Here is a 72089-nt window from a genome sequence, read left to right as displayed (position 1 = left end):
TGACGGGACAGGGCGTCCGCCTTCCGGTTTTCCGTCCCCGGCCGATATGTGATGCGGAAGTTGAACCCCGCAAAGAAGATCATCCAGCGCAGCTGTCTGGGAGAAAGGTGTCTTGTGGCCGTCATGAACTGTAGGTTCCGATGGTCCGTGTACACCGATACCACATGTCTTGCCCCCATCAACCAATGCCTCCATTCGGTGAAGGCGTCCTTGATTGCGAGAAGCTCCTTCTCCGCAATATGGTAGTTGCGTTCGGCGTCGTTGAGTTTGCGGGACATGTACGCAACGGGATGAAGCACCCCTGTGTCGTGGTTGCGTTGGGACAAGATAGCCCCCAGCGCCACATCCGATGCGTCCGCTTCCACCACGTAGGGGAGATCCGGATCGGGGTGAGCCAACACCGGCGCCTTACCAAAGGCGCTTTTCAGGGCCTCAAAGGCTGTGTTCGCTTCAGGGGACCAGACAAACTCCTTGGACTTCCTCAGTAGCTGTGTGATTGGGGCCACCAATCCTGAAAATCCATCTATAAACCGCCTGTAAAAGTTGGCGAAGCCAATGAAACTTTGGACGTCCTTCACGCTTTGGGGCACCGGCCATTCTTTCACCGCCTTGATCTTTCGTTCTGCCATATCCTGTCCCTCTGGACTCAGCATCACTCCGAGGAATTCCACGGATGTGACGTGGAAGTCACACTTGCTGAGTTTACAAAACAGCATGTTTTCCCTCAGCTTTTGGAGCACAGCTTTGACGTGGTGTACGTGCTCCTCCACTCTGGACGAATAGATGAGGATGTCGTCGATATATACGACCACGTAGATATCCAACTCCTCTCTGAATACCTCATTCAAAAAGTACTGAAAGGCTGCCGGGGCGTTGCACAGACCGAACGGCATGACGCGGTACTCAAAAAGGCCGAACCTGGTCTTAAAGGCGGTCTTCCACTCGTCTCCGTCCCTCATGCGCACCAGATGGTATGCCCCTTTCAAATCCAACTTGGTGTAGATACGAGCTTTCTTGACCTGTTCCAGAAGTACACTGATGAGAGGCAAGGGGTACCGATTCTTTACGGTTATCGCATTCAATGCCCTAAAGTCCACACAGGCTCTCAGCTCCCCATTAGCCTTCGGGATGAAGAAGAGTGGCGAGGCGGCCGGAGACTTGGACGGGCGGATGAATCCTAGCTTGAGGAGTTTATCCAGGTACCCCCGGAGATGCACGTTTTCAGGCTCCGTCAGGGCATACAGCCTGCCGCTGGGAACGCTGGCCCCTGGCACCAGGTCGATCTGGCAGTCAAACTGTCTATGTGGTGGTAGCACTTCCGCCTTCACCTCATCAAATACATCCTCAAAACTGTGATAAGCCTGGGGGAGAGCCACGTCTTTTTCTGCCGCTGTAGCCACCGTCTGACTCCCGCTCTCATCTGCGTCAAGGGATTCCGTTCTTATTCCACAATGCAGGATGCAATATGGTGACGTCAGTTCGATGCGATGTGTTGGTCAATCCACAGAGGGGTTGTGTTTCTGCAGCCACGGCAATCCCAATATGACGCCATATTGGGGCGCTCGGATGATGTTAAAATCGATTTGTTCCAAATGGTTCCTCCCACATCTCATCGGAAGGACCCCCGTGTGCTGCCCGATGGGCCCCGTCACCAATCGCCTTCCGTCTACAGCATAGACGTCTTCGGGTACAGCTTTGGGAAGAAGCACTAGCCCTAGCCTGCATGCCTTGTTGTGGTCCATAAACATGCCAGTGGCCCCTGAATCCACCATGGCCACAACGGGTATCCACTGGTCATGCACTCCCACGTGCACCGTGAGAAACAGGTGTCGTTGTCCCTTAGTGACCGAGTTGGAAAGTGAAGGGATGGATGAGTGACTCCGAGATGCCCCTTCTTTGGTCTGGGAGTCCTCTAGTTTTCCGCCGGTACGTCCACCACGGCTGTTACTGACCGGTTGGCCCGATAACGTGACGTCTTCGGTTTGGCAGGGCATTCACGTACGTAGTGGCCTTTTTTGCCACAATATAGGCACAATCCTTGTTTACGGCATGACTCTTTCTCCGTGGCTGTGAGGCTCGCTCGTATTGCGCTGATGTTCATGGGTTCTCCCTTGGATGCGGTGGCAGTTTCAGGACTTCCCACTGTCACATAGGATGGAAGGGATTTTCCTTTTCTCCCATGATCCCCCTTTCTTTCACTTAGCCTATGTTCCAGCCGTAATACCAGGTTGATAAGGCCCTCACATGTCTTGGGTTGTGGGTCAATATGAGCCACGGCGTCCTTGAGCTCATCGCACAGCCCGTGATGGAAGAGCGCCGTCTGTTTAGCAACAGGCCACTTGGTTTCCGCAACCAGCCTTCGGAACGCGTTGAGATACTGCACCAGGTCGTTGGATCCCTGTCTCAACTCAAGCATTTCACGGTCCGCCGTGTACGAGTCAGCCCTTCTGTCGAAGACCTTCAGGAATTCCTCGCGAAAAGCACCCCAATCACATAAGATGGGGTCGTCCCTGCTCACCAGAGGTACGGCCCATTGTGCCGCGTTTCCAGCCAAATAGGATATAAGGAAAGCCACACGAGCCTGACTCGTGGGGAACGCCCTTGGTTTGCACGACAAATGAAGCGCCACTTGTGTGAGGAATACCTGCACTGTGTTAGGATCCCCACTGTACCTCTCTGGTGTTGCCAAGGGGACGGCTACCGGCATTTCCACTACTACCGCAGGGGTCTGGTTCTTGAGGGAGGTGCTGGGCGTGAGCGGGTCCAATTGGATAGAATCCAGTCTGGCTTTTACATCGGCTGTTTCTTGCCTGGAGGCAGCCAATTCAATTTGCACGGTCGCTAAAGCAGCCAGCACATCATCAAGTGTTGCCATGTCTGTCATCGACCGGGAGACAGTTAGTGTTATTAAGGTCGGATATTTTGTAACGCCCTGAACGTCTCAGGATCGTTTAACAGACACGATAATGAGAACGCAACCACTTGTGAAGGTTTAGTTATTTTAATGAAGGCAAAAATAATACAAGGAATAAACAAAGGTTATAGTCACTGGAATCCTCCAGGCTAAGTACGTTACCAGCCCACAGCACGGATGGTCCTAACCGTCCTCTGCATATACGCCGATCCCGGCGTATGCCAACAGAGGGCAGAAATGAAATGGCCGACAACGCCAATCGGTAGGCTGTGAGGGGCACGAAGAGTGTTGGGGAGAATCGAGGAGTCAGGGAAACACCCAGCCGGGGTCTCTACCTGAAGGGAGCAGCCGCTCAACCTCTTCCTCAGACTGCACCGGGACGCGGAGTCACCTCCTGGTGATGCGTCACCGATACCCCAATCACAAGCAAAGAAGACTGAACCGAGAGCAGCCGCTCGATCGATCCCGTGGACATCCGAGTCTGTAACGCGGCAAACACCTCCTGGTGTGCGTTACAGCTGGCAGTCCCTGTATCTCTGGTCGGGCTGGGAGTTACGACTCCAACCAGCAAAAGCGCCACTGCGCTTTGACTCAGCCGAGTCAAAAAGCGAAGCTCAATGGTTATCCGGTAGAGCTTCCGGGTCCTTCACAGGTGACGATGGGGCAAGACACGGCCCAGGGAGTAACGACTCGACCTACCTCCGTTCTTGCCTTACTGGAGCACCACTCCGGAACACTGCTCTTCACTAAGCAGGTACGTCGGTGTAAACACAATATCCGACAGCGTTGTACCTCCAGGTTCCTTCCTTTATAGGGCGTGTTTTTCTTGAGTTATGTAACAGCTCTCCTGTTTACATAAGGGCGTGTTTTCCTTGAGTTATGTAACAGCTCTCCTGTTTACATAAGGGCGTGTTTTCCTTGAGTTATGTAACAGCTCTCCTGTTTACATAACCTCTCAACCACTAAGCATCCTGGGAGATGTAGTCCGTTTTCGCTGGTTACCGTTTTCCTCCCCTCGCATGACAGGAATTCTTGACAGCTAACTAGGGAGATAAGCAATAATAGATGATTTCCCACAAAGATAATCAATATACTGGCTAAACAGTTTTCAGTTAGTAATCAGGCATATCTCTCAAAGCTGTGGCTCAAGCAACGTGTGTCCCTTGGAGAAAATGCAAAAACCATCCATAGAAAACAAAAAGGAAGGCAAAAGTCAATGTTAGTCTATGGGGTGTAAGTGAATGGGTTATATGCCCCTTTTCAGGCTCACCATAATACAGCATGGGTCAGGTAAAGCCTAGTGGTTTGCCTCATTCAAAACTTTTACTGTCTCACTTAGCCTTATCCAGTGAGGCTAAGAAGGGCTTGACAAGGCCAGTTAGGTAAAATGTGGAGTTCCTATGAGGCCAGGAGCTATGGCATTAAAGCTCCATGTAGGAAAATTGTAATAGCTGCCAAGGTCAATTCGGTGCGGAGATTACCTTACCACCTTTTTCCACTCTTTCACACTAAGGGGTCAATTACGATGCCATAGGAAATTACTCTGAGCCTCGGACGGAGTCGTTCCTATGGCATCGTAATCAGCAGTTTGGATTAATTTCCGACCGACCCATTTGGATGGAGTTGGTTGGAAATAAATCCAAACTGGATTTCCGAATGGCTTCTGATGGGCTCGGCGAGCCCGTCTGCCATTCAGAAAGGCTCCTGTAATTCCAAGGGCAGCTCTTTCCCCCCGAGGGGTTACAATGTCGGATTGCAACAGCCTTTCTTTGCCGGGCTTTCCAACACAGAAAGGCTGTTGGAAATCGACTTTGGAGGCCCCCAGCAGGGCCCCTGGTGCAAGACCTCCAGATGGTGGCTGAGGGGGTCCTATGGTGCCCCCCTATTGATCCCTTCACCCACGGGGTGCAGAAATGAACTGCACCTCCTCTCTTTACAGTGAGAGCATGCATTCCAGTCGGAATGCGTGTGCCCATTGTAAAGAATAGGATTGTGACTGAACTGTGTTCAATCGCATCTTAATTGCTGGTTTGCGACTGGCGATTGGAGGTCAGTCGGTCCCACTACCGAATCGATGTTGGACAGACTCAGATCCGTATGATCTCGAAATCGGCCCTATATTGGGACTTAGGTACATTGTTGGAGCTTGAAAGCACATGATTATTATGTCTCAAGAGGCTCTTTCATAATATTATAGTATTAGAATACTCAACAGGTTTGCAAATGAAACAATGAGATTGTTTTTGCAGCAGCACATTACATTGGAAATGTACACACTTTGAAGTGTAGCATGCATCAGAAAGATGGTAAGGACTTGTATCATACTCAGCCAGAGGGAAACTTTAAGCAAACCAGGCACCATTTCCCTTGCTTAGAAATTACTGATGAGAAGCTTAGAGGTAATAAAGATGGGATTTAAATAGATCATCTTAGAAGCATCTCAAATGAAGAAGGCCTCCGTTTGTTTTTTTCTGTTAGAATGCTTCCTGGCAGCTTAATGATAACAAATACCAAATACTCTGGGCCTGATTGACAAAGTTAACCTACACGTTTGGGGAATTTATGCTTTTGATTATGTTTCCTTGTTGTTGGCTACTGACAAAATCCAAGTGTAAATTTACTTCAAAAGCTTAACTTACGTGTCTCCATGAAATGGAAGAGCCTTGGGGCAATTCCATAAGGCTATACAGGTGGGATGAACAGATGAGATGAAGTTGAAGAATTGAGTTAGAACTGCCGTATTGGAGTGGAGAGAGCAGAACCCAAACCAAAAGAGTGAAGGATGGAGATAGCGATTGGGTCTGTTGAACAAAAGTCATTCAAGAGATTTGAGAAGTATGCAAGCAGAGAGACAGAATGATCCTGGGTGGGATGGTTGGTTTTAGGAGTAGTGTAATAATTACTAGAGGTAATTTAAAGCAACCGGAGAACACACAGCAGGTAGCAAATGACAGACGAGTTTTATGGGGTTGTTGAGTATGTTACTGTCTAGGGCGGACGTTGGTTTAGTTGTAAGGAGATTGGTTTTGAGGGAGTACTTGGTTCACTGAGAGTTGAGAAACTCAAAGGCCACAAATGAGGCAGTGTAGTGAAAGAAACCTAGTGGTGGGTAAACAGGAGTGTGATGTGCTACAAATGATGGTGATCTTCAATGACACATAGATGCAAGATTGGCAGTTGTAAGGGAGGATCTGAGATGTTAGAGTGAATGGGGAGACAAGCCACTGTGGGGTCTAGGTTCGTTTTTGAGTCTTGGCACATAGGGTTTCATTGAAGTGGTATTGGTGGATGGGTTTGGCTTGGTCAAGATCATTTGTTAAGTCTGGCATTGGCGTCACCCACCTCTGAGGTTCATAGCTACTCAGTGGTGTATTGTCACTGATATTCTCAGGTCTCCTCTGAAACTGCTTCAAATTCAGTTTTGGGAAAATAGGTCTGCAGGAAATATCTGCACTAGTCAGAGGTCTGGGTATGTCTCCTATTTAAAGTATTTAAAGTATGGAGATCATTATGTCAAGTCAGTAAGGTAGTTGAGGGATGAACTCCAGTATGATATCAGAGACCACCCTCCATACTTCTAGATCTCCGCTAGCTAAAGAGACATCTCTGTGCTTTCAGCAGAGCCACCATTGTAGTGACTCATTCGCAGTCACCACAATGTTGATGAGCGACCACCATGTTTTATGTGGGCACTCAGCAAAGCTTTTGTTCTTAAAAAAAACAAAAAACGTCCTAATTGAGGATTTGTTTTTTTAAATCATAAACGAAATGCTCCAGACAAACTGGGGGGCATATGAACAAGCCCCTATTGCCACGGGAACATCTCTTTTTGGGACGTTCCCATGGCGATAGGTGCCATGCCTTATGTTCAAGGCAGCATTAAGCCACTTAACGTGGCTTAACGCTGGCTTGTACATAAGGCACCCTTTCACACTATGTTTAGCATGAAAGGGGCGCGCAGTGGATGTTGTGGTGGGCGTTCCGCTGCAACATCCATTGTATTTAAGGCTGCCCCCTATGTACAAGCATGGCGTACATAGGAGGCAGCGCCAAATTTAAGACCAGGAAAACACTGGTCCTAAGGTGGCGAAACGAGGAGAAATGCACAATTTCTCCTTGTTTTTGCTTTTTACATGTGTGCTGCATTGAGCAGCACACATGAAAAAAGCAAAATTCCATGGTGTTTTTATGTACAGGAAGGTGTCCCTTCGGGGGCGTGGCTTGGCGCCCGCGAGTGATGGCGGCGCCCGAGTAACGCTCCGGAGCAGCACCGTGAGACCAGCCGGTTCCTGCTTCGCATTCCTGGGGGCGAACAGATGAAAATGTGTCGGAATGTGTCCTGAGCGCACCCGACGAAGATTAAAGCCTTTTCGTGCCTTCGCGACGATGGAATTGCCGTTCGAACGCTCCCTCAGGCTTATTTCGTTGCGGCGGCCATCTTAGATCTGCAGCCTAATGCGAGCTCTCCTGAGGTAACTGCTTCGCCAGCCCAGCGCTATGAGCGCTTGATATTACACGCTCCCTATGGCTTATAATTCACTTTTTTGACTATTTTTTTTTTTCTCATCTCTACACTGATTTCTGCAATGCCTCTCTCTTATTTGGAGCACTAGTCACGCATATTATATGTGAACAATGTTCCTTCACAAAGCGCTCTTCACACCTATATTTACTGCTGTGCTCTTTTCCAAGTTGTGACATTATCAACGCCACACTGGGATCTTCCCATGCCTTTTCCATAGTTACGTGCCTGGCTGTTCCTTTATCATTCATGTTATTGGCTGATGTAGGTTTCTGTGAGGCGCTTGGGAAGCCATCCTACTTCGTATCTCACTGATTTGCTTCAGAACACCTTGCACTGCGAAAAGGGATGGCGCTGACATTCTGCATAATATTGCCATACCAATAGCATTCTGATACCACCGTAATTGGTTCTTCTGCTTCTTCCCATTAGCCCTGACAAATGATTGCGTCTGAGTACTATGGAGATGGCTGCTTTTTATGCTTGACGTACTCATATGCCTGCTGTGTCTTCTCCTGAGCTCTCTTTGATCCAGCTTTTTGTGACCTTCACCGAGCCAACCATTCCACGGCTCAGTCATATGGGGAGACTCAAGTCAGTGTCGCATTCGTCTCGCCCGCTCAAACCTCAGATTCTGAAGAATTCAAAGGTTTTTTCTGCTCTTTCACGACTGGAAGACTCTCTTAATTTGTCGAGCTCTGATACACCAATGCATCCCTCCAGGCACTCGCCGGATAACTCTAAATCCAACACAAAGAGGCTTAAGTCGGACTCCCTCTCGCCTCCAAAGCACTCTAGTCCAGTGTCCATGGAATTATTGTTAGAAGAAATAAGATCCTTGCGCCCCTTCATGGAAGAGACTAACAGTAAGCTCCAGGTTCTAACGGACAACTGGTCGCAAATGGAGACGAGGGTTACATCAGTTGAAAAATCTGTCCAGTCGTTCCAAGAAACGTCCTCTGTTGTCTCCAACCTGAAATCTCAAGTTTCAGACCTCCAACAACAAGTAGAGCAGTTGGAAAATAGAAACAGACGCAACAATCTTCGTATTTATGGCCTAGTTGAAGGTCTCGAAGGGTCTGACCCAATTACTTTCTTCAAGACGTTTCTTCCCAAGCTCTTGCATCTGCCACAAGACAAGGCCCTCAACATTCAACGGGCCCACAGACTGGGTCGGCCACCTTCCTCTGCTTCTTCCTCACAGAGACCTAGAGGGGTCATCATCTACTTTTTGGAATACTTAGATCTCTTGATGGTTTTGACAGCGGCCAAATCCTCTCCGAATTTGTCTTGGTCTGGCTCATCCCTATTCTTTGCACAGGACTATGCTAAGGCCACCGCCAATCGTCGCAAGGTGTTTCTGAGCTTAAGGGAAGATCTACGCGCGATGGGGGCAAGATATGGCCTTTTTCACCCATGTTTTTTCAAAGTTACTTATAATAACAAGACTACAACCTATGAAGACCCTGTGCGTTTACAAAGCTTCATTAATGCGCACAAATCGTCCACCATGGATGTCGCCGGACCATCATCCTCTGCTCCTGGTTGACTAGTGCTTATGTGACTTTTTGAAGACTCTCCCTATCTTGTTTTTGTTTAGGGTCCCCTGTTGGATTGCGGTTACCCTAAGGTCTTCTGTTTATTTATATATCAACTTGGCCGATGTTCTACTGCATATGTATGATGTTGTTCCTTGTTCTATTTGTTAGTCATGTTCTCGTCATAATCCCCCAGCATGATTTAATTCCTTGTTCTTCTTTTTCGCTTTACAGGAATTTCTTTCGTGTTCATTGGTGTCTCCCGGTCCATGCTTCGTTGCTCGTGGATGTGCTGCCTCACCCATGTGGTTCCTCCCCTTCCCCACCCTCTCTCGCACCCTTCCTCTGTAGGTACGTTCTTCCATTATTCCCTCAATTGTTCTCCCCGTACATCCATTGTCCTTTCATTTTGTCTCTTCCCACTCTTTCTTCCCTTATTCTCATTTTTGTCCATTTGTATCCATCTTGTCTTCTTACCTCTGATCGGAACTTTTAGATTGTGTAAAAGATGTATCCCTTGCTTCCTTGCTCATATTTGTTTCTCCGCTGTTTTCTTACTTATGACTTTCTGCTTAAACTTCTGTACTCCTCTCTTACACTTGTCCTTTCTTGACAATAAGTATACTCTTATTTGCACTCTTTTCTTCCTTTTTTTCAACACTTTCACGTTACTTTCTCCTCTTTCCTTATATCTTCTTTTCCTTTCATGGGTTTTTCATTCATTACTCAAGCCTATCATATCTTTTGTGGAATTACTACTCTTATGTCATTAAATGTATTGTCATGGAATGTGAAGGGTATTAATTCTCCGATTAAGCGTCAAAGGATTTTGTCACACCTAGCTAAGTTGAACGTTGATATTGCATTCCTTCAAGAAACGCATCTAACTGATACAGAATCTGTTAAACCCAAACGTGGATGGGTGGGCGAACTCTTTTATTCACAGGGTGACGGTAAACGAAATGGTGTGGCAGTTCTCTGCCGTAAATTTCTCCCCTTTCAGGTCCTCAACCAAGAATCTGACGCTTCTGGTAGATGGGTCTATGCCAAGCTATCACTTAGGGGTGTTCCAATCTCTCTCCTTAACGTTAATGGCCCAACCACGGGTGAACCCTCTTTTTGGGCCACTTTCTCTCCACTTCTAACTAAATTTATGGACCACAATTTTATTTTGGCGGGAGATTGTAACCAACCGCTAGATCCCTTTATTGATAGAACATCTAAGACCCCTTATATTCCCAACAAACCCCACAAGCTATTTTGCCATGCGATCTCGCAACATAAGTTAGTAGATTCTTGGCGCTTATGTAACCCAAAATTACGGGAATATACTTTTTATTCTCCTTGTCACCGTTCCCAGTCACGATTAGATTACATTTTTGTCTCCCATAATCTATCCCAGTCACTTTTACACTCAGAGATTGGCCCGATACTGCTTTCGGATCATGCTCCTGTCCTCACATGTGTCGATGTATTCCCTAAGATTGTGGGTCCCAGAAGATGGCGTTTTAATAACTCCCTCCTTGCCGATTCCAAGTTTACAGCTACCTTCACTTCCTTTTTTGCTGATTTTTTCTCGATTAATGATACCGATGCCCTCCCGGAGCATACTATTTGGGATGCCTTTAAAGCAGCGGCACGTGACTTTATCATTAGTTACGTCGCAAACAACCGTAAAACCGCTCGACGGTCCACCAAAAGCCTCCTTTCAGATATTAAGAGATTGGAACATGCCTATTTCACATCCCACTCTGCTGATAGCTTGACGGCCCTTGTTGCAGCAAAAATGAAATTTAATGAGAAATCTACAGAAGATGCCTCCCTGTACTTGTTGAAGTCGACTGCTAAATTTTATGGGGGTAGAAACAAGGCAGGGAAGCTCTTAGCTAATTATTTGAAGATTAAGCACAATAAGTTAAATATTGAATCTATTTTTGACTCTGATGATAATTTGAAACATGTAGATGCTGACATTCTTGCTGAATTCTCTCGTTTTTATGAGACTTTGTACACACCTGGTACTCAACCCTCTCCTAATTCCCTTGCCCGCTTTTTCTCTACCATTCACACACCAGCCAATTTCCCCCTTGACCTCTCTTCCTTAGAATCTGACGTTACACAAAAAGAACTGCTCACTGCTCTGCAACTTCTCAAACTCAACAAGGCTCCTGGTCCAGACGGGTTTACCGTTGAATTTTACCTTCACTTTTCTAAGTTGCTGATCCCACGATTGCATTCCCTCCTTCATACTTTCATTGCCCAAGGCGCTTCCTCAGGGACGTTTTCAGACGCTCATATTTGATTGATACCCAAGCCTGGGAAGGACGTTAAATATTGCAAAAATTATAGGCCTATATCCTTAGTCAATATTGACTACAAGCTCTTCGCTAAAGCATTGGCGATTCGTCTAGACCACCTCCTTCCCGATCTTCTGGGTGAAGAGCAATCCGGATTTGTCAAAGGTCGACATATTACGGACAACACCAGACTCCTATTCAATATATTGTCAAAGTCCTCCCGCTGTCAGCACTCCCTTGCAGCAGTAGCCCTTGACGCTGAAAAGGCGTTCGATCGTGTCGAATGGCGCTATCTTTTTCACACCCTCACTTGGTTTGGCTTTGGATCTAGATTTATTTCTTTAGTCTCCCTGTTGTACTCGCACCCCAGAGCTGCAGTATTTGCAAATGGTCAAATCTCTTCTTATTTTGACTTAGGAAGGGGCGTCCGTCAGGGTTGCCCCCTTTCCCCCTTTCTTTTCAACCTTGCTTTAGAACCTTTTTTGTCCAAACTACGTCAGAATCCCGCTATTCATGGATTCCAGATTGCTGACTCTCAAATTAGGCTCGCTGCTTATGCAGATGACATTTTACTTTTTCTTTCCAATCCTGTAGAATCCATCCCCGCTTTTCTAGACGAAGTCCGAAACTACTCCTCCATTTCTGGATATAAGCTTAATCATGATAAATGTGAGATCTTACCCTTGACTAAATTCACTTTCAAACAAGACTTTAGCGTCTCCCAGTTTACTTGGTGCCCCTCTCATATTAAATATCTGGGATTATATATCACTTCTTCCATTCCAGACACTATCTATTTATGCATGACCAAATGCGCACAAAAGATCACGGACCTCACTACAAGGTGGCATCCTCTATATCTGTCCTGGTGGGGTCGCTTGGAGACTATTAAAATGATGATTTCCCCCATTATTCTTTATACACTGTCCAACATTCCAGTATCAATCCCATCGCGATTCTTTAAAAAGTTCAATTCAATATTATCCTCTTTTCTATGGAACTCAAAAAAATCCAGAATGTCTCTCGCCAGATTGATTCGCCCTGCTTCTGAAGGGGGTGTCAATTTTCCTGACTTTCCTGCATATCAGAAGGCCTTTTTGTTACGTCAAGCTTCCCTCTGGTTGCATGATCCCACCTCTCCCTGTCCTTTGTGGGTTAAGGTTGAACGCGATCTCTTATCCCCATTCTCTTTTGCAGAATATCTTGCTTTCTCCCGTAAACCCTCTTCACTTCCCACTCTTATCCACAAGTATACTCTCAAGCTCTTATTGTCTGCGGCCCCTAATCCTCCTCTGACCATTGATGATTTCCTCTCTTCTACCATCTGGCATAATAAATATCTCTTAATTAGTCGTAAGCCCTTCTACTGGAAATCTTGGAGAACTCGAGGTTTGATTTGGATCGCGCAACTTTTTTCTGGTCCCACCTTTCTTTCTTTCTCTGATCTCTGCTCTTCCTTTGGTCTACCCTTATCCTTTCTTCCAAAGTATCTTTTACTCAAAGCTGCTGTTCTTGAGACTTGTGAGTGGATCTCGAACTCTCCGCCTCCCCTTGCTCCACCCATCCCTACCTCTCAACTCCACTCTTTCCTACGTACCGCCCCCAAGGCATCCCTTATCTATAAACACCTTCACACACATGAATTGCCTAGACCTAAATCCAAGGTTGAACATCAATGGGAATCTGATCTCGGAATTTGCTGGCCGATATCTATATGGGATAAGATTTGGGCAAAACTCCGTAAAACCTCCAGAGCGGCTTCCCTGACACAATCCTTATTCTTTATCTATAACAGATTGCTCCTTACACCTTCCACACTAAATAAGCGTTTTTCAAACACCCCAGATGTTTGCTGGTCGTGCGATACCCCTAATGCTACCTTACTCCACATGCTATTTCTCTGTAAACATGTGCACGACTTTTGGTTACAGGTGTGGGCTCAAATTAATGTTATTTTTCATACTTGTATTCCTTTCTCTCTCTCTCATCTCTTTTTAGGTAGCCTGTCTCCTTGTTGGGACAATGTAGATATGCATGTCCGCATTGTTGATTTATTACTGGCTATAGCTTTTCAACAAATTACTGTTAACTGGAAAAATGCATCTAATGTCTCTCTCAAAGCGTGGTGGTATAACGTCTGCCATAATCACAGACTTGATAACGCCTTTGTTTTTCCTGTTCACTTAGCAGCTAAACGTGCAGACTTATGGCTTCCCATTACGCTGTATTTAAATAACTGTGCTACTCGTTCTTTCAGTCCTATGCCTGTTCAACAAGAAGTCTCTAAACCTCCATGATACCCTTTTCACATTTTACATATTTCTAACTTATTGTTTTGTTTTTATTCTTCTAAAATTTGCTGTTTAATTTATAACGGTTATGCCTTTTATGCTTCTTTTCTAATGCCCATGATTACTGTTTCATTGTAGTTTTCTTAGTTCCTACATTTTGATTTGTTAACCCTCCCCCCCTTCCCCTTCCCTCCTCTTTCCTCCCCCCCTTTTATAGCTGATATTGTGTATTGATTATTCCTTTTTCATTCCTTAATAAAATTTCATTGAACTTAAAAAGGAAGGTGTCCCTTCCTGTACATAAACAAACATTTCTAAAAATGCCATTTTGTAACTTTCATGTGTGCTGCATGAAGCAGCACACATGAAAGTTACAAAATGGCATTTTAGGATTGGTTATGTGCAGGAAGGGACACCTTCCTACACATAACCAATCCTCCCCTGCACACAGACACCCTTGCACAATGGGGCAAGGGTGCCTACGTTGGCGTTAAGTTGTGAAACTTAGTGCAATCACAGGGGGAAATGCAAGGCTGCACCACATCCTTGTAAATATGGTGCAGCCTTGAGTTTCCGAAGTGGCCGAGCTTGTCGTTAAGCCCAGGAGGCTAACGACACGCTCCGCCACTTCGTCGTACATATGGCCCTGTGTGTTTCTCCCCACCATGTGAGGGTCATATCTATGGTTTCCTGTTTGGAAATTCTAGGTTTCCCTTGACGGTCATGCGCAGGAAAAAAGTACTTCAGAATGTCTGCCCATTATGAGACAGACCATTGGTCAAACGGTGCTGCCAGCAGAGACAGCATAGGCTCCATTATGAGAAACATGGAGGTTCCCCCAGCTCAAATTAGAGCAGGAGGGCTGTGAGTTTGGTGGATTGGATAACCGCAAAGTTTTTGACAGAGCAGCCCCTCATCCAGACTCCAAATGAGGGCCTACATTGCCACTTGCCCTGTGCTTCATTAACATGAAAAATTAAAGACCCATATCTCTCCAAATTGCACATTATTCTTGTCTTTTTAGAGCCCAATGGGCACATATTCCGCGGGCAAGTGCCATGCTTCCTGACAAATTTCTGTTGCCCCTCTTTGCCAGAGGGCACTGGCCTGCAAGGGGTACTGGCAACATTTTGCAGCAGGTCAGTACCTCAGGGAGACTGGTAAGGATAGGCTAGGCTCGGGTCAGTTGCAAATCAAGCACCACTTTGTTTCTGCTTTTAAAACATATGAAATAAATCACCACAAACTATCCCAGTCCGACTTGCAATTCTGAAGGTGGCACAACTACCAGATTGAACACATTATCAAAAGAAATAGATCAGATTCCACTGTGAGTAGTAGTCAACCACATCTCCTTGGCTTCCTTATTTCTGCACAGACACCCCTAATGCTGAGCATTCCAAATTGAAAAGAAAAAAAGAGCATCTTTCGATCCACAGACCTGTGTGCAGTGCTTACCACATTACTCCGAGTAGTTAAAAAAGTTAAAAACAATATTACGTGACAACAAACGTTGGACGCCCTGAAAAACCGTTGATTTCAAATCAAACGTTCATCGTCATCACCTCGTGCTCTCCACCAAAACAGAAAAAACAATACAAAAAATAATGTCTCACCCTCCTCAACCATTCCCCCAAGGTTTCTATGTTGTTGTTCTAAAAACAAACCAGGCACACATAGAATAAAGAATATTTATCCCTGCCAACTTCAGCTTTTGCCCACCGCTTCCTACTGACCACCAAATATAGACAAAGACTGCATTTTCTCTTCCCACCATTATCCCCATACCTTCCCATCCTCCAAAAACATTAAAGAAGAAAATACCAACAGTGTCGTGGAACAGGACTGGTGCCCACAAAAAGAATGGATAATTATGACTTCAAGTTCAAAACGGTCACTAGCCGCATTCCTCCCTGGTGCTGACCACCAAAATAGTGAGCCAATAACATTTCTCCATCCTCTAAATTGTGCCTTATGTTTTCCACATCCTTCCCTAATATCAAAAGAAAAACAAATAATAATTTTGGACACACACTAGCTAGGATCCCTGTATAAACACAGGCCAGACACCCGACAGGAAGTGTAAGTGTATATTTTTCTTACAGCTCAGTATGATAAGTTCACCACCATTCTTTGCACTGAAGTTGTAGACAGAACAAAACTTTGCCGTCGTTGTAACGCATGAAATATTTCCGCAAACCCTTTCCTTTGGAAAAACATAGGAAAACAAGACTTTCTTGAATACAATGATTGGAGAATGCGGTTTGCAAGTGAAAATAACGTTGTATTTTGATGGATATGTCTCTATCTGCAACATTTATTCCAGTCAGTATGACATTTATTGACTTTAACCGGTGAAAAAAGCATGAGCCTGTAGGATTTACCGTCTGTGATAAAATGCACAAACTTTCTGAAATTTACACAGTACGAGCGTGAACGTGAGGTCATTCGATTTCCCTCATCCTGCTTCACAGTCCTCTTCTTTGAAAGTCTTCTTCTTTGGGGCATATCAACAAGGGCTTTATCTCTGCTTTTTTGGCGTTAAAAGCCAAAAAAGCAGAGATAAAATTAGCGCCCTATTAGCAACAGGGTGCTAACACGCAAATTCGCATGTTAGCACCCTTTTACTCCACACTTCCCCTTGCAGCTCTAATGAGATGCAAAGGGGGCGTTCCAGGGTAAAATAATAGGAGAAATGTCGCTAAGCGACATTTCTCCTATTATCAAGGATATCGTAAAAAGCAGCGCTAACCGCGGTTAACGCTGCTTTTTTACGTCTGGTATTTTTCTGACTTAGCCATGATATCCTATGTAAGGTGGATATCATGGCTAAGTATGTCTATCCCTATCAGCAAGCTATCGCCAAACCTTGTGGGATTATCGCTGTATTTCCAGCGATAATCTCACAATTGGCAGCTTGCGCTTTGAATTTTATCGCTTTGGAGATAAGCGTTGCTAATAGCACGCTATCTCCGCGATAAAATTCAGAGTTGGCCGGCGATAATTATCCTCACGCTAAGAGCGCTGAGCAATAATTATCGCCAGCCCTTGCTGATATGCCCATTTGTTTTTTATTTTCCTTTGCGTTCAGTAGATTTGCTCCTGGCTAGAGTTCCTCGGATACAGTAGGCCAGAGCGGGCGGTCCACCTTTCAGGTTGTTGGCTCCTGCCCTCTGGAACTCCCTCCCCACCCACATATGCTGCACACCTGTCCACCTTACCTTCAGAAGGCTGGTCAAGACCTGGCTATTCACCCAATGTTAATCTCTCCTCTGTTCTGTCGTCTCACCCGGTGTTCATCTTAGCGCTGGGACGCCCCGTTGCTGGGGCAGCCATGTGCTCTACAAATACCTTAACATAAATGAAGGTGTTGTTTCAAAGAGCCCCGGCTATATGTCAGAGTTTCTTGTACTAAAGGGTCCTAAGTGACGCTCATATTTATCTGACTAAAAAACTTTAATAATGTTCAGTGCGTACCAGTGCTCAAGTACCAGCACCAGGTATCTGAGTTGCCCAATTCACCTCAGTGATGTTTGCCATTCACGGCCAAAGAAGTGGATTCCAGGACCTGTTTGCAGATCTTGACATAGGGCTCATTGTCTCTTTTCTATGCACTGTTTGCAAATGTCTTCTTTATTTAACTCTTTCAGTCAGCATCAAATTTGGATCGCTATTAAGGCAGGCAGCGGTGCCACGTGCGATGATAGCGTCCGGGGCAGGTAAGTATTCTTCCATTTTTATTTTAAAATGTTACACCCCTTGGAATGCCCCCAAGATTTCTGCGCCCGGGGTAACTGCCCCTCTACCCTTCCCCCTATGACCCTCCACGCTACGCCACTGCTCCAGTATGTTACAATTTTCTAACTAAGGCATTTGTAAGTGGCAGTGTGCCAGTTCTATGCCAAAGATACTTACATTTAAAACATAGACACACACAAGCTGTGGCAAAGATGAATATGGCTAGCAAACGTTTCAAGCAACAATACAAAACTTCTCTAGAATACAACATAGGTAGTGGAGCATTCATTCCGAGTGGAGAGAGCACCACACAATTATCATTCGAAAACCAGCATACACCTGTTGCTTCATGGAAATGGTTGAAATGCCTTACTACCAAGACCATTGTCACACATCCCTAGTCCCACCATTCATGTGTTTGGCACTCCACTGATGTCCTTGGCACTGCAACCCATCCTGTCTTGGGCAGCCCTGCAGCCATGCTTAAGCGTCCCTTTCTGATTCATTACTGAACCTCCCACATGGACCTTGGTGAAACAACAGTAGCAGTAAGAACACTGCTGAAGAATAGGACAATCAACTGCATGCAACCACTATGCACTGGAACCAAGGAGCTGAAATCCTAGGAGTAAAAAGATGGCCAAGCATGCCATCAAGACTGACCAATATGCTCCAATTAATTCTCATTGACATTGGTATTCATATAGAGAACTGGATCCACTAGTGTGGTCTTGAAGCTGCTGTCTTGCCCTCGGAAGGCACAGAGGAGTCTACAGGTATAGCTGGTAAGGGGGTTGTTGGGAGACCTCTGCATATCATTTATGATGTAGTTTGGAGAACCCTGGATGTGACAAAGCAGGAAGTGTGAATTGATTGATTGTGACTGGAAATAATGCTAAGTGAGACATTTGGCAAGGGCCTCATGCCAGGCACAGGTTCATATAGTTTCAATCATCCAAGTGTGTGGTTTACTTGTCCATATGGCTCTCTCCTCCCCTTTCCTTAGCTCCGGCTCTGATTTCAGCTGTCATGCGCCAGGTACATATCTTAGCGTCATAGAGCTAAGGTCCATGCCCGAGTCTAGCTTAGGTTATGTACAGGAAGGATACCCTTCCTGTACAAAATACTATGCCTAGACAGGTTCAAACACTTTTCCCACTTTGTCTGTGTGCTGCACAGTGCAGCAGGCATGCAAAGTAGGAAAATAAAGGAGAAATTAAAACATTTTCCTCTTAACATCTCCTTTCAGATGGCGTTAACTTTTGGCGCTAAACCCTGTCTACAATTGTTCATTGGTAGGGTTTTGCATCAAAACTCACGGATGGTTGTATGTGCTTCTTTGTGTTACTTGTAGGTTACTTTACAACGCAAAACATTGCTATGATTTATTGATTGATTGATTGATTGATTGATGACAGGTCTAATTCAAGAAGCCACATGTGGTGATGAATAAGTCTTGTGATTGGAAATGTTAATGTCTGGATGTCCCTGCAGAAAGCAATGTGATCAAAGATAATTCTAATGCAGTTGATAAGGGAGTGCAACAGTTTGACAGTTTTGATAATGCAGGTTCATCCACCAAGTGGTGATCTGGTAAAGTTTGGTATTTCAAGCTAGTGATGGATCATCTGAGTGAAGTTTACTTCTGGGCTACTGCATCTGAAGCATTCATGGACATATTTAAGGCCTGTGCCATGTAGGACAGGTCTCGCAATGACATTATTTTAAGCTATTGACATTGTAAATGGCAATGCCTTTAAAAAAATTAAAAGGCATTGTTATTTACAATACCAAAAGCGCCATTCAACATTAAATAAAACCAAGATTATGGTTATTTGAGGGCAACTGCTTGGAAAAAGCAAGAGTATAGAGGGTCAGATTATGAGGTAAAAAAACAACCTGTGAACACTTAAATGCACGTTGAATAGTCCAACCCACCTGCACACTGTGGGTGAGAGGAGTCAAATCTGGCCCTCAGAGTTAGAAAGTAGAGGGCACCAGAAAGAAATTATCCATCGAAAATGAGGGTACCAACTAAACATCTTAACTTGTTCTTCAGAGACAAGATTGTTTTTCACCCCTGTGAGCCACCGACTTCAAACAGGTTTATTTTATTATATCACTCGGTTCAACTGAAGTCGCTTTAAGTCTACTAGTGCCAAGAAGCTTCGGTGTAAGTGTGCTTTTTAAGTAAATAAATGCAATGAGCTGGCTCTGCCCTGTATGGAGTCTGTTTTTCACGTACAATTCACACAGATCTCTGTTGCTTAACCCCCTTGAGTTACATCAAGGTAGTAAGGAATTGTCGGCCACAAACGCCAAACTCTGCTGCGGCAGACACATCAACTCCTGAACTAGGGTGTTAAGATCAGAACCTGTAACCCGCAGAAAACACGACATTAGGCACTTCATGCGAGCTACCTTAGAAAATGGGTGACTTTCAAGTTACACATGTAACAAGAACATTAAGCTCTTGAACTACATTTAATGAGGGTGCAAACTTCAACCTAAAGGTTACAGACATACACACTCAGCAGCAGGATCGTTCAACATTAACAGATTACAGATGCACACACAACCACAGAATTGCAGCCAATTAACCCACTGAGCTACCTTACCGAGACTGCAACATGTGATGTGCAGGTTTCACATACATCAGCAGTTAACTCTCAGAGTTAACTTACTGAGATAGGAAATTATGAGCTGTGGGATATATGATATACATTTCATACACACTGCATCAAGTACAATAACCCCTTGAACTGACTAACCGAACAGTGATCCTTTGATCTGCAGGTTACACTTCCTCGATCAGGTATGTTTCCACTTCAGAGCAATCTTACTAAGACTGGGAGCTGTGGCATGTAGGCACACAAAACCCCACAAGAAGAGGTTAGAACCCGCACCATGTAGCTGATGCACACAGCAAGCACCTATTTTTTTTACAAATGAACCACTGTCTGTGTCTGTCCCCCGCTGCAGGACGCTATTGTCATTCCTGAGGAGGTTCCGGCTCAGACTCCATCTTGTCTTGGCTCCGGTATCCCTACCGATGGGTCTGTGCGGCTGCACAGCACCCAGGCCGGACCTGCTGAGCACGATGTGCAAACACTAACAATATTACACGGAGTTACAGCCGTCGCGTGGCTAGAGACCGTCTAAGCGATCTTCCCGCCTAGAGCCTCTCTGCATGTTTAATTTCAGGTATTAATCATTTTCTTTCTTCTCATAAACAATTTTATTAGTCCGTCAGTGTCACATAAAAAGTACAAAACAAACAGCACGTCGGCTTTAACAGATTAAATGGACTCCAGGCATCAATCGTGAACAAGCGTAAACTGTCACAATCCTTAGACTATTAAAGCCCGGGCCCGGTACTTGGTGCCCCCCTTGCAACACTTCTAGTCCCCCCTTACAAGCATGCCGGCTTTAACAGATTAAATGGACTTCAGGTATCAATCGTGAACCAGCGTAAACTGTCACGATCCTTAGACTATTAAAGCCCAGGCCCGGTACTCGGTGCCCCCCTTGCAACATTTCTTGTCCCCCCTTACAGTCTGTGGGTTTCCTCGTCCTGGATTGCTGACTCAACAAACTAGCAGTTAGCAGTGAGCCCCGCAGCCTCAGCTCGGCGATCCGCAAGTGCAGTGCCATGGGCGAGTGCGGGGGCGCGCCGGGCTTCCTTCTGCTGGTGCCGGGCGGTGGGTTTGGCCTCAGCGGGGAGCGTGTCTGCGCAGCCTTGTACCTGCCTACCAGAGTGAGCAGCGCGTGGCACACATCTCGTGTCCGGGTACGTGGTACACGTGCACATCGCCCGTCCGGGCGCGTGCACATCTCCTGTTCCCCTTTGGCAGCTATACCCACAAGAATAGATCTCGCAAGCGGTCAGCGCATGCGCTGCGTCGCTAGGCGAGACCTAAAAATGACTTTAAAAACTCAGCATCTTTCCCTTTCCATCATGTTCAATATACTCAGTGTATGCATGAAAGCTATACGTCTGTTATTGACATTTTAACATAAAGGTAGCGTTTGTTTTGGACTAACCAATTATTGTTTGCTAAAGTAACAAGGCAGAAGGATTTACAATAATATAAAACATCTTTAGAAGGCATTTATCGAAATGATATTGATGTAACACCATCGGCTGCACAACCAGTAGCGGTCCGTGGAGGGAGTTCCTGTGGGGCGGTGAGGCAGGGCGGGGGAGGGGCAGGGTGGGGAAATGTAAACACCGGAATATGGATGAACAGAGGTAAGTACACATTTAAATAAATAAAACGAATTTCGTTGCGCGCGCTGCATCGCATTTTGTGATGCAGCGCGCGCAAAGGAATTTGTTTTATTTATTTAAATGTGTACTTACCTCCGTTCATCCATATTCCGGTGTTTACATTTCCCCACCCTGCCCCTCCCCTGCCCCCGCCCCGCCTCACCGCCCCATGGAACTCCCTCCACGGACCGCTACTGTGCACAACATATTGTTGTCCATATCAGAGCCTCCTCCTTTCTTGAATTCCCCAAGAAGCAGAAGACCTGGCCTTTCAATTAACCAACCTTCCATAGGCAGGGCTAGGCACACGCACCTGCTCAGAGCACGGATACCCTTGGAGGTGATCGTGAACTTTACAAATATACATAACATTACACAGAGAAAGCCTACATTCGAGCTATTTGACAAGCAATACAAGGAATGGAACACACTACATGCTGATAAGCATTCTCGAGGTAAGCCAATCCTTTCTTAACTATAATAAATATACTTGAAACGAAATGCCTCACTCATGAAGCCTAGAAATGGTGTTGTATGGGTAAATGAATGGTTTGCATGTGTACACTTTAGCTTTGCCATGAGTGGGTGATTGGTTTGCATAAGCACACCTGAACTTTATCAAGTTATTCACAAGACATTTCTTATGTAAAAAGCATCTTCTACTGTATCACCAAGACATACCATTCAAAGGTTAAGTCCTAGAAGGTCTTATGAGGCCTAGTACACTTGGTTCAACTCACATGAATGAATGAATTAGCAATCTCCTTTAAAGAAGTCTCAAAATCCAGAACTGAATATTCAAAATAGAATCACTATATAATTATAAACAATAAAAGGTAAAATACTGAACAGCAAAAATAATCAAGGAAACATTTAGACCCTTCCTTACTAAAGTTTACACAGATGCTCACTTGATGCAACCGAATTTAGTGTTGCACGTGGGCCTTTAAAATGGTAAGTAAATAAATAATATTTTTTGTGCTGCGTTAAGCAACTGCCCACTGAAACATTTTATGTTGGCGAGTCATCTGGTGACCTGTGTCTGGGACAGAGATAAGCAGGTGTGGCCGGCACAGTTAAGAGTTTTGAGGCAGGCTGGGGGCGTGTGGTATAGGGTGGGGTGGTGGTGGGGAAGTCAACAGATGAAGTGATAGGTAAAATTACATTAAAAAAAATAAAAACACTTACCTTTCCCTCGCCGCATCACCAAGTCGGCGATACAGCGAGCGCAAGGTAAGTGGTTTTATTTATTTTTTTATTTAGTTTTACCTATCCCGTCATCTGTTGACTCCCCCCACTGCCCTGCCCCACCACCCCATTTCTCTTACCTGTGCCTGCCACGCCTGAAAATGAGACTTCCACAGTCAGGAATTGGCTGGATGAAATGGTATTGTACCTGGAAAAACTTCAATAAATAAATCACAAAAAATAAAAATAAATTAAAACAAATTGGGCCTTGCAGTGTATGTGAAAAGTAATGTGAAGTAATTCCATATTCTCAGATCTTCACAGGAAAGGTCCACCCACTCAACATTCCATGGCACAATCGGGCAGAGCAACTTCTGCAATGATGGTGATCTCAAGTGCCTACTGGGGGCAAGAGGAATCAACATTTTTTGCAAATACTGTGCCCTTACACTGGCAATAGTTTTTTGGGCATGATGAGAAACTTGAATTGCACATAGAAACGTATTCAGATTGCAGAGAATGGCGGTGGTAGGCTTGAGTGAATAAATTAACACACCTCAGCATTCACGCTGATGTATTACACACTCATTGGTGCCATTGCACGTTTAATGATACTCAGTTTATTCACCGTGGTCGAAGAAAGGCTCAGGAGTTCTTGGCAGAGTTTGAACCTATGTCCTTCACCTCACAGCGAATGACAGCTGTAGGAATGAGACAGAACACATTGAATCATCTTACCAGCATTCTAATAAGACTAACAAGGAAGGTAAAACCATGGGTTTGTTTTTGGAAATATAAAGCTGGGGGTGCTTAATTAATGAATCAATATGTCAGGATCACTGAGACGTTTTAAGTCATGGGCAAAGTGGGCAATTGCCCAGGGCCCCCACCTTCCAGGGCCTCCTGGGAAAAATAAACTTTCTCTTTATCTACCCTACTTCTTTGTATTTTCATATCTCAGCCTCTCTCCTCTCTACCCAAACCTAGCTCTGAATCTCTCTCACTGTGCCCAGTGGAATCTTTGGGATTGTTGGGGACATGGCAAGACATATTTCAACTATTTGCCCCATACGACCCCAATATACAGAAAATGTGCCATAAAATTGTGAACAGGGGGCCCCAAAAATATCTTGTCCCCAAAAATCCTCAAGCTCACACTGCAGGAGGAGTTGTGTCAACAACTCACCATAATTTTTTTCTTCTTGGAAATTGAACATTGAGCCAATTATTCTCTGGTCATCTTTACAAATTAGGCTAACAAAAACATAAACTATATTCTCAGTGCAGCAAGAATGCATATTTCCAGTGGTGGCTGGCATCTACGGGGTGAAGGGGAGGGGAGGATGCACGTGTAAATAAAATGAAAAAATAAAAAATTAAACACACTTCTCGAACACATCATCCCCTCCGGATCTTGGGCCTCTTCTTTCTCAACTGCAGTGAAGGCACCAGCAAACTCTCTTGACCAATCCTGCACTGCTCGCATGCTGTTAACCATCATGACAGCAGCACCCTGATTGGAGGGGGTGGCGTCTCTTGGCGCTCTCCAGCACACTGGAGACCTGCACTTGCTCACAACCCAGCTGTCTAAGACAGCTGAGTTGAGAGGTTTAAAGTGCACATGTCTGGCTGGCCGTTGCAAGATGGTCGGCCAAAGAGACATGCACACTTTGAACAGTGCACAGGTAGCCCCCTTCACACCAGTCCTTCCTGCTGACACTCAATAGGCCTCGTTCCATGCTGACACTCGGTACAGGACGGGATGATGAAAAATAAAATAGTAATAAATTACTATTTTATTTTTCATCTCCGGAGCTTTGGGGGGCATTTAATTGAGGCAAAGCTCCTTCGCCCTAACGCACAAGGCACCCCTGCTTTCCTGTGCAAGAGAAAACAAATACTCTTTAATCCTCTATTTGTCTGATATGGAAAGTTCAAGTATGTTACCAAATGTGATGTTATTGAGAACAGAGACATGTACAAAATGAGCAGCTGGCACTGCAGGAGGGGCAACTAGAGGTGTGGGTGGTCCTGCAAGAATACACATCGTCACCAAACACTGTCAACCTCCAAGCGGAAGCTGAAACAAGGCTTGTGTCACGGAAGCTGAAACAAGGCTTGTGTCACATTAATTCTCGCAACTAAAGTCAGTTGTCACTTCCTGGTATGGCTCCCATATGGGATTAATATCCCACACACAACCACAAAGCCTCATGAACAAACAGGGAAACACCCACTCCCTGACAAAGACTACACATCTGCTCCAGAAAATTGATACATTTGTACATTTGGATGCAAGTGTGTTTCTAGGAAATTGTCATGATGAAGTCAATACACAGGGTTCCCATTAGAGGTGCTGCCTCATAACAGAACTACGCCTAAAGCTGCAAGATCAAAAGCTGGCCCAGCCTAAGAATTTACTGCAGTCTCTCCATCGTGCCAAATAAAGATATTTAAGACTTGTGAGTTGTTCTGTACACACCACCGCAGAGATTTCAGTACATTGGTTTTAATGTGAAAGGCAATCATAAATACATATCTACTGACCTTTCAACAGCAGCTAATCTTGGAAATTCAAGGCACAACTGCCACACAACTTGTTGCTGTGATGTGGCATCCTAGTTGATCACGGAGTGAAAGTGGATAGTTTATGACGTTTGATCAGTGTTTCCGGCTGAGAAGCTGACTTTCGTTTGAATGTTTCTCTCCAAACATAAAGATGCAACATCTTCCCAAATTTGAATTTCTGTCCTACAGGATTCAGTAAACATATGAACGTGAATGATGCAATACATTTTTTGGGGCCGGATGTACAACCCTTACAATTTGCGAGTCACAATTTGAGGCGTTTTGCGACTCGCAATTTGCAACTCGCAAAATGTAATGTACAACAGTGTCTCAGACACTGTTTGCAATTCCTAATGGGGTCTCAAATTTCCTGTCTCAATAATATTCATGAGGCAGGTGCAGTTTGCGACCCCATTGGGAATGGCTAGAACTCCCAGGGATAGTGGCCTGCTGAGGTTAGCAGACCACCATGCATGTGACTGCTTTTTCAATAAAGCATTATTTTTTAAAAATGCATTCCCGTTTTCCTTTTCGAAGAGTAGGCAGTGGTGCGTGGGACCACTGACTGCTGTTTTTCGCATGCATTCACAAAGGGGAAGGGAATTGCGAGTGGCTTACCACCTACTTGAAGTAGGCGGTAAACTGCGAGTGTTTTGCAGCCGCAATTGTGGCCACAAAACAATCTTACATTGAAGTGTGAGTCACTATTAGGAAGGGACCCCCTTGGCAAGCCCCTTCCTAATAGTGAGCCACAACCCCTATTTTGCGAGTCGGTGATAGGTTACTGACTCGCAAAATAGGGTTTGTACATGGGGCAGATCTATTTTGCGGTCGCAAACGGGCCGATTTCCCGTTTGTGACCGCAAAAAAATGGTTGTACATCTGGCCCTATATTCGTTAAATAAACTATGATTCCAAAGCAAAGCTTAGCAATCCCATTATAATGGTAATGGGTACATGTATAAATGTAGACTTGATACCATTTTGACCTACTTTGACACAAGCTGGCCTTCACATTTTTATAAAATGTCCATCCCTACTACAATAATAAAGACTTTATTTACTAAATATTATATTGCCTTACTACCATGTCTATACACAGAGGCTCATTTAGAGCTGGGCAGCTGGCCTGCCACCTCGTCAGGTCCCCCAGGGGAGCCTCTGCCGCCGCTCCCCTGGGACACCAATGTAGGCCATTTTTAGAGATCCCAGACAGGCAAGCGTGGGTATCTTTGATGTCACCGTAGCCACCACTGTGGTAGCTCCATCAAGGCACTGATCCTTTGCTAGGCAGATGCCATTGATGAAGCAAGAATTCAAGAAAACGAAATTTGCTCGAAGAAATCCCTCAATAACAGTACTAATTATTAGAATTAGTAAAGAAAACAAAATAAATATACACGCACAACATTTACATATGGGAAACAGAGGTTTACAGGTACTTAAATAATGAAAGTAGAATGCAACCCAACTAAACCACACTTTGAACTGGAAAAAGCTTTTGCACATGTGCGAATTAGAACTATGTAGATAGTAACGTGACTAACCCGTTTTGAGAGGGAAAACTCACACGCATGCGCAGACATGACTAAAATTATGTCTTGAGGCACAGCGTTTCCATGACATATGCTTGCCTGAATTGAAAGAGAGCTGTCACTGCTAATGCTTTGCTTAACAAAGGAGAAAATAACATGGGATAGAGTAGAAGAGGATGGTGAACATTGAAAATCACTTATTTGAGAAATTTAACATCTGTTTATGATTCCTTTATTAATAGTGTATGTTTAGGCCTCATGTGGCATACAAGAGAAAAAGATGGCAACGAAAATGGAGGCGAGCTAGACATGCGCAGTGTAATAGTGATATGACCCGCTGACTGAGTCACTGACAGGCTGCCAAGGACATCCGCAATGTGAAACCTCTTCTTGACTGTGGAACTGCATTGAAATGTATTCTAAATTGTAACATTAGATACATGAGAAAGGAAGTGAGACAGAATATTAAATGAGCTAAAGGGGATGGGTTTGTTAGACAAAAGAGTTTATTAAGAAATTAAACATGCCTGTGAGAGGTGATGACAACTCCCCTGTCCCTGCCCAATCAGGGTTCGTATATCATCAAGATTTGTAACTTTTGAGGGTGGGACATGCTGAAATGAAGACTATAGTTGGAGGGACTTTTACATAAAGTAGTTAGGAGAATTATTTGGAGAATTTTGGGAGAATTTGATTTGGGGAAGATTCAGAGTAGATTCGGATTCAGATGCAGGTGTGTTGGATAAATTAACTTTGCCGAGGGAAGAGAGAACAGACTGGGAAGATTCATCTTTGAAAGACACTTGATTAGATTGAAGATTCCGGAAGAATATCGAGGAGGGAGAGAGTGTGAGTGAGTGATGCACCCTGGTGCGTCGGGTCTATAGAGAAGTTTAGTAAGTATTATCCTGTCCTGAGCCTGTCCTATAGTCTTTGTCTTCTGATTCTTATTTAGAAGACCTCTACCAGCCCTTTTTGGCCAGAGAGTTGTTTTCCGTTATAACCATTTGGTAATTATTATTCTGTCTCAAATTTGCATTTCTTTGCAAATGTATGATTTATTATGCCTTGTGTCTCTTCATCTATCCACTCTTAAATGCATCAATTTGTGGAATGAGTCTGTGAATCGAATTAATATTGCTAAATGAATTTTTCTCTTCCAATAGAAATTTGATGTGTTTGCACTGTGAATTTGTATTAATGAGTGTTCATTTCAGACTACGATTTAGATAAAGTTTATTGAATCTTACCCAGAGTATGTGGTTATTTCAGTAAGATCTGTAAGTTTAGTTAGTTAATTTGTTCATATAACCATCAACTACTCAACTAATGGTCCATCGACCAAAGGAAGAGTGTTGATCTGTGAAGATTAGTTAGACATTGAATAAAAAATGTGTCAGAGGTAATACTTAAATCCTGCGAGTTAACTAATCAAGATCAAAGTGAATTACAAAACTTGACCCCCAGCGAAATAGCCAGGAAACTTTAATGTGTATATGGGCCCATTGAATTTGTCATTTGATTGTGATGTGTTCGTCCCTGGCCTTTCGCTGGATCACCATGTTTGTTGTACCTGCTCGTTTAAGATTTTATTTTCAGAAAAGAACCTCTCAAAGAAGTTTTCAGAAAACAAAACATACAATAGCCATAACACTGAAGGTGTTTTCTCCTTGCATGTGGGTTGTCTGACAAAATATAGACAAAACAAATATCATGTGGACAGAATATCATGTCAAAAATATCGAGTACCAAAATATCGAGAAGGTAAGTGCAATGAGGTAAGTATAGATTTACTATTCTTAACTCAACGTCTACTCCACTACTCTCAACCATCCAAAGTCAATTCTTTCATAACCTACAATTCTTGAACAAATATCAAAGGATTTTATTAAGGCAACCCAAGGTTTGTCCTCTGTTTTCTGGTTTAACCTTGCATAATTCCAGTTTATTGAAGTACATGATGTTAGAGGGCATCTATAAAGGGCTGCTCCCTATGGCTTGGTGTTCTATGATACTATTAGGGATCTTGTCAGTCAACCCCCTTCATTGTTGTTTTGCCTGCCTTTTCCAAATGGGAGCTTCTTCTTTGTTGTAAGCAGGATTTCTTTATCTTCAACCTGATGATGGAGATTAACATTCAGACAAAGCATCAGACTGAGCCGGTCATCTCCTGATGCATAATGTGCATTGGAACTGCTTATGGATCTATAAGCAACTTTAATGGTGTGCCTTTCATTAGTAGTTTGTTTGCTTGTTCCAGGGTCTTAGGTTAGGGCTACTCTGTACTTGGGGAGATGTTTATAGCACAGTCAGCAATCATGTATTTGACTTCCAGTACTGTTTTTACCAATGTATGACTGGACTAAAGGGTCTCTGCAGACTCGCTCTGTTCACCAGGACTTTTGTCCAGGAATTGTACTGTTATCTGCGGATGCTTGATCCAAGGTTGGCAAGGATTGGCATATTGCCCCTTTTCAGAACACCATGGTTTCCTCTGGAGAAATATAGTGGTGTAAAAATGATTGTTCTAATGAGATTGTTTCAGCCTGTGCCTCTTCTGCTCATACAGTCATAATCCCAGCAGGGGTTGACATTAGATTTTTCATAAGGGGCATCCTCCAATTATTGATTATTTGTTACTTTGAGAGTTGGCGGGGCACCTGTATATGCCCCTTGTTCATGGTCATGTCCACTGTATCTCCTGTGTGTATTTTGCACCCTCTATAATAAATAATTTCTCCTTTACCCATTTTTGAGTGATCTATATTCCAGCCTGTCTATGCACAATCAGGCTGGACATTTCCTACATCTGACCATATGGTGTTGGTAATATTATGCACTTCTCTTTGGTGTGGTGAACTTCTGATCGGAATTTAGGTGGAACTTGTCTTGCCAGTCTGTTGCTAGCTGCTCTGAAACCCAACATCCCATGGATGGGTTCATTAATATGAGTAGGAATGCTGGTTGATTCTTCTTGAGCATGGGCTGGGATCTTGTCCAGGCAGGTTTCCTTAGTAGAGATCTTCACTGGATTTTTACACCTTTTGCCTGCAATAATTCATGGACCAGTTAGAATTTTTGGGATGTTTGTGTTTAACCTGTTTTGCTTGCCACAGAGTAACTCCACGTTGGGTTGCACAAAATCATTATGCTCCTTTCCCAGTCTCTCCTCTGGGAGGAATGGGATTTCGATTGATAGATAGTAAGTCTCCTGTCCCTGGCTTATTTTTCTTCATCTGCAGTAGATGAGTGGTTCCCCTTGAGTTTCTCTATTGGCAAGTTTTTATAGCAGTCGCTGTGTCTTCCTTGTTTTTGGTCCATTCTTGATATTGGGGGACGCTGTATGCTCTCATTTTGGGAAATCCCTAATGCTACTTTCTAGTGCATCAGGTTCCTTTTTTCGCTCTTTATGTTGGAAAGAGTTTTTTACGTGGTCATTCCTATCAGTTGCTTGTTTGTTGAGCCTTTGATAGAACATTAAACCTTTCCTGCAATCCTTCAGTATTATTTGATTTTCTTCTGGGGTGTTGCCACTTAGATACGATTGCTCAAAAATCGCAATGGTCATCTTTAGATCTGCAGGTTTTCAATATTTCTGCCACAGTCTCCTCCATCCGTTCTATTCTCTTGTAGACAGTAGCAACACTGGAAACCATCTCTTACAAGACCAAAGTTTGAGCATCCATTTTCATTTACTGGGATGTTACGGCAACTGCTTTAGCATCAAGTGTAGTGCAAATTGTCCTAATGAGTGAAAACGGGCTGATTTATTGTCCCATTCACTGCATTTTGTTCTCCTCCCTTTAAGTGTTATCCATCAGATTAATTCCCTCAATTTAAACATAAGGTGAGTCCTTAGGCCAAGAAAGGCTTATAGGTTGCTCCTGTGAAAGCTAGGTGGGGGCTATTCGATGACGAGGTTAGCGATTGATTAAAATTTGGAGGCAAGTCATGTATTTGAGCTGTGACTATGTTGCATGCTTCGAAGGTCAGTCCTTGCAGTCAAGCTCTTTTGGGGCGGTTGGGTTTCCTGAATCCCGTCTGCTAAATTTGGGATTTCATCCAATGGCATAACATAGTCAGTTTTCCAAAGAGCCTTTCCCATAGATTTGATAGGAAAGGTGTGGTGTTAATGTAACCTGAAAATCCACCAGGCAATGTTTCATTTTCAAAATAGTCTGCTATTTTATTGATGTTAGAAGCATCTGAGGACCTTAGGTTTGAAAGCTTGTTGGTGGGTATGAGAGATGAATTGCCAATGCCTGACTGTTCTGTCTCATTTTGCAGAGAAATAAAAGCTTTGAAGAGCTGAGGATAAATTTGGAGAATCTGCTGAAACAGTGATAGAGGGGGAATCCCCCACGGGAGGCGTAACCCTCAGGACGTCTTAGTACGATGTCATCATAGATGGAGCTCACTTTCGACTATACCTACTTTGCCCACTGTACAAGATATTGTTTTAGACTTTCTTGTTCGCATAGGGGGAGATTTACTAGGATTTTACGCCGTTTTTGTCTCACAAAAGTGACGCAAAACGGTGCAAAATCTTTTTCTTCCGATTTGCTTTCCAGTGATAAACTTGTTTAGCCCTGGAAATAGTGGGAAAGTAATGCTAAGCAACGCTTAGCGCTGCTTTGCATTACTTAGCGCCAAAAGGGCGTATCAAGGGTGAAGCATGGGCGTTCCCATGCAACCACCCAAGGTTTATCACGCTAAACCCAATTTACTAAACAAAGTAAACAGGGCTTAGCGTGAGAAAATTGCGCCCTTTTAAAGTAGGTGCAAGGAAGGAGAAATGCTTTAATTTCTCCTTCCTTTTCATTCTTTGCATGTGTGCTGTACTGTACAGCACACATACTAAGCAGGAAAAGGCTTCAAATTGGTCTAAGCATAGTATTCTGTACTGGAAGGTTTCCCTTTCAGTACAAACCCTATGTTTGGCTCACGGAGACATCCTTGCACAATGGCACAAAGGTGTCTGCGTGGCGCACAGGAGCTGATTTCAGCACAGGCGCAAAGGAGAGGGGAGGAGATTGCCTTATTTTAGTAAGTTGGGCACTCTCCATCTCTCCGCTTTTCACACAGTGCAGTATTTGTGGCTGCTGTAGTGCACTACGTGAAAAAAAGGTAAATCTCCCCCATATTGTTTTCCAGAGAGTGAGATGAAGATGAAGGTGAGAATGAAAGTATGCAACACTCCTGTTTGGTTTTACTTATGTAGCGCTGGGCAGAATAGAGGGAAAGATGTCCGTTGGTCTGCAGGTATCCTGGATTGGATAAAGAGGAAGCAGCTGCAGGTGGCCACAGGGCAAGTTAATGCCAATGATGGGTTGTACATTACACAATTGCACTTTCTCTAGTTTTCTCGTTGTTTGAGAGTACCGGTTTGTGTCAGAAAGAGCCAGTAGGCCCCAATATACATCGGAAGCCTTACGTGGCAGCACACACAGTCCTAGAAAACAGGTGGCAAGCACCTGCAAGGGTCTTCAAGTGAGCAGTCACTCCACCAGAGCTTTCTCAGGCCACTATTGGTGCAATGGTGATTGTAGTGTCTTGTGAGTTAGCGATGAAAGGGCCCTTTTGGTTCTTGAAGGACTCAGTAGAACAGTGATGTAAGTTCTTGGGTGAGGTTGATGGAATTCATGATGTAAAATGTTCAGTTAATGGTTACACTCTGAGGAATAAAGACGTGTACTACCAAGCTCCATGTTTGATGTGATCATTTACATGCACCGAGGCTGGGGAGGACGGGACAGTGATCACACCTCATCACAGTTCCCCAGTGCCTCCATACATTATGCCTCATTTGCGTACCTACTTCTCAAACCTATGGAGACAAAGAAGGTGGGTCAAGCAGGGCAAAGGAAAAAACAAAGACAAAATACCACTCCTGAGTTGGGGGAAATAGAAGGAAAAAGCGAGTGGAGTGGCAGAAAGTCAGTACCTGTGCTAAATTGTCCCTGCATTATTCAGAACTTTCCAGACTCTGTGCTTCCCTTCATTCATTGCCAGAACATATGATCCAAGCCAGCCTTGCTCAGCCCCATCTCTACTTGACCCATGAAGCGGGGCAGCAAACCGTACCTGGACGGCCTTCACACTGAGCACCCAACCCTCCAGCCACGCCTGAGGCCTTGTCTAGCTGTAGCTCGCCAGAACAGCCTCTCTCCCTGGCGCCCTGGTGGGCAGGAGCAATCAGTGGGCCAGCAAGCAGTGAGGTGGAAGTGAGCTGCAGAGGCGTAACACAGGCCCCTGCAGCCCCCATGTTGGGGGGGGGCCTACGGTACAGGGGCCGCCTCCGGGGCCGAGCAGCACTTTACATAGCTTACGTTACGCTTGCCGTCGTTAATTAAATGTTGCGCGTCTGCGCGGTCCTCACCATTAGGGTGGAGCATAGGGGAGCATAGGGTAGGGCTGGTCCTTGTCATGCGCATGCCGCTTTTTGCAATGAAAAGTGCGGGCAAGGTGCGATGGCTCAGAGAGACCGTGCGGCCATAATTTAATTACTTGCCTAGTCTTCTGCTGCCGCCGACTCGAGCCTGCCACTGAAGCTGCAGGCCAGGCCTCAGGTGAGTCTTCCAGAGGAGTCTCAGAGGGTGGGGTGGGGTGGACTCACAGCTGAAGATATCTTATCATATTTTTATGTATGCTCTTTTTTGTTTTTTCATATGTTTAATACTTTAAGCGGGTACGTTTCATAGTGCAAGAATACAATCTAATCACACTTTACGATCAGCTCCCAAATCTTATGGAAATGTGTTGATTTCCTCCAAATTCATATATTTGGTGCATGCCATGTTCTATCGACGTTCATCACATGTGAAAATAAACTGGTAGTGCCTTACGCACACAGGTGACTGAAAACTAAAACCGAAGTAAGGCATGCTAAGAGCTCTTTTCACTATTCCAGACTGTGCACCTGTGCAAGGTTAAAATGCGCAGCAATGACATTAGACCGCGTGGCGCTATAATAATTGCACTAATTGTGAAAACAATGCACCACTCCCTTGTTCACCCCACACATACTGTACTCAACCACAGAGGCACCTTCGTGCACACCTAGCCTGTTATTCTAATGACACAAGTAAACCCGGAAGCGAAAGTTTCCCCATCTCTGTTCTACTACCGTTGTGCACAGCCCCTGTGGTATGGGATAAGGAGAGAGGTTGGTAAACTTAAAAAAATGTAATGCAAGCACATTTTAAAATATACACCTGCAGTATTACTGCCACTGCCAGTGAATGACTTCTGCTAAATGCTCCAAAATTAGCGGCCACAGCTGGAGGGGAGGAAAGGACGTGGATGGGGATCTCAGTGCAAGAACTGAGCTACTGCTGAAAGACAAACTATTACACATCTGGAGGGATAAAGGATACTGATGAATTAGAGACTGCACGGATCAGTGTTGCATGCACACTGGACGGTACCTACTGAGGCTGTGGTGTAACACCGACTCTCTACAAACCTTGAGTGTTGCGTGCACACTGGATGGTACCTACCGGGGCTGTGGTGTAACACCGACTCTACAAAGCTTAAGTGTTACATGCACACTAGATGGTACCTACAGAGGCCGTGGTGTAACACCAACTTTGCACAAGCCCCGAGTGTTACAAGCACACCAGACGGTACCCGCCGAACCTGTGATGTAACGCCTGCTCTGCACAAGCCCCGAGTTACATGCACACTGGACAATACCCCACAGAGCCTGTGGTGTAACACCGGCTCTAACCAAGGCCCAAGTGTTACATGCACACCAGATGGTACCTGCTGAGGCTGTGGTGTAACACCGGCTCTGCACAAGCCCCGAGTTACTTGCACACCGGACACTACCCACAGAGCCTGTGGTGTAACATCGGCTCTGGACAAGCCACGAGTGTTACATGCACACCAGGTGGTACCTGCCGAACCTGTGGTGTAACACCGGCTCTGCACAAGCCGTAGTAACATGCACCCCGTACAGTACCCCACCGAGCCTGGGGTATAACACCTGCTCTGCACAAGCCCTGAGTGTTACATGCACACCGGGCGGTACCTGTCGAGGCTGATGGTGTAACACCGGCTCTCTACAAACCTTGAGTGTTACATGCACACCAGCCGGTACCTGCCGAGGCTGTGGTGTAACACCGGTTCAGCACAAGCCCGGAGTGTTACAAGCACACCAGACGGTACCTACCGATTCTGCAGTATAATGGGCAGCATACCGGACATGCCAGACACATGCATCATGGGGCTAGGCGCAGAACGTAATATAGGCCTCACGGCCCCCATGTTACAGCCTCCAGGGTCCCCATCAGCGCAGTAGTTGTAGCGCCCTCAATAGTGAAGATGGGTTGCCCCTCTCCTCTCTCCTGTTTACCAGCCCAGCATCATTCTGATGACCAAGTTATAGATAGAGCAACACAACTATAGGGACAGGATATTAGGTTACGTATTTATGTTAATATACTGCATTCTTTGGAAAATATGGCCCATGGCCCAAATGTCTGTCATGTCTGTGTTTAGTTAGATGTAAGCAAGATTTTCTATTTAACGTTTTGTGTTGGAAGTTTGTGTGTGTTCCATGCCATTAAGAAGTGCTCTTCGGGGCCACATTGCAGCCAGCTGTATAGTATATCTACGCTATGTGGGGTGTATGTAAGGTCTGTCCAGTGCGTTCTGTTCGATGCTTGCGTGTGTTTTATACTACTTACAATGCTCTTGGGAGTTGCATGCCATCCAGCTGTATGGTATTTCTGAGCTATGTGCTATATAAGCTCTACCAGTGTGCGCTATTACCTGTCTGCGTGTGATGTACATTATTGAAAAGTGTTGTTGGGTGCTACAGTGCATGCAACAGTCAGCTGTACGCTCTATCTGAGATGCACAGTAAACATACCTTTGTAAACTAGTTACAGAGGGTTAGTTTTGTTCTGGTTCCAGTACACCCTGGGGTCCCACTCTGCCTATTCCTTGCATTTGAAATTTACATTTACTGCTGTAGTGTGAGACTGCATTTCATGAAAAGGCATATAAAGTAGGGTTGCCAAAAGAAAAATGTCAGTCATGTGTTGTTTAACGAGCCTGGGAAGACCTCGTCTTGGCACTAAATAGGGTTATAAATAAAAAAGCATATATTCATTTGTAATGAGACTTTTCTGTCTTTGTTCCCTTTAATTATCAGTCATGGATCTCATCATTCAGGCAGCTCAAGAACACAATTAACCCCTTCAGTGCCCCGCCCTTTCCCCGCCCTGTGCCGGCCCTTTCATTAGCGGCCGGGGTTCATGACGAGATAGTCTCGTCATGGGCACAGCGCAACCGCGCTCCATGACGAGACCATCTCGTCATGGGCACTGAAGTAGTTAAAAGTGCTTTCTATTTATATTTACGGTTCGAAGTATGCGCAGATAAGTGCTGAAAATACGGCTTTAGGTGACTGCTTATTTTTGTCCTGACTGGGACATCAAAATAATGAGCTGGCAACCCTAATCATAAGACTGGAAGTTTGTGGCAGGATCAGCACATTATTTCCTACCCCCTCGATCCCTGATTAATAGCTTTAGTTTAACTTCTATATGAAACGCTACGCCACCGTCAATAACATGCTGAGTTACTTCAAGTGGCTGGGAATGCACTCTGCATTAAGACAACTCACTCCTCATTCTCGCCCTTCACTTTTACGCTCACCCTGCACTCCCAGTAATCACAATGCACTCACTGATCACCATGCACTCACACCATTCACCCGCTCACCCTGCACTCACTGATCACTCCGCACTCACAATGCACTTCGCTGTTCACCCTGTACCTGACCCTGCAGTTACATGAGCACATTACTCACCCTGCACTCATGTGACACTTCATTCACCTGTCCCCCTCACTGCTCAATCTGCAATGTCACTCAAACAAGCCCATCGCTAACCATGCATTCTCTTTCGTTCCACTCTGCACTTACATCGGCACCCAAATTCATATGGTCGCCTCACTCACCCTGCAGTCACTCCTCTTACCCTACTCTCACACTGGCACATCACTCACCGTGCACTCACATGGGCATTCCTGACAACCACAAAGGGCAGAGGGTCAACGTGCCTGCTACAAAGAACGTGTACCATGCAGATCACAGAACTGAATAGGAGTAAACTATGAGTAGCACTATAAGAAAATGAGATGTTTGTCAGAAAGGTGCTATAGAGAGATCAGGTGCATAGTTGGTTAGTAGTAGTGAGGGAATTCATGGAGAAGGAGAAAATGGTGAGGGGTAGGCAAAAAGCACTGTTGCACCGTGTGCGACCAGTGCTAGGGCCAGCCCTGGCTGGGCGTGGTAGTCCCCCCGAAGTTTGGGTCTAGTTGCACCCCTGGTTTCTATCCCCTAGCCAACTCATGACTTTCGTTCTCACTTCTCTGATTTGTTATATGAGGCTTAGGCTGGTGATGGCCACTGGGGAAGCAAGGGGCAAAGCCTATCTGTGAATGGGCAGAGGTGTACCAGTGCCTCACCCATTTGATCTTCATAGTATAGATATGTGTCCATCTCTGGACATAACATGGTACTTCCCTCGTTTTGAACCATGAGTGAAAGCTCACGGAGTTGAATATGGACTTTGATTTTTTTAAGCATACTGCTATGCTAATACAGAGTTGTCAATCATGTTGAAAATAGCAAGTTGCTCGAGTCGAAAAAGTATATTTTTTGTAGACAACAGTGTGTATAATGTGAGGGCACTCCTCTCAGTATTAATGTTAATTATTCACCGAATGTGCAATATTCATCTACATTTTTGAAGATCAGGGATTCATCTTCACAATAACCTCTTTGTGGAAAAGAGGATGTGTTCATAACTCTGCATAACGAACCCCTTAATATAGTTTGCTTTACTCCCTTCTAAAATTCGATTGCAATCATTGGCAAAAGAAAAAGGAAGGTGATCGGAATCTTACTTGTTCCTTTAACCACTAACCACGTTATCAATATCATCTCCAGCTTTACTCTGAACATCCTAAAACACTTCAATATAGACTTGCTCAGATGGAGAACTGTTATATGGGAAAGAATTGTATTGGAAAAATACATGTTTACATGAATTTTAAAAGCAAACTTATAACTAGCTACTATTTGTTAGAAATCATGTGCCACTTGAGCAGCTTTGGATGCTTCTTACTAAAATGGACATGCCTTTGGTTTTCCAAGTTGCGATCCAACATGAGGGGCTGCAAGAACATTTTTCAAATTATTTAGGTGTGTGGGCTTTGGTGCCACTTTGCCTGTAGGACTGTCTCTCGCCACCCTGTTACTTGCATTTACATGCCCACCATTTCGTGATGGGCTGCTATCTTCCCTTACACTTCCTTTCACGTACAGTACATTCTCAGCTCCTGTTCCATGCCAGGACCCAGGCCTGATTCTAAGTGCTCTGCCACTTGTCATGTTTGTCGAGCCATATCTTTGGGATCGCCTCTTGAAAGGGCCTCCTTTACTTTCCCCAGGTCACAATTGCTGCCTCGGAAGCTGCCATTACTGGATGGGAGATTGTTGCATTCATTAAAGGCAGATGCCATTAAGAGATGTTTTAAGGCATAGGCAAAGTGGGCTCCGGCCCAGGGCCCCAGACTTTCAGGGGAACCCCTGATAAAACCAGCTCTGTTCTGCAGAGTCTTGCCCTGATGGCATTCAATGATTCTTGAACAGATTGTTTTAACTACCACTTACCTTTGTTTTTTTTCAATAATGGTGATATGTGTGTCTATTACAGACATTTTGTAGAGGAATGTTGTGTTTCATGCAACATTTATAAAATAGTTTCTTTTGGATCAAATCAGGACCTCACACATATGAAAAATGGAAGCGTGTTACAGAGATTATTTGCAGTAATATTAGCAAGCAGTTACTGCTACAATATTGAAAGCACACATCACTATCCCTGAATATTACATGGAAACACATTTAGAATTTGGACTAGTGTGTCTGTGACACTTTCTGTGAACCTTGACAGTCGCTAGTGTGTGGCATGCAGATAGTTCACCAGTCTATTTCTCTTGAATTTCACAGGATACTGAGTTATATCTTGTGTACTTCTCATGTATATTGTCAGTCGAGTCTATGGAATTGCAGGTTTGGGTTTGTCTTTCAAAGTTTCAAGTTATTGGCCATTGATGTCAATTCCAATTCAAACCCTTCATAGTTCTTTGTTCTTCACCGAGAGGCAGTTCCTGAGACAATAGGTTTGCTCCTTGCAATTGTTCTGATTGCTGCCTCAGTTAAATAATCTGCTTTTGACAGTATTGTTACAAATGACGTAGCTTATATGTTGAGAGTTTTTCCCATTTTCTCATTAGAACTTTGAGCAAGACGATATAGAGGCCTTTCATTCAATGTTGGAGGGTTCAAATCAAAATATACCAGATTTTTGGGCGATGGGGTATAGTGGTAGGTGGTGGGCCGGGCCTCAGGGGGGACCCTCCATGGGCTTTGCAGAGGGGCCCCCTCAAGTTTCGTTACGCCACTGGTGAGCTGTAAGGTGTCCTAGAGAGGTGACACCACATGGGCACGAACATTTCCAGCCTCCTCTGAGGTTAACAGCTTCAGTCTCAGCATCACGTCAGAAATGTACAGAAGGACAAGTCAGTATAGCACTCACCTGCTTGGGCATGTACTCTTTGGCTCACAGTATTGCATTGTCGTCTATTGATTGATTAATTGAGCCTACTTTAGCTGCCTATATTCTCTCGCTCCGAGCTTTTTTGGCAAATTAGATTATGTGAAAATCTATTGACTTTTTTTTCCTGCTGGATGGTTTTACTCTACCCATTTATGTGTTTTATAATATCCTGATTCATCTTTCTGTAAACATTACTACAGTTTAAAAATGTATTGTTTTATAACTGAAGTAGAGTATTTTATCAAGTTTGTTTATCAACATTGTATGTTCAGCTATTAGAAAATCCCTTGAATATGAAGACAAAATGAATTGGCTGATCTACTTTCATTTGAAAGAAAAAAAGAAATCTTTGGAAAACAAACAAACTTTCAAAATTGTAATTAATGATTCAGATTGTGCGAATATGACTAGGACTGTATCCACAAACCATCTTATATCTTGTCCTCCAGGCTCAAGGCTTACAATGTCTTAGGAATATTTCGAAACACACACATTAGTTCTTGAATGTTGCAAACTATTGACTATGCGTTTTTCTTTCCTTATGTCAAAACCATAGAAAACAGACTGGGTGCATATAACAATTAATAAAAACAAATGTGAATTAACTGGCGTAACACAGCCCAAACCAATTGTTGCCTGTCAAATATTTTTTTTTCTTTTCACTCAATTGCTTCAAAGAATTAGTAAGATTTACAAACATGCTTCCAACGTCATTTACAGTAGAGCCTTCATCCTTAGTATGATATTTTATATCATTGTTTTATGCTAAGTACATGTACGATACAAAACTGCACAACACCTGAACTGGGGGAACAACCTTTACAACGCAACTGTTACAACGCACTACACTTACAACGCATTTTTTACAACGCATAATCCATTACAATTCACTACACTTACAACGCATGACACTACAACGCATTTTTTAAAAATACCTTTACAACGCATACCATTACAACGCCTACCATTACAACGCATAATATTACACTACACTATCCAACACTTACCCTACTGTTGCACCCCCTGGAGTTAGAATAGTAATTTTTACCCCTATACTATCCAACACTTACCCTACTGTTGCACCCCCTGGAGTTAGAATAGTAATTTTTACCCCTATACTATCCAACACTTACCCTACTGTTGCACCCCCTGGAGTTAGAATAGTAATTTTTACCCCTATACTATCCAACACTTACCCTACTGTTGCACCCCCTTGAGTTAGAATAGTAATTTTTACCCCTATACTATCCAACACTTACCCTACTGTTGCACCCCCTGGAGTTAGAATAGCAATTGTTACCCCTATACTATCCAACACTTACCCTACTGTTGCACCCCCTGGAGTTAGAATAGTAATTTTTACCCCTATACTATCCAACACTTACCCTACTGTTGCACCCCCTGGAGTTAGAATAGTAATTTTTACCCCTATACTATCCAACACTTACCCTACTGTTGCACCCCCTGGAGTTAGAATAGTAATTTTTACCCCTATACTATCCAACACTTACCCTACTGTTGCACCCCCTGGAGTTAGAATAGTAATTTTTACCCCTATACTATCCAACACTTACCCTACTGTTGCACCCCCTGGAGTTAGAAAAGTAATTTTTACCCCTATACTATCTAATACTTACCTTAAATGCAATTAAATATTATGCGTTGTAATGGTATGCGTTGTAATGGTAGTTTTTTAAAATGCGTTGTAGTGTCATGCGTTGTAAGTGTAGTGCGTTGTAATGGATTATGCGTTGTAAAAAATGCGTTGTAAGTGCATGCGTTGTAAAAGTGTGCGTTGTAACGTCATACATCCCCTGAACTGTACATGTCAGCATATCACCTCAATCGAACTTACGTCCAACAATTCAGAGAGCATGAAAACATTAAATAGTAGGTTTCACTAAACTAAAAACCTAAAAGAAACTGAGAAAACTGCACGTGATTTGTTTATGGACCATCACAGATGTTGAAAGTTATCATCTGCCCTCCAAATTTCATATTGATCATTGGTCATTATGAAGCTGTGAATAATCACAGAGGTTTCATACAAATATAAATGGTTAATACTATTTTTATATGAGGCGGGAAGTAAAAGTTGATGGATGTTTGACGTAACGCATATGTAATTGTACATACAATTTTAAAAATAAGTTGCTTTCAGTGAAGCAGCATCACTCTATATTGTTGTGGATTTTCACTGCTCTTGTCTTTGGCTTGCATTGGTATTGATTTTTAGGTCTCGTCTATGCAGAGCATGTGCTGTCTCTTCGAGACATGCTGTATCTACTCTGTGGGCTTCCAGCCCGGCCATCTCTTTTGGTTGGTAACTTGAGTTTCCATTGTAAATCCTAGCTTTTAAGTGGTCATTAGTTCTTTTATGTCCCTCCTTTTAATGTGTTGATACCGCCAAAGGAGCATTGCTGTATTACTTGTAGCCTTTCTCCGTTCTACATTTGCATTTGTTTGTGCACAATATTTTTTGGGAGGGGCTTCTGTTCGTGTTTCATGAAGATTCCCTTTTCGTTCTCTGCTGTGTCGGTGAAGCTTTAATTTCTTTGTCGTGTATTGTTTATGTTTTTGGCAATACAGTAATTCTTGTTTTTGCATTCAGACCAAAACACGCTCATCCTACAGGTGTTTTTCTTTAAATTCAGAATTATAATTACCTTGTTTTGGGTTTACTGAATCAGTATTGTTCTCTGCCGCATCAGAGAATCTTTAAATCTTTTATTTTGCTGTTGCCTCTGAGTGTCCCTCCCACTGCATTTTGGCCCCCTGTGGGTCATTTCTGACCCAGCCTGCACCGTCATATGCACACACTAGCCCCAGCGCTCTAAGTTGTCATTAATGGCATCTGAAGCAGCACAGGACCAAGCGCAGCCGCCTCCTCCTCCAAAACAAAACAAGCCAGTGACTTCAGAACTTCGCCCGTTCCTGAAAAGAATGATCCCCCAGGCAAGAATGCTGGGTTTGCCTCACATGTAGGATGTTCTTATGATGAAGCCAGAGCAAGCAATACGCCTATAGATAGATAACAAAACTAATTGCATAGGATCCTAAGGAAATTGCAGAGTCCATCTGAATCCTACTCAACTCATGTACGTGTTCTTCAAAGTGTAAACATTAGAATTTAAATTTTATAATATTTCTCCCTCCTAAAATGTTGCTTTGTTGAGCTATTTTGTCATGCAGATTGCAGCATTTTAACAGTGGTGTTTGTACCAGCCAATCTGCGAGCGAGGCAATGTTTACCTATTTAAAATGTAAAATAGCATATATGCCAGAATACATCGCCTATAAACCCAGCTTGGTTTTAAAGAGCAGCCCTCTCGAGGGTTAATAGCGTGCACACTGCCTCAAGCGGCACATGAAATGCTATTGGTATTTAACTGTAGTCAGCAGGAATATGCCTTGGGGAGGGGTCAGTGGCACCATCTGAGCTGTGCCCACCCAAACCATTGCCATATTTTTAAAAACTTTTTGCATCGGAAATCCTCCTCAAACTATCCTCATGGTGTTAAAAGTGCCCTTGGAATTGTGTAACAGATGTTTAGTTTTATTGTTTCAATGCTTCTAATACGAGACACTTACAATACGATATTCTTAATTTCTCCGGTCTTGCGTAAACATGCGTTAGAGTACTGCCTTAGCTTTAAATTGCAACACCATATGGCACAATATTTACAGTGTTCTGTTACCTTCCAAAAGCTTTTAGGTGCACAGTGTAGAATGTCAACGATTCTTTAGTCACCGGTCACTTCTGTGTAAACAGTGTAACCTGTGGAACAGTGCACCCACAACATTATGAATACTGCAGATATATTTTACAATATATATGGTTTGTGTGACCTAAGAAATGGCCCGTGTGTTATTAATAGAGCATCCCTGGCACATTGTAAGCTTCCCATCTGAAGTGAATGAAATGTTTGGAATAAAGTTCAACAAACTAAATAAATAAATAAATAAATAAATAGGTAAAAGACAATCTGTTACAATGCCCTTTCAATGAATAAGAATACAAATAGATAAAGACAACAGTTTGTTACTTGCACTATAAAGGCGAGACCTATTGGATTTGCCAATGCTGTTTCCAAAGTGTGCTGCCACCACTGGTTCGGTTCTTTAGTTCTTTGTAGTCCTTATCCGAATCAAGTGCAGGGCGGAGTTTGCACACATTTTTGTATTATCTGACATGGTGCAAGCTGGGTTTGGAGTCCAGGAAACCTTGATCTCTTTGTTGAAAATCATAGGGCCTGATTCACAGAACTAACTTAAGACAAAATCCTAAACTTACTACCATTTTGGTATTCACAGAAGGCACTTACTCATTTTGGTATTCACAGAATGCACTTACTCATTTCGGTATTCACAGAAGTTAGGACTCCTAACTTTAGGACTCCTAAATGCCTTCTGTGAATACCGAAAGCCTTAAAATTAGGATTTTTCTCAGTTTAGTAGTAGTATAGTTAGGACTCCTAACTTTAGGACTCCTAAATGCCTTCTGTGAATACCGAAAGTCTTAAAATTAGGATTTTTCTCAATTTAGTAGTCCTAAATTTAGACTTAGGACTACTAAATTGAGAAAAATCCTAATATTAAGACTTTCGGTATTCACAGAAGGCATTTAGGAGTCCTAAACTTAGGAGTCCTAAACTTAGGACTACTAAATTGAGAAAAATCCTAATTTTAAGACTTTCGGTATTCACAGAAGGCATTTAGGAGTCCTAAAGTTAGGAGTCCTAACTATACTACTACTAAACTCAGAAAAATCCTATTTTTAAGACTTTCGGTATTCACAGAAGGCATTTAGGAGTCCTAAAGTTAGGACTCCTAACTTCTGTGAATACCGAAATGAGTAAGTGCCTTCTGTGAATACCAAAATGAGTAAGTGCCTTCTGTGAATACCAAAATGGTAGTAAGTTTAGGATTTTGTCTTAAGTTAGTTCTGTGAATCGGGCCCATAGTGTCTGTGCACATTTGTCTTCTCCGCTTAATGCAAGCTGGAGCATTATTTGTGAGGTTGCCTTGACCATTTGGTGGAAGTCAGGGTTTGCAGATGTGATTAGTGTAGTGTAGAATTGCAGCATGGCTGAAGTGTAAACATTAGTGCTATCAGTAAGGTCCTGTGAGGTTCTCTGAACTTGTCAGTAACAATATTTTGTCAAATTTAGTAAAGAAAAAGGAACTGAGTCAGGTCAAAGCGATTGATAGGAAAGGGCTGCCTGAAGCTCAGAAATGTAGACACTAAGCCATGGGAAGAAATATGCAGCACACATGTTTCATGAATGCTTTAAACAGTAAAGTACATCAGTAGATATAAACAATGGAAGTCAGTAGGGGCATTGAACATCAGGGTTTGAATGGGAGTCAATGGAAATGCACCAGGAGCTTGCCTGGAAAGACCAGGATCAAATTGGATATGAAGCAATGAACATGTTACTTCAATCGCTCTTTCTAGCTCTTAACTTCCAGAGTGTTTTCTCTGCCCTTCTTGACTATAATGTCCTAGATTTCTGCAGATATCGTCCAAGCAGCTATGTACATCGATCACCAATGAAGGCATTCTCAGAATGGATGAACGTGGCAACTCTGGAGAAGCACTACACAGACTTTGTGTGCTGTTGAAAATACGGGCAATCCTACTGCAGCTTGAAGACGTGTTTATGGGATACGGTTAATAAAGAAAAGTGACACTGAAATCAAAGGGTGACATCTGAGTGTGAGAGGGACACAAAAGAGGGTAGTACAGGTCCGAGAAAGACCAATGTAAAATGGGAGAGAAACCCCTCAGACCGCAGCACTGGCCTTACTATTAACTGGAAGTGGAATCAAGGAGGGGCTCCCCCTTCCTCGGGTGCGAAGAGACCTTTGGGTAAGGAATCCATGTACTGTAATGAGGTAGCTGCCACATGCACTTCCAAAGAACCCTGTATCATGAGAACAACTCATGGCCAGAGCACACAAGAGTCAACAAGCCCTGTTGTGTACTGTCACCGAAGAAACGATGAAGGCTGAATAATGATAATATCTAGGTTTATTAACAGATGAGATCCTGTGTCGCTCTAGCCAGACACCAAGAGTCCAGTTCCCCTCATTAGTCACCATAGAATTCCATGAGGTTACAAGGCCTTACATACCTAACATTCAATAAGGCATCACATAGCTGAGTGCATGGTAAACATAGAACTGCATAATACATAAAGTCACATTATAACACATCCCCTTTTCTTCACAAACAACCAACACAATGAACCCCGACAATTCGAAATCCACGCAAAACGCTGACAGAGGATCCCCCCCTTACTCAACATGTTGGCAATACATACAATATCTGTCTCCTGATCTCTCAAACAAACATGGCCCCCACAATATTGAACCCTTCTGGCAGCACAGGAAGCTACATGCCGAAAGGGAAAGGCATTTCCTTCAGAAGCTACTGCTTTTGACACCACAAATACCAGAACCGAGACATACTGTCTCCACGATACTGCTAACAACATCTAAGCTTATTTTAATTCGTTTATTTTCTGAAAGACTTCAGATGCGCTCTTAAAGGGGAGACAGTAAATGTCACCTTCCCAGTTTTCAAATACAAGAAAGGGTATTGGAACTTCAAATGGGGAAGGATTTATCTTGCTTTATTATAGTGTGCTTTGGGGGTTCTCTGAGACATTGTGCCCAGCTCTTAGAATATCCTAGCTTCAGATTGGGTGTGCTTCCTACTTTCTCCAGAGGTGTCCTATTCCCTCCAGTGTTTCTCCCCCACTTTCTTGCACATCAACACGAAGAAAGTATTATTTGTGTTGCTGTATTGCATACATGACAAAGGAAACACTGAGGTGCTCATCATTGATATATTTCAGAAAAAATCAAGCAGCCTATTCTGTAGGTCACTCACAGGGGAGTTAATAACACTTAAGCCTTGTTATTTTGCTTCTCCTGCACAGGCAGGGTAATGATTACAGGAAGTGTGGATGTTCAGCCGCAGGCGATTACTTGGAATGAAGTCAGTGCCCCAGCTAATTTTCCCACGAAGATATTGGCTGGTCAAACCTTTCAATAAACACCTCAGTAAAATGCATTGCAAATACTGGAACATTCGATTTTTTTTACGGAAAGTTTAGGGGCTTAAACCTGAATACACTAAAACATTAGCACCTGTGAGATTCCAGTACCAGTGGCATCAGATGTGTAATAATTATCACATGAGGGGCCAGGGCACTGGTAATGAAGGCCTTGGAACGTGATTTTTAGCCAGATGTACTAAGCATGTTAATGGCTTTCAAACGCTCAAAGAAATCGGCGTTTGTAAACATTAAAATGCTCTTTCCCATGTACTAATCCCTTTTTAGGAGTTGGAAAAGTTTTCTTCAACTGCTAAAATAAGAGTCTGAATGGATACTGATTGAGTTTCTAGAAAGGTCGTCTTAGAGGCATCCCTTCCAAATACTGAATCAGTATCTAATGTATCAGTTTTTTGTGACCAAAAGTCATTCGCAAAACATTGAAAATGTACCAACACCTCAAAAGAGCTAGTAACGCACTTGCAAAAGGGAAAGGGTCCCATTGAGACCACTTCCCTTTTGTGAAAGTAAAAAAAGTTTGCTGAAGGGATGGCAGTGGTTCAGTGGCAACAAGGTATGCTTTACTTTTTAAACACAGTTCTGTTTCCTTTTAGGAAAATGGGCTGCATTTAATACAAATAAATAAAGTTTACTTCATTGAAAGTAGGGTGACCAAGTGCCCCGGATTTTCCAGGACAGTCCCATTTATTTTTTCACCAGCTGTTCCGGCAGATTTCAGCAAATTTTGCACATGTCCTGGTTTTCTGAAAGGGTTGACTGTAAAAAGGTGAAGGCACATTTTTATATTTTTCAAAGGAGGACAAGCTAGCAGCTCTTTAAAAGAATAATTAATTAACACACAAGAGGCTGGGTTTATACATTGCGTTTAATTTAGTCCCTTCGTGCCTCTTCTGTGTCGTTTAAGTCATTCTGTGCCAATGTAAAACTGTAGTCTTTCTTCCATGTTTGGTAAATGTCCTGATTTTTGTTTTTCAAAATCTGGTCACCCTATTGAAAGGCGGACACATAAAAATGGTGGTCTACTGTCCCCAGAAGGCATCATCCCTCTGATGGCCTCCAATCTTAGTGAGTCGCAATTTGTGACCTACCTCATTGGTATTCATGAGGTAGACTGGATCATGATCTGTTAGAATTTAAATTTTTACGAACGACCTATTAGTACATAGGTTGGTTCTTAATGATATTTACTGGTTGCAAAAATACTGGCCATAAATCGCAACCAGTATTTTGCAACCAGATTTTCGTACATCTGGTCCTTAGTGCTGGTTGGTAGTGTAGATGATTTGTAGAGGGATTTCTTAATCCTAAGAAGAATTCATCAGCAGAATTTCCAACACCGTGTTATCACCATGGTGAAGAGGATTCTTTGGGTGGCTTCTACTCCCATATATATTCTTCCACCAATCAACTTTATTTAAATTCTTTTTCAAGTGCATCCTCTGTGACCAGACAGGTTTTTGTCTTATCTTACTGTGTTTAATCATCTGAACAAGTTCACGTTGTGTGTGTTGCTTCGTTCTCTTTGCCTAGTCAGAATGATGTTCCATCCGTTCTTTCTATACTTTCCCTTAATTGTAATTATTTTTAAAGGAATTGTAATTCACTTAAAATGAACAAACCATGCAAGATCCATGTTTAAAACAATTTACTAATAAAAGCAACAACGCCCGATTCTAACATTCTAAACTTTACAAATAATGTTTCTACTGATTAAAATCTGGATTTTTTTTACCCAACCCTAGTTAGAAAATATCTTTTTCAAAACTGACATGCATTGAATTATAAAGTCCTGTTACTTGCATAATGCGATGTTCTTTTTATGGTAATGGATGTCTGGAAGATCAAAATAGAATGTTAAACAGGTTTCGTTTTATTACAGTATGTAAACAAATACATCCACAAATAGAAAACAGTGCTCTAATATTGATAGGATTACTTCTATATTCTGCTTTGCCCTCTGCGTATTGATGAGGTTTTCTATTTGTGCATTTTATTGTTTGATTTCTTTAATAATAGAAACCTATTTCGCAAGCTCTTTGGAACTTTTCGTGCATTCGAAAGTCTAATTAGCAGACTCTATTGCTTCGTGACAGATGGCAGGTAATACAGCCTTTACAAATCAAAATATTCTGGTTTGGAACAAGACAGCCCTAGCAGCTAGCAGAACAAGCATTGGCATAGCCAATAGGTCTTGCCTTTGGGAGTTTATAAGTATTTAGTTATGCAGTACAATATCCTTGATGCAATAACATCAACTGTTGCATGGCTAAACACTTATAAGGTCCAAAACGCGAGACCTATTGGCTATGCCAATGCTTGTTTTTTTTATAGACACAGGGAGGTTATATCATTTGCCCAGAGACACAGGATGTGGAGCCCAAGCTGGAATTGGAATCTGGTTGTGATGAGTGGTGTGTGGTGGTGGTTACTGTTGTTACCAGGTCCTCAGAACCGTTTTTGTTTAGGCGTGTGTAGGACAGTTTCTTCCTGTAACATAATTTTAAAGCTAATTCCAGTTCCTATGCTTCATACAAATGCAAATTCCTCACCCACTCCCTAACCTTCACTACAAACACCGGGGCATATCTACAAAGTGGCGATATAAAATTATCGCAGCTTTTGCGCCCGTTTTCGGTCGAAAAGTGGCGATAATTTTATCGCTATATCAGCAATGTCAAGCAATCACGTGAAACCTTGCCTTAGCGCCTGAATTCCTAACGCCCATCTTTGCATCTCTAATGAGATGCAAAGTGGGCGTTCATCCCCAGGATAACGGGAGAAATGTCGCTAAGCGACATTTCTCCTATTATCAAGCCTCACGCAAAGCAGCATAGCGACAAGAAAAGTAGCAATAACCTCTGTTATCGCTACTTTCCTTACGCCTGCTTTGAAACTGACTTAGCCATGATAGCCTATGGAAGGTGGATATCATGGCTAAGTATGTGAGGCCCTATCAGCAAGCTATCGCCAAACTTCGTGGGATTATCGCTGGGTTTCTAGCGATAATCTCACGTTTGGCAGTTAGCGCTAGGATTTTTATCGCTTTTGAGATAAGCGTTAGTAATAGCACGCTATCTCAGCGATAAAAATCCACGCTAGCCGGCGATAATTATCATAGCGCTAAGTGCGCTTAGCGATAATTACCGCCGGTTGTTGCTGATATGCCCCACCATACCTACCTCACCCCATAATGTCAAAACCTATGCTCTAATTATCTTTTTAGCCCGTGCTAGAATGGTATTTTGTTGTTCAAGAATATACACACAGGGCTTTAAGTGGGATGAAAAAACTGGGGGGTCTTTCAAAGGGGTGTGACCAATGTAATTAAAGGTGTGGCTTAAAAACACATAAGCTAAAAATCTGTGCTTAGCATAGTGTGTCGCCCGACTTGTATTTTGCTGTTTCTGTTATTGCATCCAGATATATGATACAACAAGTAACATCATACCTACAACAAGCCAGGACTATTGGCTTTGCCAATGGTTGTTAGTTGCATACGATAAATAAGCAGCAACTATGGCTTGTATGTAGTATTGAAAAAGCTTCCACTTAAAGTCCTGGTGACACCAGGACAGTGTTGCTGCTCCTGAGTTTCAAAAGAGGAGGGAAATCCAGAGAGAAAATGACTCTCTTTAAAGAATTTCCATTCCCCTAAAACGGATCACCTGGCATGACGTCATGTAACTTCTCCGCTAGTGAGAAGTGAGCAGTGTGAGCAGCGCACATCGATGTGCCTGCTGTCACTGCAGTCCGGAAAAAAAAAACGGACCGCATGTGCCAGGGCACAAAACAGAGCCCGATAGAGACCTGTTTCGAGGCCTCCTTAAAAAAAAAAGCCGATGCTCAGCACCGGTGAGACCCGGCCCACTTAAAGCCCTGTATACACACACCATATTGTTGAATGGAGCCGCATCTCTGTCTGTGTTTTTTCTACTGTAGGGGCAGAATGAAATAACTGATGCCAGTGACCACCAATGCCCTGGTGTTAGAAGTCACGAAAACCATGATGTGGTTGCCAAACACAGACTGACTCATGGGCACTGCCACAGGGAGCGCTGTTGAGAGAAGTCCATAAGGTCAATGGTGGGTGCTGACGATGAGACATTCGCCAAGCGTTAAACCTAGGGGCAGTGACTGGTGCTTGGATCGCGGTGGGTGCTAAGCAGTGGTTGAAGTGTGCGGGATCGGAGGGGGGTGTGATGTGTCCATAATATTTAAATTTAAGCAAAACTGTTCCCTTACTTTCAGTAAAAAGACAACCGTCCCTGGACAGTTAATTTACAGAGCTGAAATGCTTAAACTGAAATGTGAGGCAGGGAGTGTTCTGTGCTGTGAAAACGAGGGAGGGCCAGGCACCCAAACAAGCTATATTGCCAGGGTACCTGCTTGCCTGACAGAAATGTAAATGAGCGCAACTGGTTAATCTGCAAATGTAAAATGTAAGGGGTGCTTGGAATCCAGCATTGGTTTTAATGGGATCACTTGCAGCGTCCTGATACTACGGATTCATTATTTTTGAGTGGTATTGCAACAGAGTTACCAGCTGAGCTGTGAAGTGTGTGCTTTTCAAGGATAGTTATACAAAAATGCACTATGTACAGTCTTGACATTACTAAAATCTATATTTTGGAAGCACTTGTATCTTAAACACGTTTGCACATTTTGTTCTAACCTATCTTATACTATATGTAATGCAAGTGTAAAATAATGACATATATTCACAGTGCTTTTTGTCACAGACAGGGACCTCAGAGCACTAAACATAAACAAGCCACTATTCTCCACTGCAGGAACCAGTATTCAGTTTGGATTTCCTACTGATTAACTTAACTTGCATTAATTTTTCAATTGAGCTGTGCTTTATTTTATATGTACTTACCTGAAGGTGAAAGACCGAAAAAGTTTCAGAATATTACGTTTTTTTGTTACGCCTTTGACACCTCCCTCTTGCTCACTCACCCTGCCCCCTTTGCACACAGCATCACAGTTCCCATACTTTTTTAAAGCACTTCAAACGCTTGCGCTAAACCTTAAAGGCATTAAAAATTGAAGGGTAATGGCTGGTGGTGACAGACGGGGAAGTAGCAGTTGGTAGCAGGTGTGAACCCCCATAATTGTGTCGGGCACAGGCCTTGGTGTCTTAATACGAGGCATGGATCCTGAGGGCAGAGCCATATCTAGCTGTGGAGGGAGCGACCGGCAAAGAATTGAAGGGCAGGGTTGGGTGTTACCTTAAGCACAGCAGCATTTACCATCCCCAATGCCCATGGCAGTCGCTGGCCCTATGGCAATGGCAGGTACTGAGGCCTAAAGACAGTTGCTGATGATAAATGCCTTTTGTGAGTACAGCACATTTCACGAGTTATGATTTTCTTACCCCATGCCTATGTGTTTTGTTTTCAGTGGGGCTGAGCAGGAGTGTTGTGAAGCTTTAAAACTGCACAGTGCCTGGTTAATCATATCCTGGACAAAGACGGGGCCTCCCGCCCCTTTTTTTTTTTGAAAATTGTTTTTATTCGTCAATAAACACATACATTGCCGGCCCCTGAAATCCCAGAGGTACCGGCCCAAGCAGCGCACTAATCATGACATTGACAGTTTCATCATAATAGGATACTTGGAATGCATTTCAAATGAAAACAAACCCCCCAACTCTCCCCCCCCACCTCCCGGATCCCTCCCCCCGACCGCACCATACTGTATCCAACAAACAACAGCGTGAATGAGCATAAGCCGGACAGATCCAACCCCAGTCCCTGCGTGCACCCCCCCCTCCCGGGGGAAGCTAGATGAACCCCTCCTCCCACTCCTCTGGAACCTGCTCCAGGGGGAGACCCCTATAGTCAGCCCACCGCTTCCATATCTTGTAATGTTTACGGGGGCACCCTCTAGCTGCAAATATGGGGAGCTCCAGACCCATACTAAAGTCCAAACACCGCTTCCACACATTCAGTGAGGGGGCAGCTGGAGCCTTCTACGCCCGGGCGATATCCCTCTTGGCCAGTGTAAGGCCCAGCAGCAATAAGTGTCTCTTGTATACGTTGCCACCAATATCCTCCATAATGTGCAGGAGTGTCAGCTTGGGGTCTGCGGGAAGATCCCAACCCAGTACCTCGGATAGGCAAGCCAACACCCCTCTCCAAAACCGGGACAACGACCCACAGAGCCACACCATGTGGAAGAAGGAGCCCTCCTCCCGTCCACAGCGGAGACACTCCGAAGAGACAATCAGGCCCGCCCGCCACAGCCTCCTCCGGGTAAAATAAGCCCTATGGAGATATTTAAATTGTATAAGTCGGAGTCGGATAGCTATGGCGGCCCCCCGAGGCGAGGTCAGTGCATCTGTCCAGTCCGTCTCGTCGAGGGGCCCAACATCGTTCTCCCATTTCCCCTTGAGCTGCAGGAGCGAAGGGGCACTGTGGATAACGAGCGTTCGATATATCTTGGAGATTTTCTTTTCTTGGAGGTCTCCCATTAAAAGCTTCGCCTCCACTGGGCTAAAGTCAGCTATGGAGTCTAAACCCGCCAGGCTGGGGGAGAGTGCATGGCGAAGCTGTAAATATCTATAGAACTGCGTCCGTGGCATGCTGAATTCCTGTTGAAGATCCTGGAAGGACTTCAGAACGCACCCCCGCATCACATCGCCTATGGTGGAGATGCCTATCCGATCCCATCCCTCAAACCCTGACAGGGCCGCCAACTGTGGTAGTCGCCCATTGTGCCACAAAGGGGTCTCCCGCGTGAGCACACCCCACCACCCAATGCGCGTCAGCGCCTGACTCCAAATTCGAAAAACTACCTGCGTCACCAGTGGCAAACGCGCCTGATGCACGGCGGAGTAAAGCAGGGTATGAAGTGTGTGTGGGGCCATGAGCCGCCGCTCCACGGCGTACGCCGGGTCCCCCCCTTTCCCATACCACCACTCGTTCAGAACCAGCAGGTGGGAGGCATGATAGTATCAGAGCAGATCGACGTTGCCAGACCCCCAGCATATGTTGAGAGGAAGCATGTCTGTAGGGCCACTCGCACCACCCCACCCTCCCACAGAAACTGACCCAGGGTCGAGTTCACCCGTCGGAACCATTCCGGTGGAATCACCTACGGATGATTCTGCAGCTGGTACAGAAGGCGAGGAAGAGCCACCATTTTGAAAATCGCAGACCGGCCAAAAATTGTGAGCGGCATGCGAGTCCACAATTTAATGTCCCGGCAAACTCGCTCCCACACGGGCACCACGTTTCGCCCCCAAGAAACCGCCGGAGTAGGTGATAAGAATACCCCTAAATACTGACCCCCTTCGCCATCCGCACCGAGGACGCCCACTCCTGCAGCGGAGTCGGACCCCCCCAGTACCCACAATGTGGACTTCCGGGGATTCATGAAAAGACCCGACGTCTCACCAAATATCGGCATGATACGGAGCAGCCGGGGCCCCGTGCGGTCGAGGTCCGTCAAGAAAAAGAGGACATCATCCGCGTAGAGGGCTATACGATCGGCCAGGCCAGTTTCCCACTCAAATCCGGAGATCTGCGTGTCCATTCGCACCCACACCGCCAACGGTTCCATGGCCAGGGCAAACAGATACGGGGACAGGGGGCACCCCTGGCGCGTTCCACGCCGCACAGGAAACAGCAGTGAGGACGTCCCCGCCACCCTGACCGAAGCCGTAATCTCCGTGTAAAGAAGCCGCACATAGGACAGGAACCGCGGCCCGAAGTTCAAGCCCTGCAGCAGCAGGAACAAATAACGCCAGCTAAGGGAATCAAACGCCCTATCCATATCCGCCAACAATAGGGCTGCCGGGACCCGCAACCGCTGCACTTCAGCGATCACCATATGGGCCCGCCGAATGTTATGTCGCGTGGCATGGGAGGGCATGAACCCCACCTAGTCCGGGTGGACCAACGAGGCAATGTATGGCAGGAAACGATTGGCCAAGGCTTTCGCCAGAATTTTAGCCTCCACATTGAGGAGGGAGATTGGACGATACGAGGCGTGCTCCTCCGGGGGCCTGCCCGGCTTATGGAACACTACGATCTCAGCATGCCTCCAGTCCCGGGGCAACAACCCACACTCTCGGGCCTCCTCCACCACCGCCGTATAATGTGGACCTAGTTGTAGAAAATACTTCTTAAAAAACTCACTCGGGAACCCATTCGGGCCCGGGGCCTTGCACGGGGTAAGGCCACCCAGCGCCTCCCCCAATTCTTCCACTGTAGCGGGAGATCCAATGCCGTCCGTGCCGTTTCTGATAACGCCATGACAGGGTGATCACTCAGGAATCGCTCCACGGCCGTTTCTGTGAGGTTTTCGCAGGGACTATATAGACCTGCATAGTATGTAGCAAAGCTATTGGCTAGCGCCCCCGGGTCCACTATGGGCGTGCCCCCGGGGTCCACTATCCCCGGGAGGTCCTGAACATGATACATTCCCTGGCACAGCCTGTGCAACATTGCACCCGACTTTTCTCCCCACTGGTACACTCGACTCCTAGTGGCTAGCCAAACCTGGCGTGCCTTGTCAAGCAGCAGGGAGCCATATGTCTGCTGCGCATAAAGTAACTGCCGACAATGCGCCTCACTCCCATCCCCCCGGCCCCTACGCTCCAACTCCAGGACCTCAGCCTCCGCCCGAACTAGCCCCGCTCGGTGCTCACGGCGGGCCGCCGCACAGAAGGAGATATCCGCTCCGCGGTGTGTCGGCTTCATCGCCTCCCACAACATGTCCACCCCGGACACGGAGCCCACATTCCGTGACAGATATTGAGCTACCGCCGCAGTCATATGCACCCTATAGTCATTCTGTTGCAGGTGCCACACCGAAAGGCGCCAACGAAATGACCCCCCCACATCCCCCATCCGTACAACCGCAGACACCGGGGAGTGGTCCGAGAGCCCTCGCGGTAGGATCTCCGCCGCATCCAACCGGGACTCCGCGGCCCCCGATAGGAAAATGTAGTCTAGGCGGGAGAGGGAGCCGTGCACCGCCGACAAATACGTGTAAGCACGAGCAGTACCATGGCACCGCCTCCAGGCATCCACCCACACCAGGCCACCCACCAGCGCGTTAAGTTTCGTCTGTCCACCCTCCCCTCTCCCCCAGCCCCCTGACTGTTGGTCCCTAGAAAGATCCATCACATCATTCCAGTCCCCTCCTATAATCCCCGGGACCTCTGGGATGTCCTCCCAGCGCGCCATGAGCTGTGGCGCGAATGTCCAGGACAGGGGAGGGGGGGCATACACACTACCGAACACCACCCGCTCCAATCCAATCCGGCCCAGAACAAAAACGTACCTTCCATATGTGTCTGCCCATGTCTGAGAATGCACAAAAGATACCCGCTTGTGGACCAATATACCCACACCCCTGGAACCCTGAACAAGTCCCGCATGAAACACTTGTGTGTATCCGTAGCGTTGAAGGCAGAGCACCCTCATCCCCAACAGGTGTGTCTCCTGTAGGAGCAACACATCCGCCGAGGCCCTCTTCGCGTACTGCAGGATCGCCCCCCTCTTGATCTTATCTAGGGCACCCCGAACATTCCAGCTCAACACTTTGATTGTGGCTAATCGCTCACTAATCCCTGGGGAATCTGCCACCATAGGAAACATACCCAAGACATAATGGCCAATAAGGGACTCCGGCGTCCGCCCCCGCCCAAGCCCAGCTCTGTACTAAGGTGCGGTCAACCCCTAATCTAAAACTCCAACTACCCGACAGTCCCCCCAACCCCGCTCCCCCCACCCCATACCTCACAAACACGAAAGTACCTGTCGCAGTGAGAAACTTCCCAAGGCCCAAAGCGTGAACCTCAGTAGTTCTCAACCAATTGATCCCCAACATACCCTCCACCACCAAGTCCCAAAAACCCCCACCCGCAACTTGCTACGGCGGTGGTCGCCCTTCACATCAGTCCCCCGGACCAAGGCAACCCCCTGCATCAAGAAGAATGAAGCAGCCGGCGGCATGTCCATGACGCGGAGCCCAAGAAGACCTGCTCCCAATGAACTCCCAGGCCCTCAGGATCCAGCCGGTGGATGGCCTGCCTCCGGGCCAGCCCCACGCCGGGCCCCCCCGGACTTATGACGACGTCGGGATCTGGAACGCCGCTGCCTCTTGGAGGTAGTCCCCGCCGCCTCAATCTGGGATGAGTTTGATTCTCTACCGGGGGGTGTATGAGGACGCAGCTTTACTGTCTCATCTGTCCATTTAAATACGTCCTCTGGCGACTCAAAGAACAGTGTGCGGGACTCATATAAGACCCTCAGGCGCGCTGGATAGAGAAGAGCATAGGATAAATGAAGCTCTCGCAACCTGGCCTTGGCCGCCAGGAAAGACTGACGCTGCTGTTGGACCATACGTGTATAGTCTGGGAATATGAGTATGCAGGAATTTTCGAACTGCAGAGGTTCCCTCTCCCTGGCCTGGCAGAGGATGATGTCCCTGTCGTGATAGTTCAGGAGTTTGGCAATGATTTGCCGAGGACGGGCCCCCACCGGCGGCCTCTGGACCAGGGCCCGATGCGCCCGCTCCACCACGAAGCAACAGGACAGCGATTCAGCCGGGAGCCAGCCCTCCAGCCACTGGGAGAGAAAGCGCTCCATGTCGTTCCCCTCGCAGCCCTCCAGAAACCCCACAAAGCGCAAGTTGTTCCTGCGGGCCCACACTTCGGCATACTCGACCCTGCCCGCCAGGCCCCGCTGGGTCGACTCCAGGGCCGCAACCTGCTTCCTCAGCGTCGCAACCTCATCCTCCATGCTCGACACTCTGGTTTCAGTCTCTGTAAGGCGGGCCACCGCATTTCGCAGATCTTGACGCAGCAGCATCACGTCCGAACCAACTGCCCCAATCTTGGCATCCAGCATGTCCCAGGATTGCGTTATGGCTGCTAGGAGGGCTGCATTGTCCGGCACTACCACCGAGGGGGGGGAACAACCTTTACAACGCAACTGTTACAACGCACTACACTTACAACGCATTTTTTACAACGCATAATCCCTTACAACGCACTACACTTACAACGCATGACACTACAACGCATTTTTAAAAAATACCTTTACAACGCATACCATTACAACGCCTACCATTACAACGCATAATATTACACTACACTATTCAACACTTACCCTACTGTTGCACCCCCTGGAGTTAGAATAGTAATTTATACCCCTATACTATCCAACACTTACCCTACTGTTGCACCCCCTGGAGTTAGAATAGTAATTTTTACCCCTATACTATCCAACACTTACCCTACTGTTGCACCCCCTGGAGTTAGAATAGTAATTTTTACCCCTATACTATCCAACACTTACCCTACTGTTGCACCCCCTGGAGTTAGAATAGTAATTTTTACCCCTATACTATCCAACACTTACCCTACTGTTGCACCCCCTGGAGTTAGAATAGCAATTGTTACCCCTATACTATCCAACACTTACCCTACTGTTGCACCCCCTGGAGTTAGAATAGTAATTTTTACCCCTATACTATCCAACACTTACCCTACTGTTGCACCCCCTGGAGTTAGAATAGTAATTTTTACCCCTATACTATCCAACACTTACCCTACTGTTGCACCCCCTGGAGTTAGAAAAGTAATGTTTACCCCTATACTATCCAACACTTATCCTACTGTTGCACCCCCTGGAGTTAGAACAGTAATTTTTACCCCTATACTATCCAACACTTACCCTACTGTTGCACCCCCTGGAGTTAGAATAGCAATTTTTACCCCTATACTATCCAACACTTACCCTACTGTTGCACCCCCTGGAGTTAGAATAGTAATTTTTACCCCTATACTATCCAACACTTACCCTACTGTTGCACCCCCTGGAGTTAGAATAGTAATTTTTACCCCTATACTATCAAACACTTACCCTACTGTTGCACCCCCTGGAGTTAGAATAGTAATTTTTACCCCTATACTATCCAACACTTACCCTACTGTTGCACCTCCTGGAGTTAGAATAGTAATTTTTACCCCTATACTATCCAATACTTACCCTACTGTTGCACCCCCTGGAGTTAGAAAAGTAATTTTTACCCCTATAATATCTAATACTTACCTTAAATGCAATTAAATATTATGCGTTGTAATGGTATGCGTTGTAATGGTAGTTTTTTAAAATGCGTTGTAGTGTCATGCGTTGTAAGTGTAGTGCGTTGTAATGGATTATGCGTTGTAAAAAATGCGTTGTAAGTGCATGCGTTGTAAAAGTGTGCGTTGTAACGTCATACATCCCCGAGGGGCCCCCGGCCACCGTCCCCGCTAGGCCCGGGCCTGTGTATTTATCGATGGGCCCCTGCTTCGCCGCACCTCCACCAGGTTTGTCTCTGGTCATCGTCACAGACTGATGCTCCAAGGCCCCGGACGTGAAAAGTCCCCCGGGCCCGACTGTGGATCTTCTCACCCCCTTGCGTGGCTACCTCCAGGATAGTGCCCCTGTCACCAGTCCTCCGCCCAGCCGGTCCTCTGGCACCCAGCCATCATCGGACCAGGCCCAATCTCTGCCCAAAAGGGGGGGGGCCAGGCGCCGCCTCTCCTATAATGTCCCGGGGCAGACGCGATGGCCACCACAACCCAGCCGGCCAAATTAATCGTATCCCGTCACCTCCGAGGTCCAACAATTTGCAGCCCTCACCAGCTGGGTCGGGTGGCCGCCCGGCAGCCTCCGTCGCTCCCCACCAGGCGCCCCACCCCCCCCCCGCGACCCGAACCGGGGGGGGGGGAAAGACCAGTCACAGCACGCCGGGGACCGGGGCGCCACCCCAACTCAGGGCCGGGACACTCACCACACCTCGCTATCGCGTGGGCCCCTCCGGGCCAGGACGCCCCAGGATGCCTCCACCGGACCTCTTCTATCTGGGCCAAGCCGTCGTCCCCAGAGCGCCGCTCCACCTCCGGCCCCACAGCGTCGCCGACTGGCCGCCACCTACACAGGGCGCCTCTCCGCCGCAGTCTCTTTCAGGCAGGTCCAGCCCCGCCTCTTCGCTCACACGAGGCTGCGGCTCCCAGCGCCGTTCCAGGCCGAACCGCCACTCGGCCACCCCGCGGCTCACAGAGGGCCCAGGCCGTCGGGAGCACCCCAGGTGCCGCCGCTGCTCGTCGCTCGTCTCTGCCCACTGGCAGGGCACCTCAGCTCCGGGGGCAAGGATATTTATGGCAGATAAATGATAAGGGCGGGCAGGAGCTGGCTTAAGACGCATCCGCCATCTCGGCTCCCTCCCGCCTCTTTTTAACCTCTCTCATGTCCGCCCTCCTCCCCATACCGCCAGCCACCGAACAGGAATAAGCAGCTGTTTCCCAGGCCTGGCAGAGGAGGCAGGCCCTGTTCTGGGCCAGGAAGCCTTCGCACTCCTTTCTGTGTTAATCGTGTTTGCGGCCTCCTCTCCGCTCATGCATGAACGAATGCGGAAGTGGTGCTTCCTCCGGCCCCCTCCATTCACTCCCAGTCCGGGGCGGCTCAGGTGACAGGCACATAGAAAGTTACCAATGACCCTGGATGCAAGCACTGCCACGGGTGCAGGAACGAGTCACACTGTGCACATCCATGGGTGGGTAGCCCTGTTCGCGCTATGCACAGCTTCCACCAGCACAACTCCAGCCCCACGGAGTCTTCCCTAGCTTTGTGTGTGTTCTGTTCTGTATTAGTGCAAGTGGCTGCTTCGGAGAGGGTTCAGAAAGTAAAAAATATGTCAGTGCACTTACGGCGTCCCATCCCGAAGTTACCAATGACCCTGGATGCAAACATTGCCACGGGTACACGAATGAGTTACACTGTACACATCCGTGGGCGGGTAGCCCTGTTTGCGCTATGCACAGCTTCCACCAGCACAACTCGCCAAGTATCACACGTTTCTAAATCTCGAAGAATATATTCTATGCACGCATGTGAGGTGACATCACTCTAGCCCCATGGAGTCTGCCCTAGCTCACTTTGTGTGCCCATACCGCGTCCGCCGCTCACCCTCTTCCACTGTCACATGCACACCCATTGCCATCCCCTCTTGCCTTGTCTGTCCTTTAGTAATAGGCGCTTCCTACTTTTTTTTCTCAACGAAGTAGCATCCTCTTGGAATTCTTTCCAGAGAGGCCATGGACTGTATGGGCCTGGAAGTTGTTGGCGCAGGCGGTTGTACAGCAGCGAGAGAAAGAGAAACTCTGCATGTGTTCTGTTCTGTATTAGTGCAAGTATCGTCTACTGCGAGCCTTTTAAAGGAAATCCATCTTTATAGAGCTGAATGAGGGGTGCAGCTGCACACGAGGCGATTACTTCTTCAATTCCACTGTTCTGGGGATCTAACACACCAGCGAGTTGCTCAGGTGGAATCGCTTATATTTCATCCTTGATTCTTTTATTTTTATTTTGTAGGTCATATAATTATGCAGATTTTGTTTTGTGTAGACAGGCTAGCTCTAACCATTACTTGATGAGAGGATGTGGCGTTAAGGTCAGAGCCGCCTATTATGTAACTGGGTGAGCTATGTTTGAGTCTCGGCGTCTAATAAACATCCTGGGACTCTGAGTAAATAGCTAAATCTCCCTGTACTTTAACAAATAAAAAATTGAACATGACTTTGTGTGACGTAACTGGTGCTCACGCAAAGCGCTTTAGGTCGAGTTCATATAACAGCAGAAGCGGTGTTCTTCTGAAGGTCGCGAGTTCTTATTCCGACTATGGACACTAAAAATCGATACAAGTGTGGATTTAAAGTTATAGAAAATTACCACTTATTTAATGCCTCGGAGAATGATATCAGTGAACCCAAACCCAACCTCGTGCTCAAAGTAAAAAAAAAAAAGAAAGTTTGACGAGAGGCAACAGTGGGAGGGGAGAGAGGAGGGGGCCTGCGCCTGTTTCCCTTGCGTTTCCCTTGCGGGAGCGAGCAGGGGCACCATATGTTTGCAAGTTAATTACAAACATATGGTGTCAAAGCTCGCTCCCGCAAGGGAATCGCCAAACGTGCACGCGTTGCCATTGAAAGCAATGCAACGCATGCACGTTTTTAGGGCAAAAACTGAATCGATTCCAAAAGGTCTTTTTCCTAAGTAGCACATGCGCGCTGCGTAGGCGAGACCTTAAAAAACTGTGTGTTAATCAGATACTATTGTGAACATTTATCTAAAATACAATAAACTCAATTTCCAACTTGCTCATTTTGGGTCTGTAGAGGGTTCTCAGGAAAACAGTGAAAACATTGGCATATCTAAAATGAAATGTGCATTTGAAGTAATCTCAATTATCTAACCACTCTACCATGCAGTGTTCCCACAAATTATGTAATTTGAGATGTCATAAGTGTTGTTATGACTGCTATGAATTCACATGCTATAAGAGATGTAATACGGAAGGGTATAACCGGTGAATGGAGAAGGTACCATATATACTTAATGTAGTGTAGCAAGTGAAATGACCCTGGGCACAGAGGTGCACGACTTATAGTAATTAAAGATGGTGCATAAATTGGGAAGTTAAGCTATAGTTATACGTTTAGAATTGCTAGAGTTTCTTTAGGTTCAGTTGAATTTGTATAGAAACAATACATAAAGTATTCCTGACTATATCTTATCTTCAACCTTTGTTTTTTTAATTAAATTTCAATTGTTTTTATTTTTTATTAACCTCTTCAGTGCCCATGACGAGATAGTCTCGTCATGGAGCACGGTCGCACTGTGCCCATGACGAGACTATCTCGTCATGAACCCCACCCACTAATAAAACGCCCGGCACAGGAGGGGGAAAGGGCGTGGCACAGAAGGGGTTAAAATGTGTTCCCAATCGTAGTGTCAAATTTTATTTATCAGTGTGTCATTAATTGAAGTGTCCTACACTGGAACGGAGGAGAGTGTCGTAGACTGTAGTGTGGCAGAGTGGAGTATTGTAGAGTGGAATACACTGCACTGGAGTACAGTGGAGTGGGGTAGCATACAGTGGAGGAAAGTATTAAACAGTGGAGTGGCGTGCCATGTTGTATAGTGAAGTGGAGTATCAAAGAGTGAAGCAACGTGTTGTACTGTGGAGAGGAGTGTGGTAGAGTAGAGCAAGGTGTTGTAGCCTGTCATAGAGTAGAGTACACTGTTGTAAAAAGAAGTAGCATAGAGTGGAGTAGGGTGCAGTAGAGTATCGTTCAGTGGAGTATCATCAAGAGGAGTGTTGTAGAGTACACTAGAGTGTCGTACAGTGGAGTGGTGTGTCATAGAGAAAAGTGGAGTGGAGTCTCCCCAAATATTATACAGTGTATTACAGTGACATACAGTGGATGGGCATAGAGTGAAGAAGAGTGTTATAGAGTGACATAGAGTGTAGTATAGTCTTGTAGACTGAAGTTGCATACATTGGAGTAGAGTGTTGGACAGTCAAGTGGCATAAAGCGCATTATGATACAATGGCGTACAGTGGGATAAAGTGTACCAGAGTGGAGTATAGTGAAGTGGACAACACTGCAGTGGAGTAGCAGAGTAGAGTAAAATGCGTCATAGAGTGGAGTGGCTTGTCATAGAGTATAGTGGTGTGGAGTGCAGTATATTGGATCGGTGTATCATACCGTTCAGTAAAGTGTTACAAATTTGAGTGCCATATTGTACAGTAGAGTGCAGTGGTGTTCCGTACAGTACAGGAATGTATTGTGGACTACAAGAGAGTAGAGTTGCACACAGTTTAGTACAGTTTTCTAGAGTGGAGTGGCATAAAGTACAGTACAGTGTTGTAGAGTGTGCTAGAGTGGATTGACATACATCATTATACAGTAGAATGGCATAGAGTGATGTAGAGTGGAGTGGCATACAGTGGAGTAGTGGAGTACAGTGGAGTAGAGGGGAGTAGTTTGCCACAGAGTATCGTGAAGTAAAGTGTAGTGCTGTGGCATTGAAAGAGTTGCATACAGTGTCGTATAGTGAACAAGAATATCGTATAGCAGCATAGAGTAGAGCATTAATCAATCAATTAGGATTCTTATAGAGTGCGACTACTCACCCGTGCTCAGATGGGGGGGATCTGTAGTTCGGTAAAAGAGCCAGCTCTTGAGGTCCTTCCTGAATTGTGGCAGTGATGGTGATTGCCTGAGGTGCAGAAGCAGAGAGTTCCAGGTCTTCTCAACGAGAGAGGAGAAGGATCTTCCTCCAGTCGTGGTCTTGCAGATTTGTGGGATGAGGACCAGGGCCAGTTGAGCGGAACGGAGATGTCTGTTGGTACAGTGCACACTGTTGGTACAGAGTATAGTGTTCGTACAGTGGCATACAGTATAGTACAGAGTTGTACACTGCGGTGTATGGGTAATGAGTGGAGTAAAGTGTCGGAGACTGCCATACAGTGTAGTAGAGTTTTGTAGAGTGGAGCAGCATGGAGTACAGTAGTGTGTCATAAAATGGAGCTGTGTAGAGTGGATTTGAGATGTCATCAGTGATGTCATCTGTGATGTCACTGACCATGTCATGAGTGATGTAATATGTGAGGTCATAAGCAGTGCATTGCAGAGATGCCAGTTATAGTTAGCTCAGCTAACTATAATTGCTGAATTTCTCTGGTTTTGTTCGAGTGAAATGTCAGCCTAACTATACTGTCTCTGTAGCCTTTCATTTTTCAGTGAATTTCTGAGTTTTTTTTAAATTCCATTTTCTACTTATAATGTCCCTGTAACCTTTGTTTTTTTCAGTGAATTTCTATGTCTTTTTAGCTAGCAGTCACATTTGCAGAGTGGTGAAGAAAGGGGGCTGGGCCTCTGACCAGCTCTCAGGAATTCAGCTGTGTAAGACTTGCAGGAGGTACCAGATGGGCTTCTTGGCCCCCCGAGTCCCTCAGGAGTAAAGTGGACTTCATCTCACAACCCGTATTGCGCAAGGAGCCACGTTTGCAGAGTGATGGAGAAAGGGGGCATAAGCCCAAGGAGGGCGCCTTTACCATATGCCGGTACATGGTCCACCCGAAGTTTATTGTAAAGGAAGTGCTGGCTTTTAAAAAAAATAATAAAATGCTGCAAATTCGCGATTATTGTGATTTTGCAGGAAAATATTTTTTAAAAAAATGCTTTTATGCAGTGGCGGCGTCCCAGGGGGACCCCAACACCATGGCTTGGGGGTCAGGGTATTCCTATCCTACCCTCTTTACTTTATTTTCACTTTTATTTTTTAGGGACTCGGTAAAACAGAGTCCCAAGATAGCTGCCAACACTTCCTGTTTAAAGTGTTGGCAGACAATCAGAGCTGTGTATTTCCCTGCATGAGCTTGTCTTTTTTTGTGAAGGCTTCGCGACCAGAGATATCACTATAATTTTCAAATAAAATTTCTGAAAAGCTACTGAATGGATTTACACCAAATAACAAAAAGCAAAATCTACCTTTCTGCCAGAATTTGTGTAAATCCGTCCAGCAACTCCCATTCCTATGGGAATTAACATTACAAACGCACCCTTATTTTGCACCCCTATTTCTCGGTACTCACTGCATGAATCACCCCCAAACTTTCCATGACACACAGAACCTACGTTGACACTTTTGGAGGGAAATTTCATGAAGATTGGTCAAACAATGCCAAAGTTATTGGAAAGTCAAAAGGTGCTTTTCCTATGAAAGCTAGGTCCTAATGGCAGTCGCACAAGAGTCCGACTGCCATTGTTGCAGGAACAGGACCGGCTGAAAGACAGTCGCTTGCCAAATCACGATTCGACTGCCATGGAGGCGGTTGGAAACATAGCTCTTAGCATTGAGGCTTGTGGTGCAGCCTGGAAAAGGGCCACAGCACAAGCCCCGATGCCAAAAGCCATGTTTGTCAACATCTCTGCACCCTGTGGCAGGCACCATATGTGTCTGCCACACAATACAGGGATGTTTAGGGGGACACCACAGGTGCCCCCCAGGGCCCATAGCAGAGGGCCATGGTGTACAGGAGCCCTGCTAGGGGTCCCAAAACAGCCTTTCTGCCAGCCTTTTCACGTTAGAAGAACTGAGGTGAAATGGCTGGAGGAAAGGTGGATCGTAATCGCCCGGGCAGTGCCTGAGAAGGAATCACCTCCATTGTGAGAATGCGAACCAACCGATCTCCTAGACCCTGTTGCAAGGTGTTGGTCGGTCCCTCGGGCAATGCGATCCAACTGAGCTCATTCTCATGTGGCAGTCTGACCTCAGTTGTAGATGTCAGTGGGACCGAAACCGACAGCACATCGGTGTCGGTCCCACCGACATCATAATCGGCCCCTTCGTGTGGTATGTTGGACTCTAGAGAGGTAAAATTAACTACACAAACTCCATACTTAGCCACTTTGGGGAATATATAGGACTCTGAAGAGATCAAACTTACTTTTCCCACTCTCAACGTAGTCACTTTGGGGAAAGTGACTCTGGGGGTGCCAGGTTTACTACTGCCTCTTCAAACTTAGTCACACTGGGGTAACTGTTCCACATTAGGGGTGGTCAGTTTACTGTTCCCACTCAAAATGTAGCCACTTTGGTAAAAGTGGCTTGGCTCTGGGGAGGTCAAACTAATATTTCCTTCTTCCAACTTCGGGCCTGATGTAGACTTTGGCAGACAGGGTACGGTTTGTCAGGGTGGCGGAGGCCATTACCTTTGCCACCCTGATGGACTACCATCTGCAAAATTTAAAGATGACCATGGGCCCAATGGTTATCTCTGTACCTTGAAAGAAACCTCCAACATGGCTTTTGACTTCAAGTGCCAAAATGTTTAGAGGATGATCGCAATCAGTTTTGACATTGTCCATCAAACTTTTAACATTTTTATTTCTCAAAAACAAACACCCCAAAGCAAGAGTTTGTTTCGGGAAAAAAAAAACTAGTGAGCTGCACAAACTCCGAGATATCTTTCTGGTTGAAAAGGTCACTGTTGTCTTTTTCTGTCTCCCACCATCAGGTTTTACAAGGCAGTCAGGGATAGAAAAAAGGACATTACACTGACTGCCCTATCAAGGTATTTCTCCTCGTTGCATCCCCCTTACATCTCCCCTGTGGTGGCATAGGATTCTGACACATTCCCAGGTTTACGAAACCATGTATATCTGGGAATGCGTCAGGTTTCATGGATGTTGTATTTGAATACCCAAAGCAACACCCATGGTACGGCCCTTTCATGCAGAGTAATGCATGAAAGGGAGCCATATTTACAAGTCTATGAAAAGCCACGCAGGGTGGATTTACGTGGCCTTGTAAACATGGGAAGGTGCATTGCACCACCGTTGCATCAGAAAAAGTGACACATCGGTAGCGCAATGGGCTTGTAAGAAAGCCCCTCTGACAGGCCATTGGTGGAAGGTTATCCTATTGATGGAGCCAAATTATCTTCGGCAACGCAAGGTTGGTGGTCTGCCCACCTCTTAATGAGGTGGGCGGACCAAGTGTTTGGTAGACAGGGTACTCCATCACATTTGCAATTGAACCCCTTGTCTACCAATTTCTGAATAAGCCCCTTAACCACTTTGGAGAGCTTTTAGTACTCTGGGGGCAGTCGGATTTACTATTCCCACTCCTTAACCACTTTGGATAAAATGTTAGACCCTGGGGAGTTCAACTTAACTATTCCAACTTCAAACTTAGCCACTTTTGGAAACTTTAGGACTCTTTTAAAAAATGTTGAACTCTGGGTGGGAGCAGATTTACTAATCTCAATTTAAACTCGGCCACATTGAGAAAAATGTTCAGCTCTGTGGTAGGTAGTAGGGATGGTCAAATATTCAAATAAAATCCGCAAAGGTTGTGATTTGTAAGAAAATGCAGAACTTTAGGGTGTGAAAACTTAAAAATCCTCCTAAAAATGTCTCCACTTTGGAAAAACTATTGGACTTTTTAAATCATATTTTTTATTCGAAGTCAAACATACGTACATTAAAAATATGTCTAAAAATGTATAGTAAGTTAAAATTAAACCATTATTAAAAAATATTTAAAAGATAAAAATATGTAAAAACAATATTATTTACCAATTGAATATTTAAATCCCAAATGTTAAAAAAAACATATAACACCAACAGGCCTCATTATAATAATTACAAAAAATTTGAATTTTTTTAAATTGTAGATGAAAAAATATTGAAATATTCTACACAATTCTACAGATAATGCTAAATAATAAGCCATGAAAAGACTTAAATATATTTAAAATGTATTCAAAATAATTAGTCATTTATTAAAACATTTACTATGATAAAATTATCTATACAAAATAAAAAAAGGAAATCCCCTACCAATCCATATACCACCACTAAGAAATTAGATACATTTTCAAAAATAATAATGTTATACAAATTATTAGATTCAATATTAAAAATGTTTATTCATGTAACCAATTAAAAATGAATCCTCATTAATTATTATCCGAAATTCGTTATTTATCATTTTATCATAATTATCACTATTCACACTGGGGTAAAAAGGAGCAACATTGTGTTTTTATATAGAGAAATGCATATTACATAGACAATTAGGCAACTAAGTCATGGAACCTGTTATGAGGTCAGAGACAGAGAGACTTCCTGTGTGATCTGCTTAAGGGCCTTATCCTCTCTGTAAGGTACGGGGACAACAGTGAATGTACCCAGGCTTTTAGTCTAAAGAGAGAGGTGCGGCAGGGCGGTATCCTGGCCCCCTTTCTCTTTATTCTCTATATTAATGGTATGGAGTCAGCCCTAAACAATCTTAGGACAGACATCCCGTGCCATAGAGGTCACTCACTGCCTGCACCTTTTATATGCAGATGGAGTCGCTCTAATATTAGCCACGGCTAAGGGTCTGAGGCATCTTCTAGATCTTTTTGTTATTTAAGTGGATGGACTTGACCTCTCAACTAACTATTGCAAATCCCATGTTATTGTTATAGGGCCTAGAAATACTAGCACTAAAACATGTGTGGCAAAGGGTCAGTCTCTCGAGTGAAAACAAAACATTTAGGAAATTAATTTCAAAAGTGGACCTTAATATTTACGTAAACAGTATATAACCACCCATGCTTAAGGTATCAAAAATATTTTTTATTATTTATATAGACACTTTTATCTTATTATGAGTAGAAAAAGAGGAAAACAGATAAAAACATTATCTCCTTAAATGCAATTATACAATGTGCACAATGATGATGGTTTTAATACATTCTACTACATTGAGAGTCCATGTTTCCTAAAGTAAATATTCAGGCATGCTGATACATTTCCAAAGTACACTTTAGTACACAGTATCTAAGAGTATCAAACAAAATGTATGTATTTTTCTAGGAGAGGAAACATGGATTTATATAAAAACAAATCAATGTATTTCATTAGAGGACAGTCATATGTGGCATGGCTCTTGAAAATCTGTGTCCTACGCACGTTTCGGCGATGCTCCTTCATCAGGAAGCCATGTACTTGTTACTAATGGAACCTTAATAGGTACAGGGGGACATCCAACCTTTGGCCGTAGTTAGTGGAAGATTATGCTGATTATGGATGTTCTAAAGAACCTTCAATGGTTGTAGCTGAGAAAATATATAAAAACAGGAAGCCTTTAGGTCAGAAATTGTTGTGATAGGATGTTCACTCGATGGCCATAATTGAAATTATAAATGGGCAAAATTGAGGGTACATGCCCACACGTAAGTAGTAAATCTTTGCGATGAAAACAAAGCTGCCACCTCTCTTGGGGGTACCAGGAGGATACCGCTCTCCAAAAAGCGGAAGCTGTATTAATCTAACCGGGGCTCAGCACAGTCATGTTGTTTGTAAAGAAATGGAAATTAAAATGGAGTCCAAACGGTCTGTGCTGCACCTCCTCTCACCTCAGCAGGGAAGAGACATTTTCTTATCTGGGCATCCTACTGGATTCCCATTTTTCCTGGCAACCACTACTCAAGAAAAGCATCATGCTGTTTAATAAAAGGGTGGCCATCAGTATTACTGCTTTCTCAAAATGCTTAGGCCAAACCCATATTGAGCGACACACAAAGGGCCTGATTCACAAAGGTAAAATTAGATGTTTGGTCTAAACTTAGACCAAACATCTAAGTTTATGTCCGCACTCAGGGCAGAGATCCACCCTGAGTGCAGACATAAGATAGTACTCGTAAATGCTCTTTGTGAATTCCCAAAGACCTAAACGTAGATGTTTGGTCTAAGTTTAGACCAAACGTCTAAGTTTACCTTTGTGACTAGGGCCCAAAGTTTATAAGGCCAAATGTATTCCTGCAGTTAGCTACAGGTGTGACATCTGGGGTTATGTGTCTTTTGTTCCCTTACGGGTAGCTGACATTTTTTTCCTGAAAAGTCCCCCAAGGCATCTCCAGTGAGATAGCACATGAAGAATTGGGGGTGGGGCATATTTTTAATTTTATTTGTGTGCGGATCTCTCTTGTTGAAGGAGGATCTACATTTTAATCAACTCATAGTGCATGACTGTATGACTTTGGATCACATGTCCCATAGAACCTGGCAGCTATTTATTGGGAGAAAGTTAAACTGAGTTGAGCAGACTGGACCTTTTTTTAGACCACAAATGTACATTGAAAGGGATATCGCCTGGCTGAAGAAGGCCTTTCACTCTAAGGTGGCAGTGGAGCGAGAGGACTCTGCCTTGACTAAGAGCTTGATGCGCTGTTTTATCATGGTCAAGTCAGTGAGTGGGATGGAACCTTATTTGAACCTGCGGCTGTCCAGCAATCACTGTAGGCTATTTTAGGTTAAATTTGTTCCATCAGCTGATGTTTTCTAAGGGGGGGTGGACTAAAATTGCAGAGCCACTGGCATGTACCGGTGATAATATTCCATTCCAGACACTCTACATATTGTACCTAATTGCCCCGAATTTAATAATCTACGCGATCAGCTTGTCCGACCATTGCTTTCACCTTTGAACTTCACTCAGATGAAACCTGCTCTTAAGTTTCTACAACTCTTTCAGTCACCCAATGTGTGTTTTTTCATGTTACAATTTTTTTCTGGTGTCTTATACTGGCAATGAATTCATTCAGTTTGTATATATATTGATGAATTGTTATATATTTTGTTATTCCCTGGACGGTTTCCTGATTGTTTAATAATTTGTGCATGGGTATCCCATTTTGTGACTATGTAATAATTATTGTTCATTTTGTATTTTTGTGTCATTATTAGAGAGTTATTCTCTCTTTTTATGACTGTATTTGAATTTTTTATTTTGCATACTTTTCTGATTTTAAGACAAACATCGAATAAAGCTAATATTCATTCATTCAAGTGGCACACAGTTTAAATGTGCAAACGTCAGTAAGCAGACAAAGCTATTAGTATAGGCTTTAAAAAAGTTTAAATGTAAGTCTTCTTTTCACCTAGAAATGAACTCGACATGGTGAATTTTGCACAATAGAGAAAGCTTGATCTTACATCTTTAAAAATATTTGTCAAATCTGCACAATGTTCTTAATAAATAAATGTTCAGTGCTTTGCTAAAAGAAACACTTTATTGTGATATCAAGACTTTCTATTTTCTAACACATCACACTTTGAAGAGAATAGTTGTTCAGTTTTAAAGACATCATTTATCGTTCGTACTAATGAAATGCATTGCTAAACAATATTTTGCAAGCTGATGTTTCTTCTTTAGCATAGTTCATTGTTAACACAATCATTTCCAGAGCATTAAAAGGTTGGAATTTGATCACTGCCTGTGGGAAAGGAGGTTCATGAATCTAAAAGCCACATACGTGAAATGTCTGTAATAACCTTCATGATAAAACTTTGTAAGCTTCATGTTATTTGGTGGAAGGAAGGAGCTGAGCTAACTCGTAGATGAATGCTGTTGACTTTTTGGATCCAAAGAGGAGAGGCCTGCTACACTTTTGCAGCACTCTTTGTTCTCTTTTTTATATTAGTGTATGTCCCTAGTGTAGTCTCAGAGCTCTCATTCCACACTTTTCTCCCAGACACCCATTCTATTCCCTTGCCCTCAACTGACTGCTGTGGCTACCACTGCTGCTGTTCATCTTGATATTATAATTGATATCTGTTTTCTAAATACAGCTTGCCACTTCAACTGTATGCTTATTTGTCTACAATCTGATACTCTATTCAGTTTCATGAACTACTCTTTATGGGACGTTCTGTTGCTTTGATTCAATTCTGAGCTTCATGCTCCCTTTATCTCAATTTTGGTCCTGTTCTTTAAAATAGGGTACTTTTCCTTTATGGAACACGCTTGATGTATTATTTGATAAATTGTTCTAACCATACTTTGATGATATTTCTGTAAACTTCATTGAACTGAACAACTAGTTTGAATAAAAAGAATAAAACAAATTTTACTAATCTCTTAATGAGAAATAAAGCATTTAAAACAAATTTAAACTCTCATCATTGGCTGAACTTAGAAAAGTAATCTGTGATTTTAACTTATCATGATGCAATAGCTCCTTTCTTAAAACACAGTTGCAGAGATCCGTTGCCTGAAGAGAGAATATTTGAAACCCTGCACGGAACTGGGCTTAATCATGTAAGTGATGGTAAGGAAAAGATTGAACCATATTATTTCAATTTTGCCCCAACTCTGCTC

This window comes from Triturus cristatus, chromosome 8 (genome assembly GCF_964204655.1).
Source record: "Triturus cristatus chromosome 8, aTriCri1.1, whole genome shotgun sequence".
NCBI lineage: Eukaryota > Metazoa > Chordata > Amphibia > Caudata > Salamandridae > Triturus > Triturus cristatus.
Note: the sequence above shows the minus strand (reverse complement) of the source record.